Source organism: Mytilus edulis, chromosome 1 (genome assembly GCF_963676685.1).
Source record: "Mytilus edulis chromosome 1, xbMytEdul2.2, whole genome shotgun sequence".
In the NCBI taxonomy this organism is placed as follows: Eukaryota; Metazoa; Mollusca; class Bivalvia; order Mytilida; family Mytilidae; genus Mytilus; species Mytilus edulis.
Window position 1 is genome coordinate 85,155,373 of NC_092344.1, and position 72,089 is coordinate 85,227,461.

Below are 72,089 nucleotides of genomic sequence, written 5' to 3' on the forward strand. Positions count from 1 at the left end.
GACCGTTATGGAATAATTTAACCGTTTCACAGATAATATCGGATATGTTCCTTATGTCGTAACTTATTTTACCTGTATGAAATATTCCAGGTGGAATGTACAATATATGGAATATAGTGGAATATAGTAGGAATATTGCTCTGAATTCCTACCAGAAAATAGTGATGTTTCAGTTAGACAATAGTAGGAATCCGAACGGAAAATAGCCGAAAAATTTAAATTAGCAGGAATAATTTGGTAGGAAAATAAAAATTTTACTAGGAAACCTGGTAGGAATTTTTCAAAATAGTTTCTGGTAGGAATCTAAAAATATACAAAATGTAAGTGTTTATTCACAGATACACAACTGGGTCAACGATTTACAAAGGAAATTCATGGAATAAAATGAATTCATTTTTAGAAAAATGGACTTTTGAAATGTGTAAGGAAACTGCAATATATGCAAGCAAGAAATTGTGTAATACATAAACATGAAGATAAGCCCAAAATATGCCTAGTTAAAATTAAGAGTTATGAACAAATAATGAGTAAAATTATGCACTATTGTTGAATTAATTGATAACTGAATATTTTTGGCAGGCAGATAAAAAAATCATTTTGAATGTAAAAGAATTACCTTCAGTCTTCATAAGCCATAAACTTTTGAATTTGTGAACTGGAACTTGCTTGCATTTAACACTGCAATATGTGTGCTCATAGCAAACAGGAATCCAGTTCAAGATAATTCCAGGTAGAAAAATTTTCTGGTAGGAATCTATAAATTGATTCTGGTAGGAATCTCGTACTAGTAGAAAAATAAATAATCAAATCAGATTTTCAAAACAGACAAAAATCCATACAGACTATTAAGACTCCACCTAGGTAGTAGAATTTTGGTAGTAGGAATATAAGAAAATCCAATCAGAATTTTGTTCATTTTCCATGTCCGCCTACTTTTTATATGGAATCTTTGATTCTAGGTAGATTCCTACTTCATTCCTACTAGTGTCTAGGTGGAATCCTACTACATATTTCGTACGGGTAACAATCCCTTTCCCTTTTCACGAATTTGACCAACCGAATTAGACTATTTTGCCTGATTTGTCATCATAAGGGAAGGGATATATATTTTTAACATTTTTTTTTAAAAGAAATTCAATGTTAATGAAATATAGCAATTAAGAAAACCGATGGCACCATTGGTGGAGGGGTCTCACCATTTTATCTTTAAAGTTTCCTTTTCTTAAAGCAAGTAAAAATATAACAATAAAGAGTGTTTGATATACATGAATCAGTGGCGGATCCAGAAATTTTCATAAGTGTGGGCCCACTGACTGCCTAGAAGGGGGCAGCTCCGGGCATGCTTCCGTGATTCCAGTTATAATTAATATAAGCAGCCAAATTTTTCCAAAAAAAAAGGGGGCGGGCACCTGCACCCCCCCCCTAAATCCGAAATTGTGAATAATCAATTCAAAATTATCCTGACTTATAGTTAAAAAAAAATAGCACAGTAATCCTTGCTTTAATTTTTCCTATATTTTTTTAAAGCAAGGTAAAATCGACATTGTAGAGGACAATTATTTTAGAAATATTTAGTGATGATCACCCTCGTTTCTTGGCTAGACAAAAAATACTTGAAGCATAAAATAAACCTTTTATTAATCTAAACTTGTTTATTTATAACTAAATACTTCACTAGAAAAGTTTAAATGATACGGACTGTTGGTATTTAGTTGCTTTTAATACGTCCATTCTCTATACAACAGCTAACAACCAAAACTGTGGTCATGTGACAATAATATTTATTGGACAAAATGGCGAACACGACTACGGATGATTCCCGTAAAGAAAATAACCAAGATTTGACACTCGAACGGAGCAACGCATCATTCAACATCAATGAAATAACAGAAATCATAGATGGAGGTGTAGATAAAACAAAATTTAGAAAAGAAATGGGTATGAAAAAAGGAAATCCAGTAGTTCGAATCGAGATAAGATGTTTGTATAGTCCTATTTTTTAACCCTTTTGTTGTTGTTGTATATTATACAACACATCACACATAATAACCACATCAGTCCTCTCTTAAAAAAACTAGTAACATAAATTCCCTTAAAAAAATACTAATTCTAGGGCATTGAAGAAATAAAAATAACGTCTGTATCAGTTACGTCCAAATAATTATGACGACTTGAAAGGCTATGATATTTTTTTCCTTTGATGCCTTATGTCGCAGGAAGGTGTCAAAGCAAAAATTAAAATACTTATCCAAGACTTAATAATTATTTGGACTACTGTATCAGTTGCTCTGTCATTTTGTCTGTTGTTTGCAAGATGGTGACGTGTATAACTGTATAATATATAACTTACATGTGCTAAAATTTACCATATACAAATTTACATGAACATGTAGTTGATCTGTTCAAGTTGATTTCTTGGGCAATTTGGATAAGATGAAGATTTTAATCTTTAAAAAAATATATATATTTATATCTGTCTCATTTTAAAGCCTTTTTGAGATGAGGTCAGTCAAATCAAATCAAATCAAATAATTTTATTGGTGTAAATTCCTATACAGAAATGATACGTACCAGCCGACATTTACAAAATACAAATTCAAAAATAAACAAACAAACAAACAAACAAACAAACAAACAAACAAAAAACAACCAAACATATTTTCTCAATGATCATGATAAGCATGATAAGAGATATATATTTTATATTTACATTGCGTTGAGGTGTTATTCATACAATAATATTAATTCAAGCTATTACAATCAGCTGTAATACTATAAAAGCTCTTAACAACATTATGTTTGCTTTTAATGAATGTTCAAATCATACATATCACTTATTCCAACTACACTTACAGTACTAATGTCCGTATCATTACTTTTCAAAATGAAACTAAACTTATCTTGTTCACACATATTAACAAAAGATGGAACTATACATGTGTATCACTTAAATTACAAAAGAGTACATTTCTATTAAGTTCTAACGCTTTACATTGAATGAGGAAATGGAACTCATCTTCAATTCCATCCTTACAAATTGGACAAATTCTCTGTTCTAAAGGTGTTCTAGTATATCTACCAACTTCTATTAGTAATTTACTATTACTAATTCTGATTTTTACCATTTTAGAAATAACACTTTTGTTAAGGTCCAGTAGAAGATATTTTTCTTTCTAATTCAAAATTATTTTTATACCCCCCACTTTGAAAAAAAGGGGGGTATACTGTTTTACCTCTGTCTGTCCTTCCGTCAGTCCGTCAGTCCATCAATATGTCAGTCAGTCCGTCCTTCCCATGAATATTTTTCGTCACATTTTTCTCAGGAACTACACTACCAGGATTTCTGAAATTTGGTTTCAGGCTTGATATAAGTCAGCTATACTGTGTGATGCGTTTTCAGATTCATCACTCGACATCTTCCTGTTTACCGAACACTTGTATCATTTTTACACCTGATAGCAAAGTTGAAAATTTTTCGTCACATTTTTCTCAGGAACTGGACTACCAGGATTTCTGATATTTGGTTTCAGACTTGATATAAGTCAGCTATACCGTGTGATGCGTTTTCAGATTCATCACTCGACAACTTCCTGTTTACCGAACACTTGTATTATTTAACACATGATAACCAAGTTGAAAATTTTTGTCACATTTTTCTCAGAAACTACAATACAAGGATTTCTGAAATTTGGTTTCAGGGTTTATATAAGTCTGCAATACTGTGTGATGCGTTTTCAGATTCATCACCTGACAACTTCCTGTTTACAGAACACTTGTATGATTTTACATATAATAGCCAAGTTGAAAATTTTCGTTACATTTTTTTCAGGAATTACTATACAAGGATTTCTGAAATTTGGTTTCAGGATTTATACACGTCAGCTATACTGTGTAATGCGTTTTCAGATTCATCACTCAACAACTTCCTGTTTACCGAACGCTTGCATATTTTTACACTATTAAAATTATCCACTTGCGGCAGAGTCTGGTATCATCAGTGAGCAGTAGCTCGCAGTTTCACTTGTTAACTTTGCGATATGTTCTTAGTTTATTACCATGACTATTACCATTATTAGAGTCACAATAAAGAGCTTGTTTCCAGTATTTTATGAATTCCTCTTATTTCTTTTGAAATGAAAAAAAGTAATGTTTTCTTTGACATAGAATTTTGATTTTCCCAGACATGCTGAAAACCAAGTTTACCTAATAACACTTTTAATTTACTACAAAAAACATTAGGGTTAAAAGAAAAACATCAGTTGAAATATTCTATGTCCTTTGGAAATTTACATACATGTACCCTGTTGTTGATGATCACACACAGTTTTTGCTTCTTGCTACAAATGACAAGCATGACAAAAGATCTGAGGAGATTAAATTTCAGATATCCAGTGAAAGTTCTGTAATTTTATAGTTACCTATTTAATAGAAATAATACTTCATTGAATAATTGTCAGTGTCACACTAATTGTAAAAAATGTGCAATCAATTTAAAGAAACATAGTCTATGGTAGTGAACTAAATATTTATAAATAGATTTTTGTGTAAACTTTTTAAAGAAAACTGATATAATGAAAATAATAATCAACAGTTTTATACATATAATGCAGTCAAGGGACTAAGAATACCTCTATCTTCATGTACATGTTCATTACTTTAAAAAAAAATCAAAATAGTGTTTACAAATTTATTGACAAATTATTCACATTATAGGACTCAATTGGATCCAGTTTAACTTATGTGTTTAAAATGTGTATAAGACTTCAGTTAAAACCAGGTAAAATTGCTACTTAGTTCATGCATGCCTTCTTTTAACTATTTAATTAACTATTATGCTTTTATTTTAGTTTGAAGGAAACTAATTTATATATATTTGAGGTATAATGAATGCTATACATTTGATAAAATTATTTGGAAAAGCACATTGTCTGTCATTTGCATAACTTTGATTTTTCTGATTTTCTATTTGTAGAAAAACTGTTGTTTGATGATCCTTTGTTTAAGGATTTTTACAAAACCTTCTTTAAAACCAGATCAGAATTATATGAAGAATCAATTGCCAGAGGAGTTAAATTATTTAGTCTAAGACAGAAGTACAAATGGACAGATGAACAATTTGAGGTCATAGAGGAGTATGTTATAATAATTTATAGCTTTAAAATTTTCAAACAATGAATACTTTGATAATTGTTGGTCGTTCACTTTGGGTGACATTTTCCAAAAGAGAATTTTTCATAGTTACTGAAATGTTTTTTAAAAACAGTAATATAAAGGGTTGTCATATATTTAGAAACTGACCATCGTGTATTGTTTGGGGGGCATGATCAGAAGATATAATTAACATTTTTATGCACCATTTATGGGCATTATGTTTTCTGGTCTGTGCGTCTGTTTGTTTGTTTGTCCGTCTGTCCTGCTTCAGGTTAAAGTTTTTGGTCGAGGTAGTTTTTGATGAAGTTGAAGTCCAATCAACTTGAAACTTGGTACACATATTCAATATAATATGATCTTACTAATTTTGATGCCAAATTAGAGTTTTTACCCCATTTTCCAGTCCACTGAACATAGAAAATGATAGTGCAGATGGGGCATCCTTGTACTAGGAATGTTCTTAATTTATAATGATTTGAAAGGACTTGGAATAAAGGTACTGTGTAAATTATTCTAATATGCGTCAGTTTAAAACTAGCAGTACATTGTACATGTACTAAAAAAGGAATGTACGTATACAGTCCCATAAATATGCAGTAATTTGGCAGATTTTAAAATTGTTTTTTGAATTATGTATAGTGTAGACAAAACATGCATCTGTTAACTAATCATGCAAACAATATCATCTTATTTCAGTCTTGTGAACCATTTGTTTGGCATGAGTCTGCATTTTACGATGTTTATTCCGTCATTAGAAAGGCTGGCCACTGAAACACAAAAGGCTAAATGGTTACCACTTGCCACAAATTTTAAAATTCTTGGCACTTATGCACAGACAGAAATGGGACATGGTAAGAATAGGAAATACACAAGCTAAAAAACATATAACTGCAAGCTAGTATCAAATATCAATAGTCTTAATTATAAAGAACTGCAAGCAGGTATAAAATATAAAAAGTCTAAAATAATAAAAAAAAAATGCTAGCAGGTATCAAATACCAATAGTCTAAAATACAAAGAAAATAATGAAACAAATCTCAAATGATTTTTGTACGGTATTCCAGAGTCAATACCACAGTAAATCTGGTTTCCTCTGGTGGGTAAAACTTTTCATAGATTGATGAAAACTTGTATTTACTTGGACATTTAATTTCGTGGTTTTGCCAAAGTTTGCATACAACCTTGTTTAATTGTGGTTCACTTTATCCCACAAAATCCACAAAATGTTATATCCTATAAATAAATAATGAATCCACAGAATGTCTTCTCTTAGTTTTAGTTCCCTCCTCATCAATGAGTAAGTAGAAGTAGGGATTGGAGTAGTACTGCAAATATATACAGATAAAATATAAAAATACAGCAAATCTGAAAAGTACTAAATTTACATGTCAATAGTTGCTTTGTGCTGAATATTTAAGCCCACTGCTCTAGGCGAATGAATTCCGTGAATTTTTCCATTCTAAAATTTTTGGAATTGTCCCATCAGGTTCTCTGTTTTTTTTAATAGTGTTCTGTAGATATAAGGAAAGTAAAACTAAAGATCTTTGTTCCCCGATGCGTTTCTTAAAATCGAAGCTCCATGTGTTTACTTTAAGGATAATGGTACATGATTGGCTAGTTCTAGTGGAATCATTTTTAAAACGTCAAATTGATTGGTATACAGTATACAAAGTAATTGTTTTGCTATTTTAGGTATATATCTACGAGCATTAGAGACTACAGCAGTATATACAAAGTGAATGTTTTTCTATTAAAGGTACATATATTCAAGGTTTACAGACTACAGCAGTATATACAAAGTGAATGTTTTTCTATTTTAGGTACATATCTTCAAGGTTTAGAGACTACAGCAACATATGATCCTGTAACAGAGGAATTTATACTTAATACACCACACAAATCTTCTATGAAATGGTGGCCAGGGTCCTGTAAGCATCAAATAAATGTTCTTTTACTGTAAACTCAGAAACTATTGCATGCATTTATTATTGCGATTTTGTCATTTTAGACAAATATGCGATTTTAATTTTGTGATATTTAGAAAAATCCTGTTTAATTCATATACAAAATTTCAAAATGGGAGTTTTTATTATTGAGATTATAACCAAGTCGATTTTTTGCAATAATAAAAACATGGCAATAATTTCTGAATTTACAGTATTATGCTTCCTGTATTATTCAAGTTTTGAGATTTTTTTCTTAGATAACTTCCAACCTTTTTTCTTCATATACCGTAAACCTATATTTGAATGACCAATAAGGTTTTGGCAACACTCTTGATTTCATGATGGTGAAGAGCTCTGAAATCAAGCAAATAATCAAATTATATGTAGATGCTTAAATGAATTTCTGAAAGTAAGTTATATTGAACACTCATACAAAGCTTATACATGTTATATGTAAATCAAAATGTACTTAATATCACTAGTCAAGATTTTGAAGTAAAACATGTGAGATATAATTTTTAAACAGATGATTGGAATTATTGTAGTATTTTATTAGTATCTTATACTTGTGGAGAAACATTTAATTAATATTGATTCTTATATGATGTCCATTCCTAATTTCACTTGTAAAATAAAGCCTTGTTCTAATGAGCACAAAATATATTTGACACATGTACACAAACTTAATGTTAACAATCTAGTTTTCCATTATATTCTCATAAAATAAGTACATTGTAGCTGCTTACATTAAATTTATTATATATATTGTTATTCAAACTTGATGTAATTACCCTGCAATTAGTTTTTAAATTTTTTAAATATGAAAATGTAATGTACATACTTCACTGAGAGGAAATGGAAACAGCCAAATATTTTAAAATTATTTTTGTACGCTTTGACCTACAAAAATATCCTTTTTGTCCTATAAGAATTGAAATAATTCTATCATATAAAAAGAAGATGTGGTATGATTGCCAATGAGACAACTCTTTGTAAGAGACCAAATGACACAGAAATTAACAACTATAAGTCACAGTACTACCTTCAACAATGAGCACAGCCCATACTGCATTTATTTCTATGCTCATTTTAACATGTGTAGGTATTATATTTGATGCTCAGTGCAAAATATCAACAAATTTAATGATTACCTATGATAAAATGAGCATAGCGCCTGACATGAAGGAACTATCTCTTAACTAAAATTCAATACAAGCTGTTTTTTTTTTTTATATCAGACTAATTATTTTATAAATACATGCAAAGGGAGACAATTAAATCTCAGTTATTCTAAATATAATCAGCTTTACACTTTATTTAGCAACAAAACTCTGTAAGAATGAAATCTGCTTAAGTGAATAGTTTTTCACGTTCTATCTATACCGGTATTCCTTTCAATATTGAAAATAAATGACTTTTTGCATATATTTTGAACAGTTCAGGAATTCTTTAGTTAAATATCAAAACACAGCTTGGGATAAATTTAATGTAAAGGCAGTGCATAAATATGTGTTGAACATTTTTGTTTTTAATTTCTAGTGGGGAAATCATCAACACATGCATTAGTGCAAGCTGTATTGATCATTAATGGAAAGAATTATGGAATGCATCCATTTATGTTACAACTAAGAAGTTTGGATAATCACATGCCTCTACCAGGTACAATTTTATCACTAGCTATAACGTTAGCACAGAGTTAGATATTTATCTGAATAGATTTTAGATGTTTGTTCTATTAGGTTCCATTTTTTCACCCTGATAAACATGAAAGAAATGTCATTTTTTCAAGAATTTGGTATTTAAGGCAGATTTTTGGTAGAATACTATATATATCCACAAGTAGGGATGTTAGCAAAAATATGAAAGTACATGTATTTGCTTTGACACATAGTTTTTTGGGTGGTCATTTTTTCAAAACATTCCACCTCAAACGTTTATTTTATCTTACCAAATTACTCTAATTCACATGAAACTTACATGTATATGTTTAGATAGATAAATGTCTGAACTTTAATGGGTCTATCAATGCCCATGCTACGTCAATCTTTAAAGACCCAAATGTTGCAAAACACCTATCCTACCTCCATGACAAATATATTGTTGTCCCCGCAGATAAAGCCCCAAACAACATCGTTTTTGTATGTAAAACTCATTACATTAATTGCTTGATAAATGAATTAGGTATTGACAATTCACTTGGAAACTCAACATATACCCTCACGACACTTACCAAAGAGGAAATCCTGGATAATCATAGGTCTGTTCTGTGTTCCTTTGGAATTTCAACCAAAGATGAAGAACTGGATCTGCCATCACTGTATTTGATACCTAAACTACATAAGTGTCCTTACAAACAACGGTATATTGCTGGGTCTTACAAGTGCTCCACGAAACCTCTTTCTAAATTATTAACATCTATTTTATCAGCAATCAAAGACGGCTTCAAAGTTATTGTGAAACTGCCTATTCTAGAGGGGGCGTGAATCAGATGTGGATACTTAAAAATTCCAAAGATCTTTTAAAGTACATACAATCTAACTCTCTTTCATCTTGTAACAGTATTAAAACAGTTGACTTTTCTACTCTGTATACTAGTATTCCACATTCCAAACTAAAAGACAAATTGAAAGAGTTGGTATTGATTTGCTTCGTAAAAAAGAATGGCCAACGTAGATACAAGTATCTTGTCTTATGGAGGGATAAATCCTACTTTGTAAAGGATCACTCTGATTCGAACAAAAAATTCTCTGAAACTGATATTATCAAGATTGATTTCTTGATTGACAACATATTTGTTATGTTCGGAGGACATGTTTTTCAACAGACTGTCGGCATTCCAATGGGAACAAACTGTGCCCCTCTACTTGCTGACTTGCTTCTTTATTATTATGAGGCTGACTTCATGCAGGAACTTCTTAGGAAGAAAGATAAGAAGTTATCACTATCCTTTAACTCTACTTTTCGCTATATAGATAATGTTCTTTCACTAAATAATTCAAAATTTGGTGACTATGTGGAACGCATCTATCCAATCGAGCTAGAGATAAAGGATACTACAGATACAGTTACGTCGGCCTCATATCTTGACTTACATCTAGAAATTGACAATGAGGGTCAGTTGAAAACAAAACTTTACGACAAAAGAGATGATTTCACCTTTCCAATTGTGAACTTTCCATTTCTAAGTAGCAACATTCCAGCAGCACCTGCATACGGGGTATATATCTCCCAATTGATACAATATTCCCGTGCTTGCATTTCCTATCATGATTTTCTTGATAGAGGGTTGCTGCTCACAAGGAAGCTATTAAACCAAGAGTTCAAAATGGTGAAGTTGAAATCATCCCTTCGTAAATTTTACGGACGCCATCAAAAGTTGGTTGACCGTTATGGAATAACCGTATCACAAATGATATCGGATATGTTCCTTACGTCGTAACTACAATCCCCTTCCCTTTCCTGAATGTGACCTACCGAATTAGACTTTTTACCGGATTTGTTATCACATAAGCAACACGACGGGTGCCGCATGTGGAGCAGGATCTGCTTACCCTTCCGGAGCACCTGAAATCACCCCTAGTTTTTTGGTGGGGTTCGTGTTGTTTATTTATTAGTTTTCTATGTTGTGTCGTGTGTGCTGTTGTTTGTTTGTCTTTTTCATTTTTAGCCATGGCGTTGTCAGTTTGTTTTAGATTTATGAGTTTGACTGTCCCTTTTGTATCTTTCGTCCCTCTTTTTTAATTAAATATCTCTTTGGTCATACAATATATTTTTCACCTGTTTTTAAAGCAATTGAAGTTACCTCCCTACCATTTTCTGGAATCAGAAATATCTTATAGTTTGACTCACAGTATAGACACCTGTGGATTGTTAAAAAACCATATTCATCTTCTAGATTATATATGTTTTGTTGGTTTGATTGTGTTTTCAGGTTGTGGTTGCTTTAACATATACCTCAGATAATCATGATATGATAAGGAGATGTTGTATCATTGCCAATGAGATAACTACCAAGGTCTCCTTTTGTCTTTCAGTTATAACTATCATCTCTGTGAAATTTTACAATTGCATGATTTGTAAAGCATTTATTACCAGTCACCTTTAGCTTGCTTTTTATTTTGCCGTGGACCAATTTGACATATACTTAATTGAAGCAATTAGTGAACTTATTCCTTCTACATCTACCTTTCATATTTCTCATGTTTGTTGCTCTCTCATATTGTGGTAAAATTTGTTGTATGTTGATTAAGTTGGATGTGCAAACAGTGTAAAAGAAAAACAAAAGGTGTAGATAGAATTTGTGTTATGACCCTGACTGTTTAGGAAAAAGGGTCCAAAAACAAAACTTTTCTTATACTTTGTATAATTTTCTTATTTCTTGACCAATTCAATGTTTTGAATACTTTTAAAAGGTTCTTTACTATTTTTGATTTTTGGTCCAAAATCAAGGTTCAAAATTAAACTATGTTTACTACATATAATACTTTTTAAACAAATATTTGGGGTTCTTTGATATGTGAAATTTTTAAAACAAGTATTAAGATTTTGGATTTTGGACCTCGATATCAAATTGGTAAACATTGAGGTTCAATTTCATCTGACAGTTAAAATGAAAGATGTTTTTCTTGCAGTGTATATATGTTACATTTCATAATAACAATATTTTCTAGGCATAGAAGTTGGTGATATAGGACCAAAGATGACAGTTAACTATAATGACAATGGGTTTCTTCTGTTAAAAAATGTACGGATTCCAAGACAACACATGCTGATGAAACATGCTCAGGTAAAAAGTAAAAATTTATCAAGTATTGACTTGGTTTTAGAAAAGTATCATTATTCTCATTTGTCCCTCAAAACTTTTTTATTGGTATAAATTCCCCCCCCCTCTCTCTCTCTCTCTCTCTCTCTCTCTCTCTCTCTCTCTCTCTCTCTCTCTCTCTGTCTCTCTCCTTCTCTCTGTAGAATATTTGTTCATTATGTTTATTTGTATGTAAAAAAATACAGAACAGAGTAAATTCTAGAAGGCGAAGTACACAAAACCCAACTAGATTTAATACCAGACTATATCAATCAACAGAACAAATGGACAACAACTATCACATTCCTGACTTGGTACAGGTATTTTAAGAAAAACTACACTATTCAATCTAAAGGAAGACAAGGCACACTTGAATAAAAATAGAAATTGTATCATAGTTTTTATGGTTTACTTCATGTGAAAACAATCCAATAAAATCATGTATTTATATTTTGAATCGAGACATCTCTTGCTTGCAATCACATTTTAATCTCAGGAATTGAGGTCCTGAAATATTTGTTAAAAATAAACCAATCAAAATGAACATACTGAACAGTGTAAATTGACATTTATTATATGTCATTTAACTTTTTTCTCTCATCAAAGCTCCCGGAAACATATAGACAACTCATATCAATCACTACATGCCACAGGGTGATATATTATGGCTGTCAATCAGTCAGTCAGTTCGCAGGTCCCATTTATATGGAAGTCATTTCATAATAAAGTTTGCTAAATAAAGGCCTTTTAATTGAATTAACAGTGTTACATTCACAATACTACTATTTTTTTTTACAGGTATCCAGTGATGGCAAATATACCAGTTCAGGACCAAATAAAGCCATTTATGCAACAATGGTCTTGGTCAGAGTTAAAATGACAAAGTGGGTTCATGATGCTTTAAGAAAAGCTATTACTACAGCTGTTAGATACAGTGCTGTTAGACATCAGTCTAAAATGGATGACAGGTAATCATGATTTAAAGCTTGTCTCCATTTGACAGAAGCTTTAAAAGTATTTATTTTAATCTGTTAATGTTTTCTCAGAAATGATGCAAGCTGGTCCTACTAGTAATTTGAACTGTCTTGAGATGAATGATATTCAAATGTAAAACATTACAATATGGCTTGTTCTTTTAATTTTAATCCATTGGACAAGAGCCTCTGATTCTGGACTATCAGACACAACATTATTAAACTATGACTTATTTATTTCAGTGGACCAGAACCACAGATTCTCGACTATCAAACTCAGCAATATAAACTGTTTCCAGTGTTGGCTGATACATATGCTTTGTTCTTTATGTCAAGAAATTTACGAAGACAGTATAACAGAATGATGGAGGATATTAGGAATAAAGGAAGTTATAAAATGTTAGCAGAGGTATATACATGTTTCCATCTTAATAGCAGGCTTCAATAGATAAACAATTTATTTGTTCTCTGATAATATCCATCAATGGTAGAAAAGGGTCAAGCATTGGTAAATTCAAGTTACTGTAGTATCCATTATTTTCTTGTTAGAGATTTACTGTTTTTTTTCCTACTAAACAGCTAACTAATGAAAAAGTTTTGATATAAACAAAAATTATTTAACCTAAATATTAGTTCAATGTAAAATGTGAAAAAGGCATAAATATTATACAAATACATTGTCTATAATTAAGTCTTTTATTCATAGTTTTTCTAATTTAGGTGATAATTCAAAAAGAGTTGTCTGTATTTAAAGCCATCATTTGTTTATGCAAGTTTATGAATTTAGATAGTCAATTAAACTACTATCATATAGCAGTCTAATGTCTTGTGATCATCAGAAAGACATTGCTTAATAGATTAATATCACTTTTTGACTTTATGATTGTTTTGGAATTCATTGGCCAAAAACATCATCTTATTGTACCTTCTTCTTTGTATACAAACAAGTGGGGTACATATCAATGAGAGAGTAAATTAATAAATCTATACTACTAAAATATTAAGGTCTAATTTGTTAGCAGTCATGATGTAAAGAAGATGAATCAAAGAATTGAACTTTATATATATTATATATATAAATATAGGACAATGGTGTTGATTAAAAATTACACCATTTCAGGCCCTTTTGTCTTCCACATATTTCATATTACCAATAATTAACAAGTTCCTGATCGACACCCATACCATACCAATAGTACCTATTACCTGGTATCTTATCTCTATGTTCTGACTTTGTCTGGTGCACCACCACTAAACGGTGTATTTGGGATTTGCTATTTACATGGGTCATAATCACACCAGGCCTTGAAGTCATAAAACTTTCGAGTCAGTTTTTTGTACTCATACTCCAAAATCAACCAATCAAAATGCTGTATTTCATGTTTCAAGCATGATTTTTGTGCTCCAAGAACTGAGCAAAGTTTTATGACTTCAACCCCTGAACTTCATGATTATACTGTGATTAACTGTACATGTACTTAATTCAATCTTTGACCAAAAATTTATCTACAAGTAGTTTCTGGTTGTAATATGAAAACCTAGACAGATTCAAACATAAAGATTTTGAAAGCAGAGAAAACTGTGCACCTTATAGTCATTATGACTTTATCTAATGACACTTTAGTCTGAAATTAGGGGTAGGTACTTGATACTTGTAAAATGATCAAAAGACAGATGCTTTACAATTTTTCATATTGTCTTGAGTGTATGAAAGTTGTGATCAAATAAAAAAAAAAATGCCGATAGATGTTTATTTGCCCACTTGCTTCAATTAAATAAGTAGGATTGGACCTAATATTATATAAAAAATAGACAATTTGCAACTAACTTTCTATTAATACTTCTTTAATTTGTATGTTTTTTTTTTTATAGATTCATAGTATTTCCTGTGGTTTGAAGGGATTATCCTCAAAGATTGGTATAGATGGTGCTAGTATATGCCGTACAGCTTGTGGAGGGCATGGTTACCTTATGGTAGCAGGCATATCAGAAGTCTTAGGTTTACTTCATTCTGTTGTTACTGCTGAAGGAGAGTACACAGTAGTATGTTTACAAACAGCAAGGTAAAATACATTGGAATTTACTCCTATTTTTGTTATTTTACTTTTTAGTCAAATGATAAAACCAGTCCTGTCCTTTTTAGCTAACATGGCATGAAACTTGAAAAAGGAAAAGGGGATCATTTGGCTTTTTTAAATTTTTTTATTCGAACATCACTGATGATAGTTATCAAAGGTACCAGGATTATAGTTTAGTATGCCAGACATGAGTTTCTACATAAGACTCATCAGTGACGCTCAAATCAAAATAGTTATAAAGCCAAACAAGTACAAAGTTGAAGAGCAGTGAGGACCCAAAATTAAAAAAAGTTGTGCCAAATCAGCTGACGTAATCCCTTCCTCGGATAAGAAAATGCTTAGTTTTTCGAAAATTTCAAAGTTTTGTAACAGGAAATTTATAAAATTGACCATATAACTGATAGTCTTGTCAACACCAAAGTGCTGACTACTGGGCTGGTGATACCCTTGGGGACAAAATGTCCACCAACAGTTGCATCGACCCAGTGGTGTAAATAGTTATCAAAGGTACCAGGATTATAATTTAATACGCCAGACACACGTTTCGTCTACACAAGGTCTTTTTTTCAAGAAATGTGCATCTTTCACAAATGCATAATTTTAATCCTGGTAGCTATGATGAGTTTATTATCATCAGATAAGATCTACTAATAAGTCAACATAACTGAAATTGTCAGATATAGCATAATAGAATTATTCCCCTTTGATAATGATTTCTTCTTAAAAGTGGTCATTGTTAAAAATGCAGGTAATTATAAGAGACCCGCTCTTGATTCCTCAAGTTTGGATCTTAATATTATTCTCATGCTTAAAGATAATGCATAAATTCTTCATAGAAATTTTCATACAAAAAGGAGGAGGTATATGTCTTTTACCTTTTGTTTGTCCTGTAAATGCAACCAAAAAAATATGAAATTAACATTTTACTGCTCATCTTTTTTATACTTCTACAACTCCCTAGGCAAAGTTGGCCATTGATGGATTTGGCTATAAATTTTATGTTCATTTTATCTTAAAGCTAAGCATGTGTGCTTCACTACTTATAAATCTAACACTTTCAAATATTTGGCTTTGAATGTGTACACGCCTTATGAAGATAAATCCTGGAAAGCACTTCAGTCACAAAACAATTAAAAAGTGTTATTTTCCTTTTTTTGCGGTTTAAATAAAATAAAAAATCAGTTGAAGCAAAAATTAAATATTTAGTTAAAGGCTTATTATGTAGTTCAAGAAAAATGTCAACAAGGAAGTTGCTTTTAATACATGTATTTAAGAATTTCCATCAATTTTGTTTTTTTTCTAGATTTGAGGAAGAATGAAATATAAACATGATAAAGTAAAGTCACAAAAGTATGGAACTCTGAGGAAAATTTAAAACAGAAAGTCCCTAATTTTAGAAATAGCAAAATCAAATGCTCAAACAAATCCAATGAGTGGATAACAACTGTCATAACATAACTTTACATGTAACCATGTAACCAACGTTAAAAACAGTTATAATGGTTGACTTGACAGAAATAGTCTTTCTTTTACCAGAAAACTATATAATGCTAGTCGAGTTTGTTCTGTAGTTTTTTACAATCTCAAAGTTGTAAATTATTCAGTACTATTTCTGTGAAAGTGAAACATGTGGCTGTCTTTTTATCTATTTTTGTTGAATATTCCTTAAATTATACCTAGACTTTAAAATAGCTAACTTACATTTTATGAATATAGTTGAAAATAATTATTTAGAAAATAATTCATATACAGGTATTTGATGAAACAAATAGCTAAAGTGTCCGTAGGAGAGGTAGTGACAGAAAGTTGTGAGTACCTGAATGTTGACCCACAATCCTTTAGTTGTCCACTACAGACACCGGCAGACTGCTTTAACCTAACATTCCTATGTGATATATTCAGGAATAGGGCTAACAGGTGAGTAATCTGGTACAATTGAGATCATATTGACAACATTAAGAAATCATAATAATTTGACACATTTTAAAGAAAGTTGCAAAAGTTCATAGGCAGTGGACTAATTGAGAGAACAAAGTTATGATGGGAATTTTGAAATATTGTAACCCTATCATGAATCTCTACAATGATCTAAGATGTAGAGAGTTGTCTTATTGGTAATCATACCACATCCTCTTATTTTCATATTAAGGTTCATATTCATATTCATCCAAATGTATATTCAGAAACCCCGCAAAGATTTTTTATTAGGGCTCGATGCTATTTTTGAAATAATGGATTTAAAAATCCTTACACAATTTGGCATAACTCCTAGATGGGCAGGCTCTTATGATTATTTTTCATATGCAGGGGTAAACACTTTAATGAATTTACTTTGTTCGAACCAGCATGCCAATCCTTCAATTCTATGTCATAGAACCACATTTATTATATACATCCTGTGTAGAAGTTATATGTCTCCAAAGAGAGAATCATGATAATAGTTTTCTGAAAGCTTATTGATGTCACTTTTACATTTTAATATTGACAGATACAATGAAGGTTTCCTGCAAAGACAATTTGGAATGAATTTTGTTTTTACAAATTTCATTTGAGTTCAAATTTTGAATCTTCAACAGAATTTTTTCATTCTTTTAAAATTTTGTAGCTTGTGTATTTTATTACAATGTACAAATACAAAGCTGTTTTCCTATTCAAGAAAGAGTTTTATGAACGATTCATGTGCCTGTATTGATTTTATGTCCAAATTTTGACTTCCTAAAAAAATTCTTAATCATTTATTTTCTGAAATCAAATATATCTCTCTCAATTCTGATAATGATCTATGTTATTTGAAAACTTTCCTTTTTTCACCTATAAATGCCATGATGTCTTTTTGACTTTGGTATGAACTCATCTTATGAGTGTACCTGTAAGATCAAGAGTGGCATATCACATTTTATATTTAAATAATAAAAAAAAAATGATATGGTCTACCATTTTTTAAACTTGTTCTATTGAAACATTATTAATTGTTTTCACTGACAAGTCTGTGAAATTTCTTATTTTATATAGGTTTAAGTAAGTGTTTTTGCATCTAAAAGTGTATATTCAGATCTTGAAATAGATGTGAATCAGGATTGGGTGCTGTTTATTGCATCCTCCTGTATATTTAAGATCACCACACAGATTTATTCTAGTGCTGGATGCTTAGACTTTATTGACATTTATCAACATTAGACACCTGAATGAATTGATTTGGTTTGACGTAATTTGCTAATCTTTTGAATTAACAACTGATCATGAGAACCTCAATTATTTTATATCCCCTGTATAGAGTTAAATGTTTCACAAGAGGGAATGATAATTTCTTTTTGTCTGTAAGTAATTAATATTACTTCACATTATTTCATTTCATTAAAGGTTATAGTATGAAGTCATAATTAAAGTCTCTAAAGTCTCCTTCAAATATAAAAGTGCTAATTAAAATAGAGATATAATAATTATGTTGTGTTCCAATAGCTATAGACCTTTTGTGTTCTACTTATCTTCACCCATTTTGTTTATAATTGTACATATTTGGCTGCAAGATTCATAATCTAAATAAATTTTAACTGTTATACCAACTCCAAATTGATGAAAGATTTGTTAATCAATTATTAAAATTACGTATAATAATATTAAAACTGTCGTAACACCCTGTACGGTAGTTTTAAAAGGGGGACGAAAGATACCAAAGGGACAGTCAAACTCATAAATCTAAAAGAAACTGACAACGGCATGGCTAAAAATGAAAAGGACAAACAAACAAGAGCACACACGACACAACATAGAAAACTAAAGAATAAACAACATGAACCCCGCCAAAAAACTAGGGGTGATCTCAGGTGCTCCGGAAGGGTAAGCAGATCCTGCTCCACATGTGGCACCCGTCGTGTTGCTTATGTGATAACAAATCCGGTAAATAGTCTTAATTCGGTAGGTCACATTCATGAAAGGGAAGGGGATTGTAGTTACGACGTAAGGAACATATCCGATATCATTTGTGAAACGGTTAAACAGCAATTGAATTAAAACATACCTGTTTGATATTTTTACCAAACTGTATAGAACTGAAACTAGTACAAGTGATTAGGTGCTGTTATGATCAGTTCATGCACTCCATTACCTGTTATTTATCTTGTCACTAAATTATAACACTTAGACCTTTAAAATTTCTTTTTAGCACATTTCTCTAATGCCAATGTGAGATTTCCCTCTCATTTATTATCACCCAATACATCATCTTTTACTCCTGGACTGATCTTATTGAAATACAATTTTACATTATTATAATTTGTTTATAATATATTGATTCATCAACAGACATGGCTACCATGACTAAAGTAAGATCATAATGGTTGAGGGACACAGTTATCGTCCTATGAGTCCCTGGTATAAACGGTATAGAACCTGCATAGTTTTTTCACACATCTTCCAAATTCAGTTCTTTATATGTTATGCACAAGATAGCAAGTAGGGGGCTTATAATTTATATCGCCTGACACACGTTTCATCTACATAAGACTCATCAGTGACGCTCATATCAAAATAGTTAGAAAGCCAAACAAGAAAAAGAGCATAGACGGTTTAACACAAAATTGTCAATATACTTTCAGTCATTATGTTATAATTTTTCCCATAAGTAGTACACTACACTGCAAAAAAATAATTTGGAAAGAGCATGTGCAATTTTTAAACACACGTTTTTTCGAAAAATACACTACGAAACTACAAAATAACTGTGTTCTCGGACCTAAGAGGTGAACTCAGTAAATATAGTTTCTGTACTATAGCAACTTTCCTAAATGGTTTGATGGTAATAACTTATCAAGCTAAATGAAAGTAAAAGATTGACATTTTTATGAGATAAAATTCTGAAAGATACTAGAGGGACTCAACCTCATAGATCGAAAATAAACTGACAATGCCATAGCTAAAATAGAAAAAAACAAACAGACAAATAATAGTACACAAGTCACAACATAGCAAAACTAAAGACTAAGCAACACAAATCCCACCAGGGTTGATCTCAGGTGCTCATGAAGGGTAAGCAGATCCTGATCCTCATGTGGCACTCATCATGTTGCTCATGTTACCACAAACCCAGTAAATAGTCTAATTCGGTAGGTCTCAGTCCTGAAAAGGGAAGGGAATTCTAGTTACTACAAAAGGAGCATATCAAATATCACCTGTGAAGTGGTTATTCTGTAACGGCTAACCAACTGGTGATTGCGTCCTTAAAAGTTACCAAATGATAATCTCAACTTCACCATTTGGGACTCTTTGTTTAATAGCATCTTTGGAAATAATGTGCTATATTGGCAATAACTGGTTAGAATCTGTTTCGATTTTTTATGAACCCTGGATTTAGAGAAAAGCAGAAAATCATAAAAAAAATTATAAAATGAGTTGTACTTGTGGTACGGTTTCAGTTTTCGGTTTAACGTTTTATTAATGTAGGTTTTTTGTAGTTGTCTCTTTTTGGTCATGATGTTGTCTGTTGTAGATGTATTTCAGTTTAAATTTGTGATTGCCATCCTGGTATCGTCTTTCTACTTTGTATGTCCATTACGGGGTTCAAGATTTTTTAATATAAGTTGGTTTCCTTGAACTTTTTTTTGTTAAAGAACTTGAATCTTTGTACACCTATTCATCCTCATGTGGACCTTTAAAAACAGATGTCAAATGATGATTCTGTCCTAGATTTTACAGGGAATTATCAGGTTATAAATTTATGAATAGCTTTGACCATGAAATGTGATCACTTGAAATTTAGTACACTGGTCAATAATAATGTGAACATAGTTAATGTATACTTAAATTTGTTTTTTTTTATCCACTTCTTACACAGTTCAGTTTATGTAGAAACTTGATGGGAGCAGGGCTTGTTCTATGGCCACAATTATTCTTTGCCGATATTTTCATGTAAACAATGATGGTTAGAGTGAAACTGTTCACTGCAAATCTGATCAACAGGAATTTGAATTTACCATAATCCTGTTGATGGCTGCTTACAACTGCTAGATTCGATTTAGCGTGGGTGTGTTTTTAAAAGCATTTTTTTAATCCTAATTCTTTATGGAAATGTCAAAGTAGCTCGTTTTATTTAGATTAAAAAATATCAGCAACACAGTAAAATTAATTGTTAGAGTTAACATTATACAGATACATATAAGGGCGGCAAAATAATTAAGAAATTAAAGATTTTATAATATATGGAAGCTTTATAGAACACGTATAAATGACTTTATGTAAGGTTTTGTAATATAGTGATTATCAGGTTTTATAAAATATTGTGGGCAGTGTTGAAGATATGTTTTAGGAAGTTTCTTAAGTAGGGAAAAAATAATGCACATGATCTGATAAATATTCCAGCTGTGTGAATTATCACAAGCTATTATTGTAACATTTTCCTTTTTACATCCAACATAAAGATTGTATAGTTTCAGGTAAGGTTAGGTTGAATCCAACTTCTAGTGCAATGTTAACAGCAGCTTAAGACATAAATTAATTACAATAGTTCAGGTAAATCACAAAACAAACAATGCTGTAATCATATTATTTTACTATTTCATCAGTCCACTTGAAATTCTATATAAGTATGAAAATAATATGTATAAATACTTGGTAAGACGTCCATACCACGTGTAAATTGATTTCAAGATGTTAATCTCCAAACATAACAGAAGAACAATGCCCTTACTTTCATTAAACACATTGTCTTTATAAACTTACCCTTGTTGCTAGAAATAAAACATTTTGAATGCCAAATCATTCATAGAGTTGATGGTTACATCAATTCAAAAGCTACTCTTTTCAAGCATTGTACCCGTTTTTTGATGATTTCTTGTTGCAGTGTTTATATGTTTATGTAGTGTTTTGTGATCTTGTTTGTCGTATTGTCGACTGTTAATTATTTTTAGGCGTTGTGTTTCAGTTTTTCAATGAAATGTAAGCTATGAGTATCCCCTTGTATCTTTCTTTCTTTTGGAAGGTTTTGCCAAGTAAATTTATAGCGTAGACAACATTTGGGTTTTTGAATAACAACATATCTTATCAGTAATTGCACAAAAACTGATATCACATACCATGTGTATAATATTTAATGCATCAGGTACGTATTTCGGCAAAACAGAAGGGATCAAGGCCACTCTGTTCAAAACAAGTTGATGTCAAATCAATGACAAAGATTAAAAGCTTTGGTTACAAATTGATAACGAATTTTAGATAATAGTAGTAGGTTTATATTATGGCTTTAAATCTGACTAAATAAATCTATACTTTGGGTAGAAAAAAAAACCAGTTTATCATAATAAACAGTAAGTTTTCAAAAAATGATCGTGTCAATGCTACAAGCTCTTCCATTCAAGCACTGGAATATTATGCAGTTTATTAAATCAATCAAACCTAAACCATCCGGTTGACTTACTTACAAAGAAAGCTATTTAATAAAATTCCATTGGAATCATCCTTGCTACATTTTGTATCTTCTATGATTGGCAATTCACTTAAATAAGATCGCTGTTCAGCTGACTTATTTTTTTGTCATGTTGTTTTATTTTTTATATCAGTATCTATCACAATTCTTTGTTTGGCAGTTCAGATTGATAACTTTAGTTGCAATTTGACTTTTTAGTCAGATAACTGACCAGCTGACCAATTTGTTTTGGAGTAACTCATTTTCATATTATTGTAGTTTAATCAGATCCAGTGTCTAGCCGAGTTCTTTGTATTGCATTTCAGTTTGATCAGATCAGTGGCCAGCATACTTTAAGCTTTCAAATTTCAGTTTGATCTGATCAGTTTTGGACACTTTTCAAATCATATCAGTGACGGACATACATCCTTGTTATGCATGATAGACTAATTAGATCAGTGGCTTGTTTGTAACCCTCTTTGTTCAGCTTTTATTTTTGACAAGAGTTACCAATACATTTATTTGTTTGTTTGAAATCCAATTTCTGTTTGTTTTTCCTTTAGTTACATGAATATTTTTTCCATGTATATGCTTACACACTTTCTCTTTTGTTGATTTCAGTTTAATCAGATCAGTGGCTAGCAGACTTCAGATTGCGATAGAATCGGGTACACCACAACACATAGCCATGAATAACAATTTACAATCATTAGTGCGAGTAGCTGAGGTATGATTTTGTTTTGTGAGAAAAAGGGAAAATATTTAGATATTTCAATCCCTGAGAAAGATATTGTCTCCAAAGAAGTCATATAATCTTTGCCAAAGCATTCACAAATAAATTGTGCAAATTCTTGTTTTAAATGTATTCAGTGAATTAAGTTTGAATATCCTGGTCTATGAAACTTGAAATATTTGAATTTAATTGATGTAATAAATAAGTTTTTTTTAGGGCTAAATCTGTATTCTTTGGATGTCTTTTGGAAATAATGATATTTAGGAGCCTATAGCACTATATGTGTAAGCAGTGTACAAAATAAATGCAAACATTTTACAAATATATGACCCAAGTTATCCAAAATATCAGCACTATTTCAACCTGCACTATTTCAAATAACTGGTACAGCTATAAAGTGTTTCTTAATTCGGCAAATATGGAAATCAAGCAAAATTTGTTCTCTTTACCTTTTACATGATTTATAAATGGGGTAGCCTAAGGTATGCTTCTTTTAAGTATCTGGAGGGATGATTTATGTGAATGTTTGACATGTATATATTTATCACGTTTATATTAACCATGTTTAAATTTATAGGCACATAGTGAGACTATAATGGTGTTAGACTTTACAGCAGCAGTTACCTCTCTTAGAACCAGTCCAGAAACAATTAAAGTATTGACATCATTATGTCAGTTACATGCATTACATACAATTGTAAAACACGCAGGAGATTTTATGGAGGTAAGTTTTGTTTATTAAGCATATACATACATCCACAAGTTTCTCAAAAACGTTTGCAATGATCATATTGAGAGTGGAAAATTTAGTTAATTTTCTTTTTATGATATATTTCACAAATATATAAAGAACTTTTATGAGAAAATCTCTACAATATTTTAATACAATTAAGATTTTAAATGATGACAAATTGTTAAGTAACAGTAAAAAGTGGTAGCAGGTAATTTTAGTTTATTCATTACGAACAGGTGTATTTTCTAAGACTTTTGTAAGTGCATCTGTCTTACCATTTCTGTGAAGGTTAAATCTTAAGTAATTAATAATAAGAAATGATTTCACAATTAACACTGAAACAGCTTTTACATGAGTTTATTTACATGTTTCAATGATTTCACAATTAACACTGTAACAGAATTTACATGAGTTTATTTACATGTTTCAATGATTTTGACAAAATAGTACTGTGGTAAACAAAGTCATTTAAAAAAAAACACATTAAAATAAAAGTTGTTTTTATTATCATTTCAGACAGAATCTGTGGGACTAGAACAGATAAAATGGATAAGGGAACAGGAACTTAAACTTTTAGAAATAATCAGGTACTTAGTGTAGATGTTATAAAGATACATATGAAGTGTGAAATATTTCACACTTACAGGGAAAAGGAGCAGGCTTGCATGAAATTAGTATTCCATGTCTGTATTTCAATATGACTTTCATTTCGAAATTCACATGTTGTACAGATGTTTATTTTCACCTGTTTATATTTAATTAAATTTAGTTTTTTATAGTGACTGAGAGAGAGTTGACTTATAATTAACCTTACCTATAATACTGTTTATTTGGTCTAAAACATATTCAGTATCGCAATATTAGCACAGAAATTGGATTTATATCAAATAAGTGAAATAAGAAATAGTTATCAAAGGTACCAGGATTATAATTTAATACGCCAGACGCCAATACTTCATATGGAAAATTCATATAAGAAATTCCGTTATCAAATGACAAAATCAAGGGCCCAAACACATCAAGCGAATGGGAAACAACTGTTATATTTCTCACTTGGTACAGACATTTCCTTATTTAGAAAATGGTGAATGCCACCTGGTTTTATAGCTAGCTATGACAGATACATAAATAATCTCAACAATTCTCCCATGCCTATAAAAATTGTCTATGATTAAATATAAACTGTAAGAAAATGTCCAAAAACCCAAAATATGACACAAGACATGGATAAGATTTTTGACTGGCCTTACAATGTAATTTCAATTTATATTGTAGTTCAGATGACAAATGTATATGTGTAAACACTAATACTTTTTGTATAGTTTCAATTTACTGATAACAAATTCAATATATATATACCATTAAAAATAATATTCAAACATCTAATTAGTGTTGAATTGGGAACCTTTTAGAATAATTTTATTTAAAGGATTGATAAGTATAATTTTAAATTGTATTTAGATTTCTTGGCTTAGTAAACAACATTATCTTAAAAATTAGGATGTGCTAGTTTTCTAAAGAAACAGCCAAACTTACAAACTAAATATTTGTATTTAAGAAAGAAATTAATAAAGGTTTTCAGTAATTTGTGGTACCAAAATCCCTGATTTAATAATTTACCTGTACAAAAAATTGTAATAGATAACAGGATAAAAAGTTTATTGGACAGGCTCAATTTAAATATTTGGTGTGCAAATCATGTTCAAATTAAAAAAGATAAAAAGGCCAAATATTATCAAAGATAGTGGAAGGAGTTGTTGAATCATGTCTGCTAGTAAAGGAGCTAGTAAAGGGGCACAATTGGTGCCCTTAGGAATACCTACAGCCTGTTGATAAGGGCCATTGTTATATTATAGTTCGTTTCTGTGTGTGTTAAATTTAATTTTTTGTTTCTGTTGTCTCCTAATTCTCCTATTATGCTCGATGTGTTTTCCTCATGTTTGGTTTGTAACCCGAATTTGTTTTTTTCTCAATCGATTTATGAATTTCCAACAGCAAAATACTACTGTTGCCTTTATTTATATTGATTTGTTATTGTAGACCAAATGCAGTAGCTTTAGTTGATGCCTTCGATCTTCATGATGATTCCTTAGGGAGTTTGCTTGGTGTATACGATGGAAATGTATATGAACGATTGTATGAATCTACAAAATACAACCCTATGAATCAAAACGTGGTAAGTTACAAATAAATAACTAAATAAGACATGTATTTTTTACTTAAAAATGCAATATGTGAAAGTACTTTTTTTTGTAATTTTTCATGGTCTTCTTCAAAACGACAAATGAAGTACCCTACTTACTGTAATATCCGTTTATGTATTATGTACACATTTTTAGACTAAATGCATGTGATTTGGACACTATAGTTAAAAAAAAAGCTTGTTTATAGTACATAATATATAAATCAAAAATAAATGTTTTTTGTTAAAGTAAGTACTTATTAGCAACACTGTTAACCTTTATTTTTTAATTTATCGAAAACATCTGCTTGAGTATATAATGTATGTGTGATATTATAACAGGTTTATATGATTAAGAATGCTACTAGTATTGCATAAATTACCTTGACATGTACTATATTTTGTTATTTTTTATTATTATTCAGTAAACAATAAAATAATACTTTTAAAAAGGTCAATTAAAAACATACTTGATGAAAGAATAAAATGCGATACTTCATTCCTATATCAGACCAACAGTTGTCAAATTGTAAATATTGATTTGATATGAATCACCTCATGGGTTATATAAAAAAAAGTAAAATTAACAAATTAAAAGTAAAAGTAAGTACTTATTAGCAACACTGTTAACCTTTATCTTTTAATTTATCGAAAACATCTGCTTGAGTATATAATGTATGTGTGATATTATAACAGGTTTGTATGATTACAAATGCTACTAGTATTGCATAAATTACCTTGACATTAACTATATTTTGTTATTTTTTATTATTATTCAGTAAACAATAAAGTAATACTTTTAAAAAGGTCAATTAAAAACAATATCAGACCAACAGTTGTCAAATTGTAAATATTGATTTGATATGAATCACCTCATGGGTTAAAAAAAAAGAAGTAAAATTAACAAATTAAAAGTATAAGTAAGTTCTTATTAGCAACACTGTTAACCTTTATCTTTTAATTTATCGAAAACATCTGCTTGAGTATATAATGTATGTGTGATATTATAACAGGTTTATATGATTACAAATGCTACTAGTATTGCATAAATTACCTTGACATTAACTATATTTTGTTATTTTTTATTATTATTCAGTAAACAATAAAATAATACTTTTAAAAAGGTCAATTAAAACATACTTGATGAAAGAATAAAATGCAATACTTCATTCCTATATCAGACCAACAGTTGTCAAATTGTAAATATTGATTTGATATGAATCACCTCATGGGTTATAAAAAAAAGAAGTAAAAATTAACAAATTAAAAGTAGAAATGCAATATAAAGAAAGCTTCATATTTGCCTTAAAACATGCAAATAGTAATCTTGATATATTTCATTTCACTTTTTGACACATGTTGTTTAGCTTAATTTACAGATTAAATTTATTCAAACATATATATCATTGAGATGTGATTTTCCATTATAATTCAGATCATTTTGTTAATTAAAAGAAGATATACATCTGATTGTAATGTGTCAACACATAAAAGATTACAGAAAATTATATTTTTCATTGATATAGTAGAGATTTGTATTTTAACTTATTATTACTATCAAGAAATATGTAATTTTGGACTGATTATATATTCTGAAGGTTTTAGTTTATAATTATTCCTGCTACAGACAAAATTGTCATACAATCGGAAATTAAAACACAAAGTTTTTGTTCCTGGTAATAGTAATTGCACTTTGCTTAGATTGATAATTTCAATAATGATTTTTTTAAACGGGTTTGCTAACGGAGATCCCGTTAATAATTTGAGGTTGTATGCAGGACAAGATACTACAGAGAAACTAAAGATTTGGCAACACGATTGCAGGTCTTTTGGAAGGGTATGCTGATCCTGCTCCACATGTGGCATAAGATAATAGTCTTTGATACATACACATACAAATGGTACAAAATGTTTCAAGGAATCTTATAAAAAGTATGTGTTAGCCACAGTATCAATTTAATCTAGCCCTATCACTTATTGATGAAAATCCCTTTTAAATGAATACATGTGCTATATTGTTTTGATTTATCGTTTTTAGGTTCATCCTTCATACCATAAATACCTGAAACCACTTATGTCTGGAGAGATGATATCAAAGCTTTGATGATAGATTTTCTAGTAAACAAAATTATTGACAATCATGTCCATCTATAGTTTAGGATGAATTGCCATTGTATTTCATATGAATAGATACAATATGTTTGATTAAGATTTTTACTGATATTTATAATCAAATTAAGAGTTTATAAAATGTTATTTTATCATCAACACTCAATAGTGATGTTACATAAATTATTCCATCTTTCCTTAAATAATAAATATTTTGAAGTGCAGTGACTTTAAAATATTGAAACTATTGCAATATACAGTTTCTGATTATGACCAGCACTATTTGTAATAGGCCATTGATAAATGATGGGATGTTGCTGAAGAGTCCATTATCATATTGAGATAGATAATTGAGATGTTGTAATTAAATAGGTTGTTTCTTCAATTAACATAGAGGTTAGATTTAAACTAGTATATAAATTGTAGTTATTAACTTTAATTATGGAACTATTATTTTTAAACTGGATGAAATTTGTTGTTTTTTACTTGTTATAGACTTTTATTTGTTAATATGTATTCAAGAAACAATGCAAACAAATTTAACATTTTTTACATTCTTTGAAATAAAGTATATATTTATATAAGATGCCGATCAGTCACGTTTTTTTTTTGCTTTTCTTTGTATCCTGTGTACTAACATGTACCCGGTTTCAAACTACCATCGTGATTGTGCATTGTATTTTTTAGATAGTTTATACAGAGGTTATATTTTAGGAGATATATGGTGTATACGTCAATGACTCTGCAATACAAATCATAACACAAATTATTCATAACAACTTTCGTTTTACGTCTTTATAGACATATTATGTGTTTTAACAGTTTGTACGATCTACTGATGTATTTTGTGACAGTTTTGTTTTTATGTTAAATATAGTAATGAAATTATCTTTATGAGGTGTTCAAGAAGTAAACAAGTCATATCTGACAGTTTTTTTAAAAGTTTAAATAATGTATGCTTAATTTAATTCTTTTATTTGGAATTATTTAATAGTTAGGTTAGATGTATGAGAACATAAATCTTACTTTCTTTGAGTTCGTAAAAATATGTATAACTCTTTTTCTGTTGTATTTTATTTGCATGTGAAGTAGGATCAGCTGAGAACACTCCTGGTTTTTGGTCGGGTTCGTGTTGCCCATTCTTGAGTTGTGTTTTGTGTACCATCTTTCTGTCTGTTCAGCTCTTCATTTTTAGCCATGATGTTGTCAATATATTTTCGACTTATGAGTTTGAATGTTCCTTTGGTATCTTTTGCTTCCTTTTTTTATGAATTCATCAAACATTATCACAATTTCCGAAGCATGGGTTGTCGTTAATTATTATTTGATTATTAAGTGTATGGTCTTGGAAGTTAATTTTAGCTGTTTATACATATGCTTTTACCTATACAATTGTAGATTATCCCAAAATATTCTAATAATATTAGAATGAAACTGAAAATAAAAATCAGCATTTGTTAATTACAAGTGATTATCAATTGATGGTATCCGGAAGGGTCTGACCACTTTCAATACAAACAGGTCAGAAACAATTTGGTTCGTCGTTGCATCTAGGAAGAAAGATAGGAAGTTAGCAATATTCTTAAACTCTACTTTCCGCTATATAGATGATGTTCTTTCACTAAATAATTCAAAGTTTGGCTACTATGTTGAACGCATCTATCCAATTGAACTAGATATAAAGGATACAACCGACACATCTAAGTCGGCCTCATATCTTGACTTACATCTAGAAATTGACAATGAGGGTCGGTTGAAAACAAAACATTACGACAAAAGAGATGATTGCAGCTTTCCAATTGTGAAATTCGATTTCTAAGTAGCAACATTTCAGCAGCACCTGCATACGATGTATATATCTCCAAATTGATACGACATTCGTGTGCTTGCATTTCCTATCATGATTTGCTTGATAGAGGGTTGTGCTTACAAGAAAGCTATCAAATCAAGAGTTCCTAGTGTTGGAGTTGAAATCATCACTTTGTACATTTTACGGACGCCATCACGAGTTGGTTGACCGTTATGAAATAACCGTTTCACAAATGATATCGGATATGTTCCTTACGTCGTAACTACAATCCCCTTCCCTTTCATGAATGTGACCTACTGAATTAGACTATTTACCAGATTTGCTATTACATAAGCAACACGACGGGTGCCACATGTGGACCAGGATCTGCTACCCTTCCAAAGCACCTGAGATTACCCCTAGTTTTTGGTGGGGTTCGTGTTGTTTGTTATTTAGTTTTCCATGTTGTGTAATGAGTACTATTGTTTGTCTTTGTCTTTTTCATTTTTAGTCATGACGTTGTCAGTTTATTTTTGATTTATTAGAATCGACATGTATTCATATTTTTTTTTATCATTATATTAATCATGGAGTCTGCGATATATTGTGACCTACATTCCTTTACTGACATTATAATTATATTCAGACTCTGGATAAATTGGTTTTAGACATCACTATGTCAAGCCTACTAGGAATTTTACCAATTTTGGACCCAAGATTTTATATCATCTAGAAACTGCTTCTAGAGCAAATTTTTGAAATATTATATTTCATTCGTTCGTATTGAAAAGACAAACATAGTATTTCTACACTCAACATTGAGATACGTCATGAAGTTTCAGTTTTTCAGACATCAATTAATTGTTCCAACCTTCATGGAACTTTTACAGAATTTTTATTGTGGCATTTCTATGATAAAAACAAGTATATGGAGCTTTACTTGTAATTTATTGTCGAGCCTGCGACAAAGGTCGGAGAAAGCACGACATAGGGATAGAGATCCGGCGGCAGCGGCGGTGTTACCTCACTTCTTAAAAGCTTTATATTTTAGAAGTTGAAAGACCTTGATGCTTCACACTCTGTGTATAGATGCCTCACGTTACGAAGTTTCAGTCAGTCACATGTCCAATGTCCTTGACCTCATTTTCGTGGTTTAGTGACTACTTGAAAAAAAAGTTAAGATTTTTTGTAATGTTAAATTCTCTCTTATTATAAGTAATAGGATAACTATATTTGATATGTTCGTACCTTGCAAGGTCATCATGCCCGTCAGACAGTTTTCACTTGACCTCGACCTAATTTCATGGATCAGTGAACAAGGTTAAGTTTTGGTGGTCAAGTCCATATCTCAGATACTATAAGCAATAGGTCTAGTATATTCGGTGTATAGAAGGACTGTATGGTGTACATGTTCAACTGGCAGGTGTCATCTCACCTTGACCTCATTTTCATTGTTCAGTGGTTATAGTTAAGTTTTTGTGTTTTGGTCTATTTTTCTTATACTGTATGCAATAGGTGTACATGTCTGCCTGGCATGGTTCATCTGAACTTGACCTTATTTTCATGGTTCATTGGTCAAAGTTAACTTTTTGAGTTTTGGTCATTTTTCTAATACTATATGGAAAAGGTCAACTATATTTGGTGTTTGGAAATATTTTATGATCTTTATGTCAGTCACGCAGGTTATATTTGACCTTGACCTCATTTTCACGGTTCATTGCTCAGTGTTAAGTTTTTGTGTTTTGGTGAGTTTTTCTGAAACTATAAACAATAGGTCAACTATATTTGTTGTATGGAAGAATTGTTAGCTGTACATGTCTGCCTGGCATGGTTCATCTGACCTTGACCTAATTTTCATGGTTCATTGGTCAATGTTTAGTTTTCTTGGTTAATGTTAAGTTTATGTGACAGTTTATATAAGGAACTATCAACATAATATCAATGATTGGTAAAGAAGGCGAGACATTTAAGCATGTGTACTCTTGTTTACTTATAAAAGGGGAAACATATGTTTTGGCGTTAATATTAAGATCCACTCAAGTATAACGTTTTATTAGACATCAATAACTTGGGTTATATTTAAGAAACACGAACGGATTTTTTTTGATGATCAAAACACAATATTAAAGATCCGTATTTTTTTGGTATTTTTCATCTTAAACTGATAAATGGATTCAGATTTTTTTAGTTAACTTTTTAAATACAGTCTTGGATAAAAGTGTTTTGAAAACATAAACTTTGTCAAACATTCATATATCATGAGAAGCTTTTTTCATGATTAAGAGATACCAGTAGCAACATTAAGATATTTTCTTTTTTTCAAATTTAAGTTTTTTTCTGTTAAAAAGGTGTAGTTATAAACAGTCATTGTTATCATGGTATTTTCAGAAATATTAACCAGATTTCTTTTTTAAGTAATCAACTTTATCATCAGTTATCGTTACATATGTGACACTTTTACATTGATTGCATCAATCTGTGGTTAGGAACATTTTTCTCGAAGAAATCCTCTACTAATTCTGGTAAACTCAAGTTCGCCTATTGTCAAACATCAAAGCAAATTTATTCATCACCTTGCTTTATCTACGCACTGTTTCTTTGACAATTTCCAGTATCTGTAAAAGTCATTTACATTTTTGATATATTTACCGGAAAGTTCAATGATTTAACGGATGTTATTTACGTTAAATATTTTGGCAGTCTGATTTTTTACAAGGAGTTTGCCTTTTAAATTCGACTATCATAACATATGATTAATGTTATATTTGTTGTTGTTGTTCAATAGATTTTTATTATTGTAATTTGAAGTGTTGATTAAAAATATTGACAAAACCTCTTACGAAAGTCGATTTGTTTACATAAGTACAACTGAAGATATACCTTATGGCTTCCAACCTTGGCTATCATCATTTGACCTAACCACTGTTATTTACAATATATATTATAATTTTATTATCATAGTATTTATTATACATTTGAACGTAAATAATTTTCTTCTGCGTATATTTTTAAGCCCAAACAAGACCTTTCTGTCAACTGCTGTATTTTTGGTGTTAGCGATACATTGTTTCATTTTAGTATGTGTATTAGGTTCATTAACCATTTTTTTTTTCATTGTTCTAAGAATATTTTACTGTTCCATCAAAAAGATTTATAAAAAAGGCAATCTTTGATGAATTTGATGCATTTTTGCGCCTGTCCCAAGTCAGGAGCCTCTGGCCTTTGTTAGTCTTGTATTATTTTTAATTTTAGTTTCTTTGTACAATTTAAAGTTTAGTATGGCGTTCATTATCACTGAACTAGTATATATATATATTTGTTAAGGGCCAGCTGAAGGACGCCTCCGGGTGCGGGAATTTCTCGCTGCAATGAAGACCTGTTGGTGACCTTCTGCTGTTGTCTGTTCTATGGTCGGGTTGTTGTCTCTTTGACACATTTCCCATTTCCATTCTCAATTTTATTCAGTATTAGAAATGCCATATCAAGGTTTCGAATTAAATTTAAAAAGTGTTATATTCATTGTGTGATTCATAGAACATCATTTCACATCACGAAAGAGTCGGGTTGCCCAGGTTCAATCCGATACTTATATGTAGTGATTATATAACTATGATTTTTTTAACAAATGGTTACTCTCTTTTACAAAGTTGACAGAATGTTTTTCTAGACTATTTGTCGATTTAGGTTATTTTAGAGGCTGGACCACATGTCATTTGTGGAACAGATCGAATTGTATTGTCCAACTCGTGGTCTATCCAATGTTTTCAATCCCCATTAGAAATTTACTTTCCATTTGTGGTCATATATTTTAATATATTGTTTTTTATATATATATATTTATATATATACAGTAAACACAACATCAAATATTAGAAATCTAACGGTTTTGAAAAAGACTAAGCATCTTGATTTATTTGTGAACGATACGACCCTGAGTGTGTAGGTAAAGGTAATATATTAGGTTAGCTTGCTTGCTAGATGAACCGTGAAGTCATTTTAATTTAAGACATCCTTTCGAAGTAGCCTAGTCCTACAGACATAGATTGATTTGTTTAAATAAGATACAGTCTTAAATATTACATATAATGATGAGTAAATTTTAGTTTCAAACTTGCATATTAACTTAAATATGTACTCAATATCATTTAACTCAAATTTTACAATGAAAAAAAACGTGTATTTTGCAGTTGACTGCTTTCAGGGGGTTATGATATAATCTATAAAACAACTACAAAGCAACTGTCCAAGGGGTAGATGCGTGATAAATGAAGAATCGTTTAAAACACCTACTTAGAAATGCATTATGATGATTAATTTGAAAAATGGTTTATTATGCTATTATGAGTTCTTGTTTCAGAAATAAAGATATACAAATTTAACTCCTTTAAAGATAAAATAATTAGAATTAGACAATGAAATCATATAAAAGCTAAACAAAAATCAATATTGTGTTAAAATATGAACGTAAGTTTTGTAACGAACATGCATATCAATAATGAATTTTAATAAAACGATGTAGTCTATTTTGTTACATTGATATTATCAAGTTGATGAGGTAATCGAAAAACAAAATTCATATTTTATTTATAACCTCGGCTTCACTTTATTATTTGAAAAGATATTATTTGAAACTAAACTATGACAAACTAAAAGATTCTTTTTTTTAATTTTGTGATTTTGATACCAATTTCAAGCAGTTCTTATATATGTAGTACATTGTATATACTCCCATCGATTGCCACTTGCATCATGATTTCATTAATTGTTTACACCACTGGGTCGAAACCACGGCTGGTGGAAGTTTCGTCCACGAGGATATCACCAGCTCAGTAGTCAGCACCTTGGTGTTGACATAAATATCAATTATATGGTCTTCTATATAAATTAACTGTTTGCAAAAGTAAAAATTATTCAAAATACGAAGGATTGTTTTATCCCATACATAGATTACCTTGGCCGTTTTGGATCCGGAATGCTCTTCAATTTTATACTTGTTTGGCTTTTTAAATTTTTTGATAGCGTCTGTCGTATCAAAATCATAAGCCTGGTACCTTTGAGAACTAATAACCAAGAGTTTAAAAAAGTTCGAAGTCATTCCTTTTGAAAGTTTTATGGACGCCATGATTAATTTGTTGACATTAATTAAATATCTGTAGCTGATGACCACATGTGGATATATTTCAAATGTCTACTTATCATCGAATTATATACGACGAGTGCAACTAGTGGACCATGATGTGATTTATCTTCATGAGCACACTCACAGGCTTTGGTAGGGTTCGTGTTACTCAGTTTTAAGTTTTCTGCATTATATGAATATTTCGTATATAGATTGTTTAGTAGTATTTTAGCCAAGCAATTGTCTGTGTTTTTTTAGACTTATTATTGGTGATATTTTTTTCATTTTCAGTCATCTCCTGCCTGTTTTGGTATTCGTAATGCATGACATTTTATTTCTTATTTCGTGCCAACATTCACCATCCCTATTGTCAAATACAACAGACCACACAAACAACTGTACCAATATTGGAATCCTTCTTAAAAAAATATTCAAACAACTTAAAATATCAAATAAAATGAATGAGAAAACCAGCTTGTCAAGGCACAAAATGATGTGTAGGTCAACGGTTTACGTGTTTAAAACACTTCATTTTGTCTATATTAGAATCCTGGTACCTTTAATAACTATTAGAAGTAATCACACAATCGAAAAATGCACCGGATACTAACCAGCAAGATAGCTAATGACTTGCAAACAGAAATTATGACGCCAATTAATTAGGAAATTAGGGAAATGTATTTCTTCTAAAGGAAATCAACTCAGGTAAGTCAATCTTGTTAGTTGAATTTGCTCACTCAAAAATAAAATTAAAAATAAAAAATGATCGAGAGACTTCATGCAGTTTTATTCTAAATTTGATATAAAATTGACAATATTTCAAAAAACCAGTTACCATTGATGATGGGTTTATACGGTTTTGTAATAGGAGTGAAACATAAGATTCAAATATAGTGAAGTCCATAAGCATGTACAAAACAGTGAAGCAAAACACTATTAACCTCCAAGCAAAATATTTTACTATATGTACACTCATCTGCCACATTCCTATCTTCTAGAATGGGATAGGAAAAGAAAATGATTACAAAAGTTAGGCAAAGCAAACGTTTGAAATGAGTCATTACACGACCGATACGATAGGTAGCAACTTTCGAGCAGGATATAATAACATTTCCAAAAGTCTAAGACTAGTTTTATATCTTATCTTGTGTTTTGAAGACGGTAACGTAATTCGTTGTTTTTCGTTTTGGACCATGTCGTGTTCAGTATGTCTTCGAACTATGAGTTTGACTTTGACAATTCCTTTGGTATCTTCAATCTCTCAGCAGAGAGAAATAAGTTAACTCCAATCCCTGGAGTCCGATGACTTCCACATTTTTCAAAGATGAATGTTTATAATTATCATTTCTTCATCTTTGAAAATTTGATTAAACTAGTATATGCGTCAGTTTTATGTTTGCAGTTCTAGATGACAGGAAATCAGGTATCATTTGTTAGGTTGATATTCACGTACTTTTAATTATTATGATGAATATAAAATACAGGATCGAAGCTGAGTTCCGTGATTATTGTTTGAAGCTTTTCATTAGTGGGATGTAGAGAAAGAAAAGAACTCCTACGTATTAATAAAGCTTCCGATAAAAACAAGCATATGTGCCATGCAGAAAAATCATTTTAAGGCATTAATTGTTTTACCTATTATTAATTATATTAATATTAGCGACATATAACTAATATCCCAAGATTTGAGAATAAAATGGCATTGAACCAGCTTCTTGACAGATGAGTAAATGCAAGATTTTTCAAGAGATGTGAAAAGTAAAATCACAAAAATACTGAACTCCGAGGAAAATTCAAAAAAGGAAAGTCCCCAATCAAATGGCAAAATCAAAAGTATAAACACATCAAACGAATGGATAACAACTGTCATATTCCTGACTTGGAACAGGCATTTTCTTAGGTAGAAAATGGTGGATTCGACCTGGTTTTATAGCTAGCTAAACCTCTCACTTGTATGACAGTCGAATCAAATTTCATTATATTGTCAACGATGCGTCAACAAAACAAACAGACACAACAGGTAAAAATATCAAAAATAGGGGTACAGCAGTCAACATTGTGTTATCATCTTAATCACTATAAAAACAACAAATGTAACGAAGAGGCACAAAAAGGCGTATATTGACTGTGAAATTTCTAGTTCAATGATCATTAAAATTATAGAAATGCTAGTAAGAATATTGTTTTATAAGATGCTTTTGGTTGACTGAGTCATGTAAAAGCAAAGATCTAGCGGTCAACTCTAAATCAACGGCTTAGTAGTTTTTTTTTATTAACGTTTATTACTAGAATCAAATATTTGTTAAATCAAAATTTATAGGACATTTTTGGTTTTTTGTTTTAAAGAAAATTGATCAAATACAATGGTTGGTATTATAAAAAAAAGTTATTTGCAGTATTGAACCATGAGCTTTCCATTTATGTGTCCCTCTTTGTTTTTGGTCTTTATACGTGCTGTCCCTCTATTTCTGTTTTCAACGTGAGAAAAGGGTACAGGAACAGAAACTATTCAATAGATAAATTAGGTGGCTCATTATTTTTTTTTCAAAATCCGTAGTAAAAATAAACTTATAGAAATTAGCACCCTATTCCTCATTTCGTTATTTCAGTGTCACACGGGAAACATAAACTTTAAATTAATTGATGGTCTATTTTTTTAAAAGTCTTACCAAAAATAAAACTTATATAATAGCCACAAATAAATGCCCTTTGGTTGATTTAGATGTGCCCTTTTCACGAATTATATATTTTAGTTTGAAACAGGAATTTCAAATACAAATTATCACAGAAGAGATGATTATCACTTCTCTTTATCAGATTTTAATTGTCAAATTGAATTGGAATGAACTTTTGGTGTGTATTTATTCAACAGCGTGTTCGCTATGCTCATGTCTGAAGGGAAATTTCAGATTTTAAATAACGTCATAAATGTATATCTGGAAGATCATTAGATTAAAGATTTCGTTATTTCAAGGTACTGAAACCTTTTCTGAATTATTTTATAGATAACAAAATATGGTGAAAGTTTTGCTGTATTTGTACAACATTTTTAAAAAAGGAATATCAATTCCGAATGCTTACGAAAGTTTGTTGACAGAGGTCGCAAATTTTCATACGACCAACGAATATGTTTGATACTTTAAACCAACTTAAGATCGTGATACGATTAGTCTTTATTGGAACTAATAATGCATGTGTTTATTTTGTTTTAAATTGAAAGTTTAGAAAAATATGTATTGTTATATAGTTGCGGGGTATTAAAGAATTGGTTCTTTGTGTCTTTAGTCATTTTGTTAATACATTTAATTGTTCGTCCTGATATGATGAGTCGAACCGATTTCTCCTTCTATTGTTAGTTTGTTCTTATGAGTCTTTTGTCACGTTGTTTGTCAAAATTGGTAAATTTATTTGTTCGCCTATATTCAAAATGATAAAACTGAAATACACCGAGCCGGAACTATATAAAAAATAAGAATACAGACAATACTGTCTTGGAGACATGGAGAAAGACACGTAATTTATAAAATAAAACCACATTCATAAATACAATTTGTGGAAAATTGCATTAACTGACATGTAAACCTATGGGTTGAATTTCTGTAAATATTGACAATGCAATTTCTCGTAGGAACTCCTTTTACGGCTAAAGCTGTACAACTTTTACTATGAAGTTTTGAAAATCTTATCCTAGACTTGAAAGTTCATATGCACTACAATTTTTTTCAAAGGTCAAAATAAATGGCTGTGCGGCTGATTTTTTAAAGTTTATATGCCCTGAACTTTTCAGAATTTAAACTAACACTAATTTTCTTAACTACCCCTACCTCGAATGAAGGGTTACCACAGATATCAATATAAACAATATGCACATGTATATTTACTGGTAACATTCCAAAGTTATGTCTCTATGAGATGGAACACAGAGAGCATAACTGGGAACTAGTATGTAAACAAAATTAATTTTCTATGAATATTCTAGATCTCCCCAAAAGAGGCGTGGTTTGAGAAACAGCTGTATTTGCAAAGTGCAACCTATAGGCAAAGTTGACGAATATTGTATGATTAACAATGGAGACAAAATCCACTGGAGACCTAATTAGGCGGAAGTAAGCAGCTATAAATCACCGTTTGAGCTTAAAAAAATAATATTGATAAGCTATTAAGGCCCAATACGAAAAAGCATAAAACACTTTATACGAGAAAAACCAATATCCAACTCTGGTTTTACATTTTGTATGAAACCTCATCCGAAAACAAATATCACAGACAATCAATGACAACCACTGCAAAACGGATTTCTGACTTCAACCAACTCATACAGAATGTGTGGATTTGATCATGAGTGCCAACATTCAATACCCTTCCGAACCCGAACAGTGGAATTAGTTGAATCATTCTTACTATCTTTGCTGTAACAAGTTTGAGCAAACGAGGTTCTATTCAACTACGTTTTATTACGTTGTTAAACTCAAATGAGATTAAAGATTTATTTGCCGAAACTCGTATGAAGCCTCCTTACTTAATGAGCAGGCAAAAACTAGATATTTAACTGGATGTATGATCTATGTTGTAAATGTTCACCTAGCTTAAGATATTCGAGCCTCAGCAATAAAGATCCATCTCAATTCTTTTCAGTTCATTATTTTATAAACAATTTCCACTATTTTGATGAGTGTTTTTATATGAACATTCAATTATTCTCTATTCAGCTGAATTTTTCACAAGGGGGTTCTTATCTTAATAAATCAAATATGAGCAGCAACTAATACCGTTTGCTATATTTAATTATTTGAATAAATAACTTTTTAGTTATTTCAAAGGGTTGAATTGAATGCTATTTTTTAGTAATTGTATAGGGTGTAAAAGCGTCATACATCAGGCTGTTGAGTTTTCTCGTTTTACTTGTTTTACATTTTTATAATGTTGTCAACCGTAAGATATCGATGGGTAGTGCTCATATCATTGAAAACCTTAAAGTAAACTATAGTTGGTATCCAACCTGGTGGAAAGTTGCATAGATTGCCTTAACCTTAACCTTTCAGAATTATCTTTTTTTCATAGTCTTCAGCTTCGTCATGGATTTTGCCTTCCAAATGATTGTATCCGACCGCCACTGACGAGCAACCGACTCAATAGATATTTGTATGTATAGTTCATTGTTTGATGCTGTTACCCTCCACCTGAGACCATGAGAAAAACCAATACCGTATAGTTACCAATAAAAGGCAACCAAAAGACAAATGTAAAGTTGTTTTTTTTTGTCTTTTTTATTCTTCTAATTGCTTTAGAATGTCTGTTTCAAATAATATTCAATTTTACACAATCGGAGATTTTTTCATAGTCGTCAATTGTAGAAAAAAAATGAGTTTGATTAATTTAAACACAACTTAAACAGACATCATGACAAGTGGTAGTGTGCAAATCTTCAGTTTGTGTATACATTTCATAGAGGTAACATACAAACATAACATTTTGAAATTCTTAGATTGGAAAGATTTCGAAAGAATGTTTTTGGACAAATTTGAAATCAATTAGAATTTCGCAATTAAGCTGAATGCATAGAACATCTCATAAATTTTGTGCGTCCATAGCGTTTTTTCTCTATCGATTAAATTACTATTCTGTACAACGTTAACTCCTAAATCTTGTATTTCAACGAGCCACATGACCAAGAGAGAGCCAACAAATAGCCAAAGTCACTTACGATGACTTTGCACGAAGGAGTAAGATTATTACTTCTCAATAAATCTTTTCAATCTTTCAACGGAGAACTTAAGAAAAGTTTCTCATAAATCATGTAAGTACCGACGAACTGCTACTGAGATTTTGATACTTCAGAATCTAATTGTTCACTAGCAGGACATGTATTACAATTACAACATTATAATGTACTCTCACCGAAATTATAATTGGTTTCATATCTTTGAAATATTTAAAAAAAAAAGTTGATTAAGTTGTATGTGTAAACAAGTTTCAATTTCGTTTAAGTTATTTGAGTATCGACTTGAAGAAAATCTACGCGTAGGATGAGTGTTTGTTAACAATTCAGCGAAAAGAGATTACGTCATTGAAATGTTTGTTATTAAATATCAGATTTGAAAAAAAAATATATGTTGCTCAATCCTATTATCTGAAATATGCTAAGCCGGTTTTATCAGTCGTTTTAACAATCGTGTGAGTTTTATTTTTGAGACTTCACACTTAATAATCATGTGTTTTGAAAAGATCACACAATAAACTTTAAAGACGTGCTTACACGAATAGCAGGTTTGATGTCAGTAACACGTGAACACATGTTGAGTGATAACGTGTCTGCAACAAACCAGTAATACTGTTCTTTTTAATTTAAAATAGTTATCAAAGATACCAGGCTTATATTTTGATACACCAGAGGTGCGTTTCGTCTTCATGAGACTCATAAGTGACGTTCAAATCTAAATATTTAGAAAGCCAAACAAGTTAAAAATCAAAGGGGAAAGAGGACCAAACATTCCAAAAATGTTTCACAAATACTGCTAAGGTAATCTATGCCTTGGATAAAAACATCCTTAGTATTTCGTATAAATCATAGTTTTGCAACCAGTTAATTTATAAGAATGACAATGAAATTGATATTCATGTCAAGTGCTGACTACTGGGCTGATGATACCCTCGAAGACGAAAGGTCTATCAGCAGTGGCATCGATCAAGTTGTGAAAAGAGTTATAAAAGGTACCAGGCGTATAATTTTATAAGTTAAAAGCAAGGCTACAAAAAGTGGCATATAAGGCAAAAACCATGTACAACGTAAGGTGTAGACATTCATGCCATCTGAGTTGTTACCTGCATAAAATTATCATCTTTCTATATTTTATTTAAGATTTCATAGATCTTTTCATATTGAAATGTTAAAACATGTGTGAGACTTTCAATCAAATGTTTATAGTAAAAGAAAAAGAACATCTGTGATCTGTCAGTTATTTTGATAACACATGATATACATGATACTATTCGGGTATAGTTGATTGCGACGATCTCAACTAATCAACAAGAGAGATGATTTCTAACTTCCCTTTGTAAATGTCTCCTCTCTGTGCAGCGCCATTCAAGCAGCACATTTTTATGACTCCTATATCTCTTAGACTTTTAGGACATGTCAATCCGGAATAACGTTAACTTTCAAGATTTCTTTAATAGAGAGAAAATACTTACTTAGATATTACTGATTCAAGGGTTACAACCGTATTTTTAATAGTTATCCTTACAACAATTGTAAGATCACCATCATGATTTTGTTGATCATCGTGATCTATCTGCAACCATGTGTTACTATGTTCAACCTGTAATGATTAAATTATGATGCTCTTTAACTGATTCACTTTGTTTAAAACCTGCGTTTCTTCCAATTGTTACGATTTTCGTGTTTGTCAGTTTTGAGTTGTATGTATAGTGTACTGTTCGAAAAGAGGGACGAAAGATACCAGAGGGAGAGTCAAACTCATAGATAGAAAATAAACTGACAAAGCCATGGCTAAAAACAAAAATACAAACAGACGAATAATAGTAAGAATAGAAGACACAACATAGAAAACTATAGATTAAAAAACACGAACCCCACCAAAAACTGGGGGTGATATCAGGTGCTCTGGGAGGGTAAGCAGATCCTGCTCCACATGTGGCACTCGTTGTGTTCGAAGCTGATACATTTTTGCCCCTTTTTGTTTGACTTATAATTGTTGAATGTTCAAATCTTCCATAATTCACGGAAATAGTCTGTTTTAATCGGTAAATTAATAAAATTAGTTTTTATCATGACAAAACAGCCTATACACAAGCGATTGAACCAGTGACAGTGTGACAATTTTCAGTTTGTTTGTACGATTTACGGTGGAAATACGGAATCAGTAAATTGAAAATTTCTTTATATTTGTAAATGGAAACAACACTTGAAAGAGGGGCGAAATATGCTAAAGGGTCATCCAAACTCGTAAATCTAAAACAAACTGACAACGCCCTGGATAAAAATGAAAAAGACAAGAAATTGTACACATAGCACAGCATAGAAAAATAAAGACAAAGCAACAGAAACCCAACTAAATTCTGTTGGCGATCTTAAGTGCTGCGGACGGGTTAGCAAATCCTGCTTTCGTACATAAGACACTTCTTTTTTTATTTCAGACAAACGCTTGAATCTACAAGTTGTATAACAAAGAGCTAAATGATTTAAACAAGGCCAATGTCATCTACAGTAACTTTGATCGAAGGAATTTGAACATCAGTTTCACACAGTTTTTAAATCTACCAACGGAAAATTTTAGAAAATTTTTTTTTATCAAACAAACCAGTACTATCTATAATTCTAAAATAACGACGTCCAATTTGTTAGCCGTCATGGGGTAAAAACGACAAATCAAAGAATTCAACTTTACCACCAAACGGGTTATCTAGGATTTGCATTATTTTAAGGTCATAATCACAGTATTGACACTTCTAAATTCTATCATTGTCACATTGTTTCCTATTGTAGTATTTTAATCAGTATGACTTTAAAAGATGACAATACGCATACACGTATTCACGGGTGTGTTCTACTAATAATTATACTGACAAATAGTTCAACAGCTGTGGAAGTTTTAAATATTACGAAAAAGTAATTTGTTTAAAAACTGATGAACTATCTTTTTTAAAACTTGTTGTTTCAATACCTTTATTGACGTAAATATCGACTACAAAGCTTACTATTAAGCGAGGTGGTAAAATTTATATATATATATATTATTTAAACAATTAAGCAATCAACGCGAACATGTAATACGTCATTGAAAAAGTTGTTAATTATGTATCAGATTTTTAAAATAAGTTGCACAATCTTATTATATCAAAAATGCCAAGCTGATTCTTTATATCATAATCGTGTGAGATATATGGTTTTGACTTTACAATTTATGAATTGTATATTTTTAAATGTCAACCAATAACCCTTGGAGACTTTGCATACACAGATAGCAGGTTTGATGTCAGTAATACGTGTACACATGCTGAGTGACAACGTGTCTGAAACAAAGAACGAATATCTACCACTTTCCAATCAATATGTAACTCTTTTAAAATATTATTATTTATTCATTGGACTCATTTAATTTGATATTTCCAATTCGTTGACTTGATTTAAAATAACTGTTTTGCCCAATAAATAAAGATTCCAAGTTATGTATTCGCCAAGAAATTTAAACAATCATTAGTAAGAAAAACAAGAAGTTTAGCTTCAAATTTGAATGCTGATTTACCCTATTACGACTCAAAATGGGACGTTCAATGCCAAACCGAAACACAACATAAGTTGTATGATTTATGATAACTATGTGCCTTGATAAGCTACATGTATTACTGCGCATTTTTTTTTTATATTCAATTGAAATACTATACAATACTACCGTTTCTTTAGCTGTATGTGCTCAATTATTGATAACTATACTCTTATATTTATGAAATGGACTATTTAAACATTATACAATGCATATTTGATTTTATAATGCTTTCATATCCATCCATGGAAATAGTACGGATTTGTATCTATCATTAAAAAGTATTCTCTCAAACGCAGATTGTTTTTTTAAAGAATTTACAAAGGTAGTAATCTAAATTCCAATAACACTAGCCAACACGAAAAGACAAACAATATTAGCAAAACATTACATATATTATTATAACTAACTTTTGATAATCATGATCCAAACCAAAAACAGCAAATGAATTAACTCAGTGTTATTAGTTACAACAGGTTATGTGGCACACTATGGTTAACTGAGACATCTTAAACTTTACCTATTATCTCTGTTATCATATGCAATTCGGCAATCACCAATTAAGGAATTTTTGTCGTTGTATTTGTGACAGTTACCCTACAACTTCTTTGATTTACATTTCTTGAAGATATGTGATTATTGCTACAACTAAAGAAGATAATTCCAGAATAATTGTACTTTAACTACAACATGTACCTACTATTTGTAAATTTTCATCAGAATTTCTTTCATTTGTAACATTTTCTAGATTGTTAATTTGTTAAAACAAATGTGATGTTTTACACTAGAGAGAGAGACTTCATTTTTGCATCTTTTGTTAACACTCGCGTACATATCAAATCTTGAATATGCAAACCTTGATCTTTGAATTAAGAAGAGAGAGTTTGAGTTTTTGAAATTTGATAATTTGTTAAGTTTATTTAGATTAGCTGGTCTTATATTGATCTTACTATATGTTAGACTCCTTTATCAACATCATTTTCTTTTAGAACGATGTAGCTACTTTACATCAATTCGGTTATGTTGTAAACGTTATAATCATTTAATTACTAAAGTACTCAGATGGATTTGATTTGCACAGTTTGAATTTCGTATTTTTATTATGTATAATGTACTTGGTCGGTTACGCATTTTGAGATTTTTTCCAACAAATGTTTAAAAAACGTTTTGACAAAGGTTATTTTAAATAATGAATAACTATCGTCTCTTGTAAATAGTTTCCCAACTTGCTATACCTTTCAATTTTTGACTCACAATACTACAAACTACTACACGTTAGTAATAAAGTGATGCCAGTTCTGATACTTTAATCTCATATATGCTATGTTGATATTGTATGTCAATCGTTAGCGTATTTACATGCCGATTTCGTAGTATATTCTTAGACGTAAACAATTGAACTTTAAGGACTTTAATACACAAATATGTAGCTTTGATGTCATAAAACTTTTGTAATATCCGTATGCTGGGTGACAACGTAAATGGAACTTATCAGGAGTATTATCTGTTTTCCTTTAAATGTTTATCAACATATTTTGTTTTAGATTATTTTTTTGCTTACAAAAAAATGTAGTTAATCTTACACAGCGTTTGATTTATTTCAATAATTAATGGCTAGTCTATGAGAAAATTAATAAAAAAAAATCAAACAGCCCGATGTATTACCACTGTCCTTTCCTCGATCTTGATATCTATATCATTAAGGGAAGCTTAATACAAAAAAATATGATAACAGAGATGATGTTTCATTTCCTATGATTAATTATCCATTTTTAGATGGTGATTTCCCCTTGTCACCATCTTCTGGTGTTTATATATCCCAAATTGCACGATTCGATCGTGTATGTAACAACGTTTCCAGCTGGAGAAATCTAATATTACTGAAAAATTATTACACCAGTGTTTCCGATATCACAACACATGTGGAGCAGGATCTGCTTACCCTTACAGAGCACCTGAGATCACCGCAAGTTTTTAGTGGGGTTCGTGGTGCTTAGTCTTTAGTTTTCTATGTTGAGTCTTTTGTACTATTATTTGTCTGTTTGTCTTTTTATTTTTAGCCATGACTTTGTCAGTTTATTTTCTATCTACTCTCCCTCTAGTATCTTTTGTCCCTCTTTTACTAAATTTTATCATCGGTACAAGGACATCATTCGTAAATATAACTCAACATGCAGACATCTTATACGTTCAGGTATTTCACAGCCTATCTTTTATAATAATATTCTTTACAAAACACAAAAATGTCAGTATTCACCTTAACACCTAAAAAAACCCTTCAAACATACTAGTTAAGAAGGGATATAGTTAGGTCATTAAAGATTGCATATTTTAGTTTTAATATTGATTGACTTATAGGGTCTTTGCATCAGAATTAAACACATTTATTCTAAAACCAGTTGCTGGCATGACACGGGTTATGTTCTTCTCATATATGTTATAATGGTATGAAATTGCGCTTGATATTCATATGAAGTAGACATAATATTTCAATCAGTTTAATTTAGGTCTGGAGCTGGCTTGTCAGTTACTGCTAGTAGTCGTTTGTTAATTCATGTATTATTGTCATTTTGTTAAGTTTCTTTTGTTACCTATTTTGACATCGGACTCGGACTTCTCTTAAACTAAGTTTTACTGTGCGTATTAGTGCGTTTGTTTTTCTATATTGGCTAGAGGTATAGGGGGAAGGTTGAGATCTCAAGCCCCGCCGCATTTCTGCGCCTGTCTAATCAGGGGCCTCTGTCCTTTGTGAGTCTTGTATGCTTTTTAATTTTAGTTTCTTTGCATAATTCGGAGTTTAGTATGACGTCAATTATCACTGAACTAATATACATATTTGTTAGGGGGCCAGCTGAAGGACTCCTCCGGGTGCGGTAGTTTCTTGCTGCATTGAAGACCCATTGGTTGCCTTCGGCTGTTGTCTGCTCTATGGTCGAGTTGTTGTTTCTTTGGCACATTCCTCATTTCAATTATCAACTTTATTAGGATATGAAACTCCTTAACAAATCCTACGGAATTTATTTCAGTGATCTTATTACCTATGTTTATCATTGGTTTCCAATTTTATCAATATATATTTATATTTTGACCTTGTATATGAATTGATAATTATTTCATATCTATAATATTACCGAATAAGTTTTATAATGTTGTTGTTATCTTGAAATCAATTGAAATTCAATTGCTTGTCATCTGTTAATTTTCTTCCTAACACACATTCCTGCATGTGTCGTGTTCTGGTATAATGCTGTCAATGCAATAGAGACGCGGAAAGCAAACCATTGATATTCAAATTGATAAATTAAAAAAAAACTGACAATGCAATGTTTTAACACGAAAAACGACGACAAAATCAACGGACTTAAAAAATTAACATAAAAAATTAAATATTGATAAACTCTAACCAAACAGAAAATTGAGGGTTGATCCCATGTCTTATTAAAGGAGAAATAGGTTGAAAATTTTGAGATTCTTTCCAGCGAATTCTTGTTTAAAACTTCTTTTTGACAAAGGTTGTTTAAATACTGAAAATTACAAATTCTCGTCACTTGTAAATATCATCCACACTTTTTTTTCTTTTCTGATTCGCAATAAAGTAAGACAAATTCTAATACTTTAAAACCAAATAGACCACGTGATGTGATATGTCAATCGTTTGTCTATTTACATGACGATTCCATAGTATATTCTAAGAAGTCAACAAATGAACTTTAAAGGCTTTCATACACAAATATGTAGCTTTGATGTCATACAAACCGTTATAATATCCGCATGCTGGATGATAATGTAATTGGAACTAATCAGGAATATTTTCTGTTTTCTTTCAATGTCTGTAAACATGTTTTGTTTTCGAATATTTGTTGCTTACAAAACAATGTAGTTAATCTTACAAAGCGTTATATGAACTCCTTAAATGAAAAGTAGCATCAAAGCCCTAAATGCAACTAACCTAATAAATTCAAGCTGCCCAATGTGTCTTTAGATATGTACATTTCTTAAAATATCAAACGGAAGTTATTTTAATGATCTTATTTAATTGTGTATATCATTTGTTCCCAACTTTATCATTTTATATCATGATTTTGAATTTGTATAAGAATGATAGTTTATAATCAGATACTTAAGATGTTTTACCCCTGTTATAAGTAACAATACCTATACTTTTCGGAATTTTGAGTCTTCAATGCTCTATAACTTCATACTAAATCATGTTTATTTGTCATTATTAATATTTTTATTCGAGGTTCTCTGATGAGTCTATTGTATACAACACTTCTAGCGTACATATGTTTTCAACTTGATATCTTTGGTGAGTTTATTCATTTTCACTCTTGTGAATAAAGAAACAAGTCGGCAAGAAGAAGAACAAAAACGTTTTCTAAAACGTAGCAAATAGGTGGTCCTAGTACACAGCTATCGTTTTTTGATTTTCGTTTTCCACACATATAGTCCTTAGTGTGGACGGTGTATTACTTGTCAATTTTTGTAATACCCCTTCAAAATGTATTTCTCCATGTTTTATGTCTCAAATAGCAAGAAGGGGTGAAATGACACGTTAAACAAATTTTGAGTCGTGATTTTAAATTAAAGTAGTGATACATTCCAGCTGACAAAGGCTAAAAATAAACACTTTGGAAGCTGTCAAATAATTTCAAGACCCCCTTAACATAAAAATGTCCATAGCTTGAGTCAGAGCCGATGAAATTTTCTATAATTATGATACAATTTGTTCCATAAGTAGTACAACACACTGTAAAAATAGTATTGAGAAAGCGCAGGTGGAATTTGTTATATTTTCATTTTATTGTCATATTAAATGCAAAACGAAATATCTGTGTACTCGGAACAGGTCATCAATCAAAACATTAATCATCTTGATACAGTCATACAGTTTCAGAGATTTTTGTTTGACTTAGAGTTTTTTTAACAAATTTGAATCAGAGTTTTTTTACAAGTTTGATTTATCCTCCCCTTAACAATATATTTGTATCCATGTTGAACATTCTTTATGAGAAAAAAAACTTGGATCAATGTTTTTAAAGTCTTTTTGTTTTGAAAACGGAATACTTGCGCATTGATGATATTGTAAGATACGAAAGACGTAAACTGTATATACTATAACAGAAAATTTTATTTTTGGTATCAAAATCTTATTTTCACCGCCCTAGGGTAGGTAGTTCCACAATAATTCTGAAGCAAGGTTTGATCGCGCGATTGCCTTAGACTTATATCAGTTGTTCTGCCGGCTTCATCCATTTAAACAAATAAATGCAACGAAATAGCCTGTGATGCATGAAGTACCATCTAGCCCCTCCCCCCCAAAAAATAAGAAAAATCAACTAATCAATTTTTACTTATAAAAAAATCTCATCATAGATACCAGGATTAAATTTTTGATTTACGCCAGACGCACGTTTGATCTACAAAAGACTCATCAGTGACGCTGGAATAAAAAATAGTTAAAAAGGACAAATAAAGTACGAAGTTAAAGAGCATTGAGGATGAAAATTGCTAAAAGGTTTGCCTAATACAGCTAAGGTAATCTATTCATGAGGCAAAAGAGCCTTAGTATTTAAAAAAAATCACAAAATTTATGTTAATAGTTTGAAAAGAGGTTTTATGAACCACTTCGCATACCCATGCAGCAATATAACTGCGCTTGTGAATACTCTATGCTAATTTTGGAATAAATGGCATTTTATACAACATTCTAACAATTAAAAGGTTTAGCTAGCTATAAAACCAGGTTTGATTAACCATTTTCTACATAAGAAATGCCTGTACCAGGTCAGGAATATCACATGTGTTATGCATTCGTTTGATGTGTTTGAGCTTTTGATTTTGCCATTTGGTTAGGGACTTTCCTATTTGAATTTTCCTATGAGTTCAGTATTTTTGTAATTTTACTTTTTGTTTTGCTTCGAGGGTGTTTATTTACTAATTCGTCTTATTATTCCCAATATCTTATTAAATTTTATATCAAAATTAACAGTTACACCACTGAATGTTCGACATCAGGAATAGATTACCGTAACTATATTAGGCAAAACTTTTGGGAATTTTGGGTCAATCGTCAATGCACTACAACGTGTTTTTTCTTCTTCTTATATAGTTAACTTAACTTTCATATTAATATTTATATGGTGCAATTTCAAACAATTTTGTTTAATATAAAATTTATAAAGATATTGCATTTTTCAATGTTTTACAATATTAGTACAATACAAATAAGTAGATTTTTTGATTTTTAATATTTTGCTCAAAGCAAAATAGATTTTGAAAACAAAAATCAAACAATTAAGAGTTATCTTTCGTTAACTTTACTCTTTACAATATTAAAAAAGAAACTACTAAAAATATCAAGCGGGTATCAATGTTGCTTTGAAAAGATATTAGTTTTAAATAAAGCAAATAACTATCAAAGGTAGCAAAGTACGTTTATTGAGACAGGATAGATATTTTAAAATAAAAGCTTTGACGTCATGCTTAATTTTTTCTTATTTCACCTTTAATAAGTTCACCGACAATCGTAGTGTTTACTTTGTACTCTCGATAAATTATACCACGAAGATTATCCTACCCATCTACAGAGTGACGTAAACATAACGGAAAAACATCAATCAAATTATAATACAATTTCATTTTAAGAACCTCTTTCGTTTAATACATTTCTAAATGTATCTCATATTGCATTTTATTTGCTTGTCTTGCTTGTGCTTATAGTTGTTCCTTTCATTACACATTGGAAAGGAGGACAGTGACAGCATTATCTTTATTTCTTATGTTTTTTTCTATTTACGATTAATCATAAATTCGCCGTGTGTGTTTTTACTGTTGAATTGTAGTTTTTTTTTTACTGGATTTCAATTACTGGTCTTAAAAGCTCCTTGTGTCGAGTTCCGTACGATATTAATTTTACTTGAAGTCCCATATAATGATTTGACCCTGAGGAAAAATCGACTTATTTCTGACCTCAAACCACTATGCAATGTTTTTGCATATAGTTATATAGGTACCAGGATTATAATTTAGTACGCAAAACGCGCGTTTCGTTTCCATAAGACTTATCAGTGACAGTTGAATATTGTTTACCCTTCCATATTACTTGAAACTACAAAAACATTGGTTAGTTGTTAATTTAATCAGCCAAAAGCCTTAGTTTTAAATGTTTGCAGTTAATTTTCTGTTGGTCTTGTTGACCTCCAGTGATGTTTTCCCCATTATCCCTTCTTTTAACACCGTTGGTTCCATATCTACTGCATTTCCTTGTATTATATGTAATTGAGTAATTTCGAGTAATTTCGAGTAATTTCGATAGATATTAAATAACCATCAGGCACTGCCTATAATATGCAGTAACGAATGCATACACACATGCCACACTACAGACAAATAGAGACAACAACACGAGTAAAGAGCAGAAAACATCACAAGGCCACTCATCGGTCTAAAACGCATTGTTGAAAAAACTGCATTCGGAAGCGGGCTGATGAACCAAAATGCATAAAGTTAGTTTGTAAGACGTTTGGTGTTGTATGATTATTTAACTAATTATAGATACCAGGTTTAAAACATTGTACACTGAATTCGCGATCCGACTCCAAAAATCTCAACAGTGCCCCTAAAATTAAACAAGATAAAAAGGCCAAAAAAATATACGAAATTGAAGCGTATTGATAACCAAAATTCCATAAGATTTCACCAAATACAGCTTATGAAATCAAATCATTGGGTAGAAATCCTTAGTATTTCGAAAACGATCATCAGCGTTTTAGGTGAAGGCATCATTTTCCATACCAATAAATAACCGCACTATCAAATTGACGTAAAAGAACGAAACAAACCTAATATGTGACATGATAAAACAATTTACAATAATATATTTAGATAGGTTTGAATCAATCTAAATGATAATTGTACTTATACATCTTATACATGTATGTATAAAAAAAAGGCTAATATAACACATTTAATCATTGTTACGTTGCTTGATGTGATGATTTTCGGCTTCACGAGCGTGTATTTTCCCGAAAAAATGCTTATTTTCGAACGTCATCGTTCTATGACGTCGGGTAGCTCTTTCATAAAAAAAGCATATGACATGGGAGTACGATTGGAACAGCCCAAACAATATATTCATATTTTACCACGGGTGTGTACTCAAAGCGTTTGAAGGATGTCATGTTAGAATAAGTGTTTAATTACACTGTAGGATTAAGATTATGTTTAACATTGTAGTTGATAGTGGAAATTGATATTCAATTAATCTGATTTTCAATCAACGATATTCAAGATCAAAATTCCAAACCAGAGGAATACCCTGTCATTAGGATCAAATCACATGTGTTTTGAAATGACATTTATATAACCATACATTGCTAAACGAAACACAACATCGATGTATATTTTACTTCGTCCATATTTCCCTGACTAAATGTTCTACTCTAAAATGTATTGAAATGTAATGTTTATATCAAAACTCTCCTTCTGGATGCAATATAAAATATATATACTCTTCAACTTTGTACTTCGAAACGTCAATGAAGATTTTGTTTTAAGATAAAATGTGCGTTTGGCGTACAAACTTTAATGCCCGTACATCATTTGTACATATAATGAGTGTTTATATAAAGCCTTTTTGTATGATATACATAATATCCTGGACTAATACGCGTCGACTAAAACATGATGCAATTGTGTACAAGAGGCTAATAACTCAATGCAAATGAAAAATCAAGCCGCAAAAACTTTAAACATAACACATCATCATTTTTTCTGATTAAAAATTTAATAGATATCAATCTGATTAATCAAAAGGTTTTGCTATTTGTAATAAAATCAAAACATGTATTTGACCGTAAAAGGGAAATTTGTTCAATTTAGAAACTTTATTTTTCTGTCTTATATTTTCAATGTGTTTTTTGTTATCGACGATTAACTTTAAAAATGACGCAGTTACCCTTAATAGTAATCAAAATACTTATAACGCTAAACAAGTACAAAGTAGAAGAGCATTGAGGACTCAAAATTCCAAAATAAATTGTGCCAAATACGGCTAAAATAATCTATGCCTGGGATAAGAAATATCCTTCGTATTTCGAAAAATTAATACATCCAAAGTTCTGACAACTGGGCTAGTGATACGCGCTGGGACAAAACGTCCACCAGCAGTGGCATCAACCCAGCGGAATAAATAGTTATCAAACGTACCAGGATAATATTTTGATACGCCAGACGCGTGTTTCGTCTACATAAGACTCATCAGCGGCTTTAACATCTGTTTGAGTTGAAAAAGAGTGAATTGAAGAAACAAAGAAAAATTGCCCAAATCGATTCACTCGAAAATGTATCGACTCTTAATTTTCCATTACTTATAGATAAATAATTGCATACATTCTAGTGGCAAATATGTTTTGCCTGTTCACAACATAAAACAGATCAACAATTATATACAATATGTAAGAACTTTATTTAAAATATTCCGGGCACAAGATCTTGAAACTTTGAACTGCACTGAAAACATTGAATACGTTTAGATATTGACATACATTTTGCCCAGCAACATTCCACCTATGGGCCCCTCAAAGTTGCTTGAAGGGTACGTCATGTGCACAGGATATAACACTCACTCTACACAGGGCATATAAGACAACTTTTAAATTCTGACCGGACATCACTGCGACTTGATACATCCATCGAAGCTAAATTGACGACCATCTAGTCAGATGAAGACAATGTTTATATTCCAAAGTCACATGTTCGGTTTCAGAACTAATGTTTCATTTCCAAATTCTGATTTTTGTTGTCCATAAAAGTTAATCTTTTAAAAAATCAATTCATGAATACTTCATATCTTTAATAAGCAGAATCTTATTGTGTGCATATCTACAAAAGGTTTTTTTGAAGTTTCCATAAAAATTAATGCATTAATTTATACAAATATAAATTAGCGTGGTCCCATAACATTAATTAAAAATTAAATACAAAATCGGAACCACACAATCGATTTTGCAATATCAAAGAGAAACTGTTTAATGTTAAGTATGTACTTCTTTTCAATACGTCACGTCTGTAAATATTATTTTCTGAATTTAAATCTAAGTGTTTGATTTATATATACGAAATGCAATTTTTAGCCAGTGTAGTAGATGTTATACTCTGAAAACATTCGGTTTTCCGGTTACGTGAAACGTTAATAAAACGAAATCGTACGCTTTAGTTAGACACTGAAATACTGTATTTATACTAGTTCATAAATCCTGGTTATCACAACTTACTATTACACGGTTACAATTGTAACTTATGTGCAATCCAAAATTTTTCAAATACTTGAACAGGCAGGTCTATTAAGCTTCCACCGATAATGTTTATGTGCAAGCTTGTCTTGATTTAAAAAAAATATTTTATTTATTTCAAACATTCAAATTCATTTATTGATGAGATAAAATAATTCCATGTACTGTATTTAAATTGGTCATGGGGTAACTGATAAGAAACCACACATAAGTTACTGTTTCTAATTTTTTTATCAGTTTTATTCTATAATTTCATCACAGCATAGACATACTTCAAAGATTAATAAAGACAACAGTAGTATACCGCTGTGCACCGACACTACTGTATTATCAATTATTACACCTGAATAAGTGTAATTTGTATGCTAATTGGTTTTATATATTTTGACTTGTGGATTAAATTCCTGATACATGCTGCAATAACATAAAATATACAATTGATGAAATGATTAAAAAAGGTTTCTGTTGTGAAACTTTGTCCACAAATTAAAGGTGCTAAAGTAAACATCTAAAAGTGAAAAAGTACTTAATTTTCGTCCCATGATGGAAGTAATGAATTCAAAGCTAACATACTATTAATTAGTGGAAATATTATGTTTGAAGTTGAACATTGATACAAAGACACACTTAACGCCTAATTGACAACAGGATAACGATAATTAATTACAAATAACTATACAGTCATACATTAATGTACGGTTATTATGGTAGAATTCAAAAGTAATATCTCATAATGGATAAGTCAATCAGAATATTCAATATTCTAACAACTTTCATTAGAAAGACAGGAACATCGTTCGATAAAGGATTCAGAAAGGTCACCGGGAACACAGAAGCTAAAAAACTCTACATTTGACCATTATAAAGAAAACAGTAACCTTACAGCACTGGGCAAAAAATAAGCTTTTTGTAAATTGATTTTTCACTTCATTACATCAGTTGTTATAGATAGTTTGTTTATGTTATATGATATCAGTTATCAATAGAGGGAGACTCAGAGTACGAATAAGGAAATTAAAAACGAAAAACGGAAATAGAATAGACAAACAATTATTGAACTTACAAAAGGGAGGAAAGAATATTCAAAATTGAGCAACAAAAGCCCCTATTAAAATTCGAAAAGATCAGGATGATCAGACAGATAATCAGATTTTATTTCAGTTTTGTTAAGATCGTCTTTGTCTTTGTCAGGACTGCAATGAACTCAAGACACAACACATACTATCCGGTTTTGATTTATTGTGTACATGTATATATTAATGTTCCTATGTGTGAAGTTAGGACACGTTTGAATGTAATCATTATAAATGTATATTCGCTTGATAATTTATCTTTGACACATCTGCGTCATCATGATTTGGCTGAAATGGAAATTTTTTGAATATTTGTGTCAAAGATAAATTATTACAAACGATAGTCCCGTGCTTGCATTTCCTATGATGATTTTCTTGATAAAGGGTTGTTGCTCACAACTTGAAGGAAGCTATTGAATCAAGAGTTCCAAATGGTGAAGTTGACATCATCCCTTCGTAAATTTTACGGACGCTTTCACAAGTTGGTTGACCGTTATGGAATTACTGTTTCACAAATGATATCGGATATGTTCCTTACGTCGTAACTACAATCCCATTCCCTTTCATGAATGTGACCTACCGAATTAGTCTATTTACCGGATTTTTTTATCACATAAGCAACATGACGGGTGTCACATGTGGAGCAGGATCTGCTTAACCTTCCGGAGCACCTGAGATCACCCCTAGTTTTTGGTGGGGTTCGTGTTGTTTATTATTTAGTTTATCAGTTTATTTTCGATTTATGAGTTTGACTGTCCCTCTGGTATTTTTCGTCCCTCTTTTATCGTATCAAACAAGTAGTGTCCTCTTTTCCTGGATTCTGCAATAACCAAATGCAATTTATAACAGACGTTTTGCAGTCATTTTATTAGCTACACGACGATATCACATAAGAAACATTACCTTCATGTATTTAATCTTTCTGAACAACCTTTTTTTGTGTTGCGCAGTCTTTATTTTGATGTTTTAAATATTGTTAATCTTTTTAACGTATTTAGTTTAAGCCATGGATTTTGTTTTTTTGGACATGTGATGTTCGATTGCCTCCTTTGTATTTTATCTCTTTTTTCACAACAAAACATTCTGCTTATTTATTTACAATGCTTTGTCAGTTTAAAGTATGGCGGTACATAGTTACTATTTGGTATTAAACTTGCAATCCGACCCAAATTAATTCATCATGTAAAAATAAATAGATGTCTTGAAATTATAACTATTTATAATTATTTTTGACGAAAAATTACGTATAAATTTGTTAAATCCGTCCCAATGGTTTTGAGAGAGATTGAAATGAGCTGCAGAGTCCTCTAGTCAAATATAGCAATGGCTATGCTATTTAATTGTTTTCGGACATACATCATAGTAATACCGCCAAAACATGTAAATGTGTAAATATGTAGATGAACATTAAATAGAACACCACACGCAACATCATTATTCATATGCAATTTGAAATCTAACCTTTATGTTTGATTCACAACCGTTTAATAATTTAAGTTCAATATCATCGTATTTACATAAACTTTTGCATGTTTGAAACGAATACCGGAAAGATTTTTGATTTCAATGACTATTTTGTCACTGAGTATTGTCAATAAAAGTTAAAATTATTTTATTATTACCATTCTAATGATGAGAACTATCACTATGTTAAACATTATTTCCTTAGAACAAATAGACAAATTCTTTTGCACGTCAAGAACAAATTACTGTTTGACGTGGAGACCTCTTATCACAAACAGTAATGAAATATATAAAGTAACATTAATTACTATAATAGTAAATTAACAGCGGCAAACTGATGGCATGTGACAACCCTGAATACCAAAAATCAAAAGTCATTAGAAATTCTTTTATATAAACCAATTGAGCCAAGCATGCAAAAATAAGGAGTGAAATGACCGGAAGTAAGCTTAATGGATCATTCTATTTAGACTTGTTTATAAGTCCAGCAAAATTTTGCTACGTGATTATCTCATGTTTGATTAAAAGCATTGTAACTGTTCATTACTTTGTTTTAAGTGAATTAAATGAAAAATTACATTACAAACGCATGAGCGCGTATTAGTATGAATGCAAATGATCTGATCATTCTGATACACTTTCAACTGTTGCAAAGATCGCTAAATACACGCCAATAGAGTCGAAAACTAACGGAATAAAATGAGATGTAAAAATAGTCATCAACCCAACGACAAACATTACCAAAAGGGGTATTCAATGCAACATACATGCAGTCTGAAGCAATAAATCAGAGCTAGATCATTTCGAATCGTTATATGTTTTGCTATGTTGTGTGTTTTGTGTACTATTGTTTGTCTGTTTAGCAATGTCGTTGTCAGTTTATTTTCGACTTGTGCGTTTAAATGTCCCTCGGTATCTTTCGCCTCTCTTTTAAAAGATAGGAAGAAATTTATTTATTTTAGCTAAATGTTGTTGTTAAGAACTAGGATCAAGAATTAAAAAAAGAAATGAGAAGATGAGGTATTCATGTGAATTATGATTTAAAACAAATTAAAACTCAAAAGCAATTTTCCGATTATGTCTGTAAAATCTTGTTTAATATTTCAGCATGTGTATTAAAGTACCCAAAAGTAGTAATTTTGACTCATACTAAGTAGCGCCTAAAATCAACGTTGACTGTTTTAATGAGAGGTTTTCACAATTCTGGTAGTGTGTGTTTTTATCAATAGACAACTTTCAAGTTCGGTGCATTTCCGTCAAAAACTTTGGTTTTAGTGAACATCATTCGTGCTTTATGGGGCGTTGTCAGTTCCGTTCCAATGTTGACCGAGTGGTTGGAAAACTATAAAGCTACATTTTACGAATTATTAGGGAAAATTGAATTCTCATAAATGTCTGTTCTTATTTGAGAATTGTGATTAAGTACCTACAAAACACATATTATTTCTAGTTTATCATGCACAATGACGATCACTAAGACTCTTGATGAACGTTTATAGTGCAGGGATCCAGGCGATCCCCTCTATCTGGTAAATGACGTCATAAAGGCGAGTTTTTTTTTCGGTGACGGAAAAACTCGAAAGTGGTCTATTGGAGTTCAATTATATTCCTGATGAAAGCAGCTACAGAACTTACCCTTCAGGAACACCCGAGATCACCCCAAATGTTGACGGGGTTCGTGTTGCTCGGTTTTGTATTTTATGTAGATAATGTTTTGAAGTTATGTTTGTCAGTCGATTTCCGTTCTTTGTCATGATTTTGGGATTTTTTTTTATAGACTTCATGAAAAATAAAAATATAGTTGAATATATGTATTGCTATATATATATATGTAGTCATATGAACTCATGATTCTACATCTTGTTGATACTTATATTTTGGAATTACACAAGGTCCTGCGTTTCTCAGACAGGTTTATTACGTCTTTACATTAAATCAGTAAAATGTGTATTGATTGAAACTTGCGTCTAGGATTTTTTTTAAACATGAGTGTCTCGTATCATTCTTTTGAATTAAATCTGATTTTGTTTGTGTGTGTGGTATGCAGTAACAGAAATGTCCTAGGATAGAGGGAAATCTGAGCTACCATGTTTTAAACCGACAATGTTTCTATGTGCCTGTCCAAGCCAGTAGGCAGTGGTTCAATGGTTGTCAGATCGTGTATGATATATTATTTTTATTTATGGTTATTTAAGCAGGACGCAAGAGTTTTTTTGTTGGTTTTATTCCATATTTTTCTGGTGGAGTTTTAATTCCCCGTGAGTATCACCAGCCCAGTAGTCAGCACTTCTGTGCTGACATTCATTATCATTGATATGGTAATATTTATAAATTAAATGTTTACAAAACTTTTGAATTTTTGAAATACTAAGGTTTTTCTACCTCAGGAATAGATTAACTTAGCTGTACTTTAAGGAATTTTAGTTCTCGTTGCTTTCTATCTGCGCACTTTATTTGCCCTTTTGTACATTTTTGGATTCTAGCGTCACTGATTGTAGACGAAACGTGCATCTGGCGTAAATACAAAATTTAATCCTGGTATCTATAATGAGTTTATTTTCATGTCAGTGCATTTTACCAAGTCAGGAATATGACAGTTCTTGTCCATTCGTTTTTGATGCGTTTTGTTTTTTGATTTTGCCATGTGATTATGGACTTTTCAAATTGATTTTCCTCTGAGTTCAGTATTTTTGTGATTTTACTTTTTAAAGCTGACTATACGGTATGGGTTTCTCTCCTCGTTGAAGGCCACACGGTGGTCTATAACTGTTTACGTCCACACTATTTGAAATCTGGCAAAGTGAATAGTCTTACTTTGTTTCATAAAAAAGAAAAATCAACGCATATACAAAATTAAGTTTCCACTTCTCATGTATTACTGAGTTTGTACTTATGCATGCAACATAACCCCTGAAGAATATGAGATCAACCCCTGTTTTGGTGGGGTTTGTATTGATTGGTATTTAGTTTAGTTTAAACAATATTTATTAATAAACAATTTCAAGACAAATATTACAATGTTACATAAAGTACAAATATGGGATTCGGAAACAAGTTTGGAAAAACTTTTATAAATCCGTCTCCCTAATATGGTCTGTGTTGTATTGCTTGTATACTGAAGATACAATTGATTATTTCAAGAAAATGGAAAGTTTGAATCAATTTCCAGTAAGTACTAGATATGTTTTCTTTATACAAAATTATTCATTAAGGCGAAGGAATAACTGTTTGTGAAAATGTATGGATCATTTGGGGAGATAAAACATGTCTTACTGAGTACACGGTTATCTTCTCGAAAGCTGCACTGAAAAACAACCCATCTTTTTTTTTTTTAAAGACAGACTGTATTTGCAGATACCAGTATAAACATAATAAAGGCCCAGACACATACAAAATATATAATGGAGAACTTGAAAATTACAACTACATGTAAGTTAGTGCTTACTATCAACCATTATCATTGTATTGCTTTATTGATGATACTTTAATTGAATAACACATAAAGAAAATTTTGAAACAGTTGAACTCTTTCAAGTTTTTAACACAATTACCACACGAAACATCAATGGTCAAATTACTATTCTTGATAAAAGAAAGTACATTAGGAACGGAACCATAACTGTCACAACGGATCTTCAAATGAAGAAAACAAACAAACATCAATTTTTCTCTTGTCCTATACATTCCTCTCGTTGTTTCCCTTTCAGTCATCCTTGGAGAAACAAGAGAATGTGTTCAACTGAAAATAACAACATGCAAGACTTGGACAACTACATTTACATATAATTTCTCGAAGAAGCAATAACAAAAGTAAGCTACAGCTTTAAGAAACACTGAGTTGGACGCTATGATAATGCATGAGGAGAAAAAGAAGAAACAAAGGATCGAGTCTACCTACACTAACTATTAAAACCTAATGATTAACAATATGAAACCAACAGTTTTATCATTATTATTCAAACAAAATATCTTTTTTGAACTGTAACAATTTTGAGCATTTGATTTTAACATGATATACCTAGTTTTTCTAGCGAATCATTAAATATTTTTCATTACATTGCAAATAGTTAAATATTTACATGTGTCAATCATATTTTATAAAGCACTATGAATCAAACCAAAAATATATTCAAAAGTAACAATATTGAGGTTTCTTTTATTAATTCAAAAAGATATGTGTTGCTGATAAACCCAAAAGTGTTTTTTTTTGTCATCTTGTTGCAAAATTCATATAAGGCATACTTGAGACATACTTCTTAGAGTTTTATTTTTACAAAAATGTATGATGAATGAAAGAATCCCGAGCTTAACCTTAAAGTGTTGTAACACCATTGATTTATATTTGTTTCAAATAAAGAAATATTTGGCATGAGTGAAGTTTTATCCTGTCCAGTACTATAGAAAATATTTCACAAAATGTGTCATTGCATGTAAGAAATAAACCATCACTGGAAGTTAAACAATCAAGTTTTCACCCTTCATCTTCTTGTGGACAAGCTTAAACTACCATATTACCTCAAGTTTCAAAATATTCTAAAGAAACACCAAATAAAAAAATGGTGTAGGAAACACCCACGATATATGTTTATGATACAGACTTTTTTTTTTACTGTAAATGAAATGAAGGATACATTCCTGTCAACTGTCATTTATAAGGGAATAATATTTTTCTACCCTTTTCGTATGCAACCGGGTGTGACATACTATAATTTGGTGGTATTATACCTTAAACAGTTGTTTTTGTTCGTTTAATTTACTTTTGTTATACCCTATATCCTTCTTTCCTTTTTTTTTTTAACATGGCTCAGTTTTCTTTTCTATGCTATGTGTTGTATCTTGTTCTCAGTCTTGAGATTGTTTTTCTTTTGCAAAAACTTTGTCAGTTCATGGTCGATTTAAATATAAAATATCCCTTTGGTGCCTTCAAATGTATTCAGTAAGGGAGGTGCAAGATATTAAAGGGATATTCCGACTCACAAATTAAAGACAAACTTATGAAATCGAAAAACAACAATAACATAAACAACCCTTGACCAAACACAAAATAGAATGATACAATCTGATTAATACAAACTCAACAAAACACGGTGGATAATATCAGCTGCAAGTACCTTAGACGTGGTTAGCTGATTCTAATCCACATGATACAGTTACATGTATAGCTGCTACGTATATGACCTACACTTGGAATCAAACATCAGTTAAGAACAAATGTTTCGAAAGATCAGACATATTTCATTTTCCCATGATAAAATGTTCACATACATTTAAAAGCTTTTAAAGGACTATGGATTTACCAGTGAAAAGGAGCCTATAAACGTTTGATGAACTCCTTTCTAGAGCATTTGCATTATTCACGTATCAGGATACGTGCACGGATCGAAGTATACGTATCGAACAGATTTGTTTACAATAATGACTTAACCCCGATCTCAATTAAAATTAAATACATTATAAAATATTTTCATCGGGACCAACTTGACTTAATTTATCCTTTCCTCGTAAACGTGTTATACGATTCGCCGATACGGATACGCCAACAAATACTTGATTAATGAAATACTCTAATGTTGGGTCGTTGTTACGTAAATTCCGTGTCACAAAAATTACATATTTATGGTAATCAGTAAATGTCAATGTTTCCGGATTATTAAGAAACTATTTACCCTTCCTTTTAAATTTGTTGTGTGGTTGTGCTGAGTCTTGTCTTCTTTCTTTCTTGTCTTTCTTTCTTTTGACTATGCACATTTAAAACATCTTGCCGCAATTGTTAATTGACGCTTAAATAAAAATTGAAGTCGGTTTTGATTGAAGGGGTTTTATAGAGTGAATCAGGAAGTAAAAACGAACGTGCTGCAATACTACTGAAAACAAGGTAGCAATTTATATATGTGATTAATACTTTTATTATCAACGACAAGGGCCCTAATTTGTGAGTGGAAATAAATTGTCATATCTATCAAATAATTGTAATTAAACCTTACGTCAGATACCTATTATTAAGATCAAAGGTGTGTGTCTATAATTATGTTCGCCATTAACAGGTTTACCTGACATAACAATTTTGTTGTTCTTGTTAAAGGTAATTTTCTAGTGGGATGTGATATACTTTTTCTCATTTTAACAATTAATCTATAATCGGGTAACAATAGAAACAATGTTCCTTTAAGAAGTATCCATTAAGGCTATTTACACCATTAATAGATCAAACGTAGGCCTAACGGACAACTTCCGGATTTTAGATTTGTAGGTATTACATCAAAAATTGCTGCTATTTGGTTCTATACCACAGTCCAGTAAATAAATGTTATTATTTGAGTTGAAATGTAGAAAGTCACAGTATATCACGGACAAACAAGTTTACACATCTTCTATTCAAATTACCCTACATGACGTTTGAAAATCATCGTTTTAGAGTTAATATATAGTTTACATACTAACAAAAAGTATCCTGATTATTGCGGAACGAAACATTCTGTCCTCCAAAATTCATAATATGTATTAATATAACACAAGACCTAAACATGTCCTATCCCACAAACAGATAAATGCAGATCTTCAAAGTAAAACGTACTCAAACTTGCAATTCCCAGAAACCCGTTCTTTGAAAATCCTCCTTTTCAAGCGATAAAAAAACCGAAGATACGAACATACACATTTAAAAGTAAATATGATAGGGCAGTCAAATATAAATACATTTATACATCGTTTTTGTCTGTAAAAGTCACTACATTAATTGCTTGAGAAACGAATTAGGTATAGACAATTCACTTGGAAACTCAACATATACCCTCACGACACTTACCAAAGAGGAAATCCTGGATAAGCATAGGTCTGTTCTTTGTTCCTTTGGTATTTCAACCAAAGATGAAGAACTGGATCTACCATCACTGTATTGGATACCTAAACTACATAAGTATCCTTACAAACAACGGTATATATTGCTGGGTCTTCGAAGTGCTCCACGAAACCTCTTTCTAAATTATTAACATCTATTTTATCAGCAATCAAAGACGGGCTTCAAAGTTATTGTGAAACTGCCTATTCTAGAGGTGGCGTGAATCAGATGTGGATACTTAAAAATTCCAAAGATCTTTTAGAGTACATACAATCTAACTCTCTTTCATCTTGTAACAGTATTTAAACATTTGACTTTTCTACTCTTTATACAAGTATTCCACATTCCAAACTAAAAGACAAATTGAAAGAGTTGGTATTACTTTGCTTCATAAAAAAGAATGGCCAACGTAGATACAAGTATCTTGTCTTAGGGAGGGATAAATCATACTTTGTAAAGAATCACTCTGATTCAAACAAAAAATTCTCTGAAACCGATATTATCAAGATGCTTGATTTCTTGATTGACAACATATTTATAACGTTCGGAGGACGTGTTTTTCAACAGACTGTCGGCATCCCAATGGGAACAAACTGTGCCCCTCTACTTGCCGACTTGTTTCTTTATTATTATGAGGCTGACTTCATGCAGGAACGTCTTAGGGAGAAAGATAAGAAGTTAGCAATATCCATTAACTCTACTTTCCGCTATATAGATGACGTTCTTTCACTAAACAATTCAAAATTTGGTGCTATGTGGAACTATCTAATCGAATTGGAGATAAAGGATACTACAGATACAGTTAAGTCGGCTTCATATCTTGACTTACATCTAGAAATTGACAATGAGGGTCGGTTGAAAAAAAAACTTTACGACAAAAGAGATGATTTCAGCTTTCCAATTGTGAACTTTCCATTTCTAAGTAGCAACATTCTAGCAGCACCTGCATACGGGGTATATATCTCCCAATTGATACGATACTCCCGTGCTTGCATTTCCTATCATGATTTTCTTGATAGAGGGTTACTGCTCACAAGGAAGCTATTAAACCAAGAGTTCCAAATGGTGAAGTTTAAGTCATCCCTTCGTAAATTTTACGGACGCCATCACGAGTTGGTTGACCGTTATGGAATAACCGTTTCACAAATGATATCGGATATGTTCCTTGCGTCGTAACTACAATCCCAATCCCTTTGATGAATGTGACCTACCGAATTAGACTATTTACCGGATTTATAATCACATAAGCAACACGACGGGTGCCACATGTGGAGCAGGATCTGCTTACCCTTCCGGAGCACCTGAGATCACCCCTAGTTTTTGGTGGGGTTTGTGTTGTTTATTCTTTAGTTTTCTATGTTGTGTCATGTGTACTATTGTTTTTTTTGTTTGTCTTTTTCATTTTTAGCCATGGCGTTGTCAGTTTGTTTTAGATTTATGAGTTTGACTGTCCCTTTGATATCTTTCGTCCCTCTTTTAAAGAGAGCTATATAACCATAAAGAACAACAGTTAAACCTGGAAATTAAAAACTGCATATAATAAATCAGGGTCCTGAAAAACATAAACAGTTGCTTTTATCTAACAATACTCTCGACAACTAGCAGTCTCTGAGCAACCTTATCGACTCGGCAGGGTTAACAAAAATATATAATGTAAAATTTATCAATTTCCTTTAATGTTTTAAAATTTAAAAAAATAATGAAAACTGAAATATATATAAATGGAGGAGATTGGGCTATATAACTGTAAAGCACATACAATTTACAGATAGAGCATTTTAAGTCAATATTACTATTATGTAAAATGTGTGGAACCTTATATTAAAGATGTAAATAAAACAAACTTAACTGTATACATGATATCAAGTTTCGATGGGATAGATACGTTCAACATAGTCACTTTGTATTATTTGGTGAGAGGAAATCATATATAATACAGTAAGTGATTTAGCAAAACTTGTCCCCTTTACGTACTAATTTATTGGTTAACAAAAACAATCAATCAACTTGAATATTTCTATTTTAGAGAATGTTTTGTTTAAATCAGTAGTTTACTATACAAAGTATCATTGTCCCTAACCAAGATATATGTATCCTTGTCAGCCATCCCTTTTCATTGCAAAAAAAGCGGACAAGGTCTTTAAATCTGTCTTTAAGTAAAGAAATGGGGTATACTGGTGTAATGGATAGTGAAATCAAACGGGTTTAAGGTAGATTCATGGTATACCGTCATCTTGGATTGTACTATTGCAGTGCACAATCAGTCAAGTTATTTGAACAACTCTGCAAAATAGCTGACAACTGTGCCATTTTATTGGTAAGACTGTGTATTTAAAAGAAGAAAACTTGTTGATTAATTGCATTATTCAAAATATTTAAACAAATACCAAACATTTGTGTTTACAAATTTTCACACATCGTTGTCACTATAATGGAATTTGCTGCGACGACCATACAAGTGAATTGTTTAGCGCTTTAGAACCAGGTTTATCCACCCTTTTCTACATAAGATAATGTTTATACTCAATCAGGAATATGACATTAGTTATCCATACGTTTGATGTGTTTGAACTTTTGATATTGTCATTTGATTAGGGACTATCCGTTTTGAATTTTCCTCAGAGTTCAGTATATTTGTGATTTTACTTTTTGCAACCTAATTGTCGGTTAAATTCAACCCTTTCTAAGCACCTAAGATCACCCTCAGTGTTTGGTCTCTTTCTTTAGTTTTCTATGTTGTGTCGTGTGTACTATTATTTGTCTGTTTGTCTTTTTATTTTTGATTAATGAGTTTGATTGACCCTCTGGTATCTTTCGCCCCTCTTCAATTCATCATAATTTTTTCCTAGTTTACCAAAATGAATATCAAACATTGCTAGCTTTTCACAGTTCTAATTAATAAATAGCATGACCTGGAATGACAATATCTAGTTATAAATCTACATGTAGTATACAATTTTCTGATAAATATAGAGAGAAAAGCAGGACAAGAGAGTCTTGGTTTTTTGTTCAAACATATATGCTCAAATAAATAAGGACGGCTAACATTCAATTTAATGTTAATCATTTAACAAAATTTTAATAAACCAGGAGGGTATAGTCAAGGCGAAATCTCATACATAATTGGGGTTCACTAAATATGTACAAATACACGGAAATTAGTTTTTAAATATTTTGAATTCCATTATTGTGAAATATAAAAGAAAATAATGGGATGCTGTCTTATTAGGTATATTCCGCATAAGCTTTAATACATTTCAAATTACCATTTCTTAAATAAAATGTAAATATGTCAACCATATTTTATTCTACGTTCATCTTTTAAAAGCTTAACCGACAAAGTACATTTTTCTCTATTACTAATATCCTATTCTCACCTAGTCCTACCAAATCATCCGGAAGCATCTAACTCTAACCGATACAAACTGCACTGAATCAAAACGTTTCCACCTGAATTGCCGAGCGTGTGATAATATCCACTGATCTTTATTAAGCCCTTAACGTCCGGTGTTCTCAATTGTCTAACACAGGATAATGTTTCCATATACACCCTTTAATAAAATGTGGTACACGCACACTTGGAACACATCAAACACCCAGCTATAAAAGGCCTCATAATGAGTAGTGATAAACAATAGACCACTTTCAAGTTTGTCATTCACGGGAAGAAAAAAAACCTCGTCAATTATGTGCGCCTTAACGAAATCATTTTCCAGATAGAAGGAACCGCCTGTATACCTGCACTATAAACGTTCATCAAGCGTCTTGGTGATCGTCATTTTGCAGGATAAACTAGAAATAATGTTGATTGTCAAATATGATAATTCAATTTGCCTTTAATGTGCAATATAACATCATAGTTTTTCAACCACTCGCTTTAATTGGAAACGAATTGACGATGTCCCTAAACGCACGAATGATATTCAGGAAAAGTTTTTGATGGAAGTGCATCCAACTCTAAAGTCGTATATTCAAACAGGGAAACCAACGGTCTAACCTCTTTAAAAAAAAAAACTAAAAACACTTATGAACCACACCAACAAAGACAACTACTGAACTAAAGGCTGCTCCTGGCTAGTTTAAATTTTAAAGGAAATCTTTGATCACCGATACGAAATCGGTATGCATATGCATAGTGCTAAACTTTTTATTTGTACGTAGATTTATTGCATTATTCAAAATATTGAAACAATTTCTTCAACACGTTTATAAATCTGAACCAATCATTCTTCTCGAGAACTATTATCTACAACTTTTGAACTTGTTGAACGTCGTCTTGTGCTGAGAAGGATCACTTAATAATTTATTTATCATTCCGATTAATCTGTTATATATCCATGATGACCTAAAAAAAATAATGAAATACCAACAAAAATTTAATGCAAACGTATTTTACGGTTTGCTATTCACCACTTCAATCGCGTAATGTGTGATGTTTATCTTTATATAAGTACAGGGATTGTACTTTGAAAAAGTTAATGTCATTCTGTTGAATTACAAGAAAAAAAGGTTTAAAATGTAATAAAAATATCTGAAATCTAGGCAAATCTATTATGATAAAACATTAATCGTAAGGTGAAAGCTTACATATACTTTGCTGGTTTCCCAATCGAATTCAATTTATTTGAATAAAATAATATTTAAACTAATCGCAAGGAAACTGTTCTTACTTGTACTTAAGGTTACAACCGGGTCGATATGTCCTGCTTGACTATCAAAATGTAATCTATCATATCTTAAATTGATTGTTTACATCAAATCACATTACAACAATCAAATATTGGTAACACATTAGCTAAGCGACATGAAAATGAATGTGATTCCTAAATACTCTTTAATACTTAAGGGAAATACAATCGTTGTTGGATCATACATCAAGAGTCAGATTTATTAAAGTTCCGCATGCATATTTTGATGCCATGTCAACTCTAAAGCAGGGTTTTGTACGACAGGGAAATATGCATGAGATTAGTTAAATGATCTGTAAATGAAATGCAACGTTACAAGCAATTTATAACTTCCTCAAGGAGGAAATTCTTTTGTATTGTTCTACTGTAACCTTACTTTCCTTAATACAACGTTAAAATTTGTTAAGACAGATCAAACAATCACAGTGGAAAATGAATTGTAAGCAGGGGGTCTGTCGCCTCTAGAAGCAAAACAATAATAGTTAATTTCTTATTGTTTTTTAATAAAATTATTCACAAACACATGCTTATACTCCTGCACTGGTACTACCCACTGATTCATAATGTATTGTAAGAGCCGATAACTATATAAATATATAAGACAGAGTGGTTTTGGAATAAGAAAAGTTCTCATAAGATACATAATACATCGGAATATGTACTGTTGAATAAGTATAATCATAGGATAATTTAAATACATATAGAGACTTTTAAAGAGCATCGAGGTAAACAAAAAGCTTTCGATATATTTTCAAGATTTATCTTGATGCCTTTCTTACGACATATTAACAATTGAAATGCCACCTATATACGAAAATGATCAAATAAAATGTGATTATATATAAGTCGATTCTGTCGTCAGGTTGTGGACAAGAATTAATATGATTACTGCAGCCAAATATTATGAATGTTTTTAAGCAGAATTTTAGCCTATGTATGTATACTTTTACATTACTATGTGAATAAAGGCAACAGTGATATAACGTCGATCCGTTGTCATAAACCGATTGAGCGACAACAAATCCTGGGGCCGTGTCATCGAAAGTGTCTTAGGACTAAAACATGTCCTAAGACCATCTTAGGAGAATTTTTTGCTCTTAGCCGTGTTATCAAAAAGATCTTATCTTAGGAGATGTTCAAATTTTGGTTCCAACTTTAGGACTACTAATCAGCTGTCTAAGGATAGTCTTAAGACCATTTTCACTTTTAGGATAACTTTATGATGTCCTAGCATATAAACATATAGATTCTTTTGTATATTCTTGTTAGAATATAATAAAAGTAAGAATAAAATAAAAATAAATCATTAGGTAGAATTTGAACGTCTGTGTCTGTAAAATTCGGACTTCTCTTCTTACTCATTTTGTAAGTTTACGGTAAAGGAATACAAAGAAATAATTTACATGTACGTCCTTGAGTTTTTATACCAAAATAACACGAGATTGCACTTTGATCTATTACATCTTAACAGTTTGGCACTTTGAGTTCGTCTCATCAAATTTTTTAAAACTCAACATATATTTTTACCGTCCATGCATATGTATACTATTTGACGGTAATGACGTGATCAATTGTATTTATTTCAAATAAAATGTTCTTCTATATTTTCTTCCTTTTACTTGGTTAAAGATAATTTGAGAATTTATGTTAAGAATATAAGATTTATGTTTAAGCATAATATGTGTGCAAATGAAGCATACAGAAATCCTACTTTTTTGCATATTATTGTCAAAATAATTACATTATTTTACGGCGAGAAAATTTCACTTAGGACTACGATAGGACATCTTTGTTAAGATTATCTTAGGACACCTTCGGGGTTCGTGTTTCTTATTCTTTAAGTTTCTATGTTGTGGAATGTGTACTATTGTTTGTCTGTTTGTCTTTTTTCATTTTTAAACATGGCGTTGTCAGTTTATTTTCGATTTATGAGTTTGACTGTCCCTCTGGTATCTTTAGTCCCTCTTTTCGATGCACAGTCTGAGATATATCACAAGACAATCCTGGTTAATTAAGATTGGAGTCGAGTGTTTCCGCACGATCGGGGTTTGAACTAACAAGTAGTTACTACTTATACTACTTGGCCACCGAGGGAACAATAGTATCACTAAAGTGCCAAAAAAAAACCACACACGCCAACGTACATAACAACTGTCATATTTCTGACTTTCTACAGGATAAAATTAAGGAAAAATGTTTAAAGAAAATCTTGCAAACACTAGGTGTGTTGGATTTAAGTCCACACATAATGTTATAATGAGGAAATTCTTATATATTATCAATTTAAAAGTCAAACGGACTAATTTGAATAATTTTCTACATTATTGGCATCTTTTTTATATATATATATATATATTTTTTTTTAAGAGAAAACCGTTAGTGAAATTTACTATGAATAGAATAATACAGTACTATAATAAAGGCCCCAAAAATGTTAGTAACCTTTCATGATAGTGTAATATAAAATGTCTTGGGTCAAACAAAGACAAGAAATAACATTGAGTGTTAGCTTTTATGTTTTTGAAAATGCTAAATAAATTTACTTTCAAATAAGACCGTAAATGAATTTCAATATGCTCCTGCAGGAATAGAACCATCATTTCCACCCGGTCAGAAAGATCATATAAAAAAGTTGTTCATATTTTAAACAAAATGGTCCATACGCATATAGTTGTAATTTTGTAAGTAAGCAAAATATTTGCATACAAATTAAAATCACTAAAATACTGAACTCCGAGGAAAATTCAAAACGGAAAGTCTCTAATCAAATGGCAAAATCAAATGATCAAACACATCAAACAACTGGACAACAACTGTAAGTTTTGTTTTAAATGCAAGCTTGAGGACTGGGGATCACTGTTTGCAGAAGTCTTGTTAAAAGTTTCTTTTGAATAATAATGAAATATATGAAATAAGAATTTATGTTGAATTTTTAAGCACAGGTCAAGATAAGGTATATAGTTTTGACACGAAAGGGCTATCACCTTATTTAAACTTAGTACAAAATAGCTATGTCTTCCTATGTCTATCTACTAACCACATCTTCTTATATCTATGAAAACTTGAAGTTACTTTTGCAGATTGTAACATAGAAAGTCCGGGTATACATTAGTGGTGTTATTCCTTGAAAATTTGATCTTGAATTATGAAAATGTATTATTGTCCTCTTCCTCTTACTTTGGAAACGTTCCCTTTCTTTATTTTACAACTCAATATGGGAATTTCTTATGGAAACAACCATATCAAATGTGTTCGATAAATAAAGCTGTCGTGTTGTCAGTTTTACTTTAAACGGGTGTTGTGAATATTTGTTGTATGCTCTTGAAAGTTATTCTCGAAAGTTTTACTTTTGACAGTACAGAAATGGACAAAACATATACCGTATATTTAGGTTTAAAAGAGCCCACCATGACAAAATGTAACACAAGTCCCTTTA

General features: G+C 31.0%; 1 protein-coding gene across 1 annotated transcript; it reads left to right on the forward strand.

The window, feature by feature from the left end:
• Positions 1 to 1,772: 1,772 nt before the first annotated feature.
• LOC139492979 (peroxisomal acyl-coenzyme A oxidase 1-like) lies at positions 1,773 to 28,687 on the forward strand. Its single transcript, XM_071281127.1, has 15 exons — positions 1,773 to 1,938; positions 4,973 to 5,132; positions 5,848 to 6,002; positions 6,972 to 7,079; positions 8,637 to 8,756; positions 11,768 to 11,883; positions 12,697 to 12,866; positions 13,116 to 13,281; positions 14,745 to 14,935; positions 16,703 to 16,867; positions 22,968 to 23,073; positions 23,657 to 23,803; positions 24,329 to 24,399; positions 25,853 to 25,988; positions 28,033 to 28,687. Exons 1-15 carry the CDS (start codon positions 1,794 to 1,796, stop codon positions 28,096 to 28,098), a joined length of 2,022 nt encoding a protein of 673 aa, XP_071137228.1. The 5' UTR covers positions 1,773 to 1,793; the 3' UTR covers positions 28,099 to 28,687.
• Positions 28,688 to 72,089: the final 43,402 nt, after the last annotated feature.

Excerpts from the sequence above, each read along its gene's own strand:
- LOC139492979 (XM_071281127.1), top strand. The coding sequence starts at position 1,794 with ATGGCGAACACGACTACGGATGATTCCCGTAAAGAAAATAACCAAGAT. Across the intron at positions 7,080-8,636 it reads GAAATGGTGGCCAGGGTCCT|TGGGGAAATCATCAACACAT; the intron begins GTAAGCATCAAA and ends TTTAATTTCTAG. Across the intron at positions 14,936-16,702 it reads GTATGTTTACAAACAGCAAG|GTATTTGATGAAACAAATAG; the intron begins GTAAAATACATT and ends ATTCATATACAG.